This window comes from Hibiscus syriacus, unplaced genomic scaffold, assembly GCF_006381635.1.
Source record: "Hibiscus syriacus cultivar Baekdansim isolate YM2019G1 unplaced genomic scaffold, ASM638163v2 tig00111617_pilon, whole genome shotgun sequence".
NCBI classification, from domain to species: domain Eukaryota; kingdom Viridiplantae; phylum Streptophyta; class Magnoliopsida; order Malvales; family Malvaceae; genus Hibiscus; species Hibiscus syriacus.
In genome coordinates this window covers 145,411-217,499 of record NW_024063136.1, presented here as the reverse complement: position 1 = coordinate 217,499, position 72,089 = coordinate 145,411, and the positions used below count along the sequence as shown (strand labels likewise).

The 72,089-nt window shown below is 33.3% G+C and overlaps 2 protein-coding genes and 2 pseudogenes across 2 annotated transcripts; all 4 read left to right on the top strand.

Moving 5' to 3' along the window:
* The first annotated feature begins 11,459 nt into the window (after nucleotides 1-11,459).
* Nucleotides 11,460-13,803, top strand: LOC120165857 (F-box protein At2g39490-like). The gene is made up of 5 exons (XM_039175294.1): nucleotides 11,460-11,625; nucleotides 11,727-11,837; nucleotides 11,950-12,925; nucleotides 13,016-13,180; nucleotides 13,379-13,803. The coding sequence occupies exons 1-5, from the start codon at nucleotides 11,528-11,530 to the stop codon at nucleotides 13,694-13,696; spliced, it is 1,668 nt and encodes a 555-aa protein (XP_039031225.1). The 5' UTR covers nucleotides 11,460-11,527; the 3' UTR covers nucleotides 13,697-13,803.
* Nucleotides 13,804-23,470: 9,667 nt separating this feature from the next.
* LOC120165858 (psbP-like protein 1, chloroplastic) lies at nucleotides 23,471-26,313 on the top strand. The gene is made up of 8 exons (XM_039175295.1): nucleotides 23,471-23,622; nucleotides 23,752-23,875; nucleotides 24,037-24,117; nucleotides 24,440-24,522; nucleotides 24,670-24,792; nucleotides 24,877-24,948; nucleotides 25,668-25,764; nucleotides 26,141-26,313. Exons 1-8 carry the CDS (start codon nucleotides 23,557-23,559, stop codon nucleotides 26,242-26,244), a joined length of 750 nt encoding a protein of 249 aa, XP_039031226.1. The 5' UTR covers nucleotides 23,471-23,556; the 3' UTR covers nucleotides 26,245-26,313.
* Nucleotides 26,314-48,532: 22,219 nt separating this feature from the next.
* Nucleotides 48,533-50,067, top strand: LOC120165863 (annotated as a pseudogene).
* A 9,071-nt stretch (nucleotides 50,068-59,138) lies between these two features.
* Nucleotides 59,139-69,112, top strand: LOC120165862 (annotated as a pseudogene).
* The last annotated feature ends 2,977 nt before the right edge of the window (nucleotides 69,113-72,089 follow it).

Below are 72,089 nucleotides of genomic sequence, written 5' to 3'. Positions count from 1 at the left end.
ACAAATGTGTGTCATCTTAATTTATGACGGGGGGCTTCAATGACACTCAATGAACGTTATTAATGCGCGTCATAGATTTATGATACACTGTTGCGTGTCATCTGAAATTCATGTCGGTAACTTCAACGACAGGCAAATGTATGTCATCTGCACCCATAGATGACGCGCAATGCGCGTCATTAAAGGGGGTTTTTCTACTAGTGTCAATGTCATATTTTCTTTGTTTTCTTTGACTAATCGTTTATTGTAAATTGTTTGTAGTGTGAATATGTTGTATACAAATGGATTGCTTATAATATATAATATGATATATATATTTAGTATTATAAGGCATTAAATGTGATTTAGTTTGATTATTTGTCAATCTACAATAAATTTATATATATATATATATATAATTTACGAAATACAATCACGAAACACGAATGTAAGTCATACAAATGTGTGTCATCTTTATTTATGACGGGGGCTTCAATGACACGTAATGTAAGTCATACATGCGTGTTATAAATTTATGACACACAAATATGTGTCATTTTCACTTATGACGGGGGCTTCAATGACGCGCAATGAGCGTCATAAATGCGCGTCATAAATACGTGTCATAGATTTATGACACACAATTGCGCGTCATCAAAAATTCATGTCGGTGGCTTCAACGACAGTCATTTGTGTGTCACCCACACTCATAGATGACGCACAATGCACGTCATTAAAGGGGGTTTTTCTAGTAGTGCAATTAAATCATTTAACTATTTAAGTATTTCAATTAAGCTATTAGCTGTTAACATTTAACCAAAAAGTTGGCATGGCTATTAAAAAAATAATCCATTTTTTAGTATTTATACATTTAATAAATTGATATTAATTTTAATTTAATTCAAAAACTTTAATTTAAATTTTAAAATCGATCTCTAATGCTTATACATTCAATAATTATGTCACCATCTCATTATGCTCCAAAAAATTGAAACGTCGGGAGAGTAAAATATTTCAATAAAAAACAATTTTGTTATCATATCTACAATTACATGATTAACAAAGTCTTCATTAAAAACTTTAGAAGGACTTTGGCCTCTTTTAAGTTGCCTTTATGTGGAATAAAGTCTCCACTATAAATTTTTTTTGAAGGAATCTCCCTTATAAAAAAATTTCGAAAAAGTAGGGCCTCTTCTAAGTCCCTTTATGTGTTCAAACTTAGTTTTTATATATATTCTAATAATTATTTGTCTAATTAATATTTTTACAATTTAATTATTAAATCTTGTTAATATGATTATATTTTTGTATACATATAAAGTTTTCAATTAATTTGATACTTTTAATCAAAAATACTTTCTTTATTCCTATATATTTAATGGTCGAAAGTTTTCTAAATAAAAAAAAATTATTAAACATTTTTAATTTAGTCGAAATTTGGCATGTATGACTTAAATAAAACATAATAAAATATAACGATCATATTTCAACAAAAAATATATATATATAGTGATCAAATTATTTAAATATTAATTAGATAGTAAGTTAAGAGAGTGTGTAGAACTGCATGAACTAATTTATCTCAGTGGTTAAAATAATCATTGTTGTTCTTAGATGACACGGGGTTCAAGCAGGGTGATTGAGTGTTCATTGTCAAATGGTTGAGAGTATTTAGAATAGTACTACTTTGTAATCCTTAGCCTAATAATAATAATAATAAAAGAGTGTGTAGAACTAATTTGACACTAGTGTAAATGAATAATAATAATAATAATAATAATAATAATAATAAAAAATAAAGATTTGAGATCCTTATACTATTGGATTCATAGAATTTTAGATCCTCTTAATATGGTTTCTATATTTTTTAACTAATAGCAATTGTAGACTCAATTTATCATTTCTCTCCTATCGTATTTTCACATCAATTTAGCCCTTAAAGTTGTTTAGTTGCATCATTTTATTCCCTTACCCTAACTTAAAACCCTAAATTATAAGCCCTAAGTTAGCATGTATGGTTTAGGGTTTAAAGGTAACGGGGATATGATTTAGGGCTTATAATTTAGGGTTTTAAGCTAGGGGTAAGGTATAGAATGATGCAATTGAGCAACTTCGAGAGTTAAATTGATGGGAAAATACAATAGAGGCAAAAATGATAAATGGATTTACTATAGAGGCAAAAACTACCCTTTTACCTTAAAAATGTAAGAAGAATCTATAAAAACAAGAGTAAATTAATACACATAAACCAAACATTTCTTCTAAAATAATTGAAGTTTATAAACTAATCACTTAAGACTAAAAACTAGATCATACAGGAAAATGCTTAAAACTTTAACTAAATAACTTGAACAAATAATATATATAAACAAAATTCATTATCCTCAAGTGAATAAAAATATAGGGAGAGTTTACAAAACTAATAAAAAAATGCATCAAATAATATATGTAAACTAAAGACATAAGTCAAATATTTTTTTAAAACCATTAAATGCACAAACTAATCACTTTATAATAAAAAATTATAGAAAGAAAGAATAAAAATTTTAATCAAACAAATGGTAGATATAAATAAACATCATTGTTGAAGGTGAAAAATAACACCATGAACACTTAACATAAAAAACACATATAATAATGATAGTTCGTTGATATGCTAGCTTTATCTTAACTCAATTGTAACTTATTGTTAATGATTTCAAGGGTCTATCAGTATCTAGTCCAAGAGTTTAAAGCATGAATAGATTAGAAGGATAACTAAATAAATGTTATATGAATATGAAAATACGAAGCTATATTTAACTCTGAAAAAGAAAAGAAAAGAAAAGCATGCTAAAGAGTACATAAAGAGCATGATATAAAAGCAAATAAAATAATCCACTATTTCAAACGAAAAAAGAAAGAGAAAATAACTTCAGTGACCGAAAATGCCTTATAATATACGATTTTAACCAACTTTTTTTGGATTTGTGAAAATGACCAATAAATTCGCAACGCGAACTCCAATTTTGCAACTCAATTTCCAAATTTGCAACGCGAATATGTAAATCGCAACACAGAAGTCAAATTCGCAACACAGAAGTCAAATTCGCAAAGCGCGTTTATTTTCGCAATGCGAATTTTATTTTCGAATTCGAAACACAATATTTATTTCGCAACACAAATGTAAACAGTATAATTGCAAATCATAACCTAAAACCCTAAATCATAACTCAATCTCATCTCCATCTCTCACTCTCTACGGTGACATCCGTCCCCATCTCTGACGAAATCCGTCCCCATCTCCGGCGAAATCCGTCTATCTCCATCTCTCAGAGCCACCCTCACAACCATTCACGATTAGAAATGGAAAATCAACCACTGAGGGTTAGTTTTTTTAATTATCTTTATTTTGAAATTTTTTTATTATTATTAGATTTTTCATATTTAAATTGATGATAAATTTACTGGTAATTTCAGTAATAGATTAACCATTTCACTTAGATTGCTTAGTAAATTCATTCAGTTGCTGTCAATACTGCTAAACTGTTTAGTCTTTAACCCTGTGAAGTTAGTATTTGTCTTTTTTGTCTTTTGGTTGAAGTAATGCAATTCATTCAAGTTTCAATTTGCAGAAGACTATTTGAAACTTAAATTCACAACACAAAAATAAAAATCGCAACGCGATTTTAGTTTCGCGTTTTCGAGTTGCGATTTTAGTTTCACGTTTTCGCGTTGCGATTTTAAGTTTCATAAACTATTCTTCTTTTACAAATTGAAACTTGAATGAATTGCATTACTTCAACCAAAAAATAAAGACAAATACTAACTTCACAGTGTTGCGAATTTAAGTTTCAAGAATAAACTACTACACTTTATGTTGTCCTTGAACTTGCACTAAACATATATGTTGTCCTTTTAAATGTTTCTATAAGTGCTTACTTGTGGAATGTTATCTGATGCATTTTGTGAACTATGATAGAATAATGACTTGGGTGAATATCGTGCAAGTTTGAAACATATTTAGCTTTGTTTTCACTGTTTAATATCATGTTTGTTTATAATGTATAATTTGTAGTTTTTGGTATATATAACTTGGTATGTTTATTGTTTTTGTAGAAATATTTTTTGGCTTTATTGATCTTAAAGAATAAATTAAGCCTAGCCACTACAATTGCGTCAACGCTTACACCTGTACAAAAAAATTGTTTGAGGATACTTTCTTCGGGCCATGGATGAAAGTACAACACCCGGGTGGAGATGCTATGTTGACCCATTTGTTTCTTCAGACCATGACTAATGATCTACTCGAGGGGATACAACTTGGTGATGAAGAGATATGGTTTCATTTTCCTCCGGCGTATACTTGTTTTGGGCGGGATGAGTTTTGCTTAATCACTGGTCTACGCTTCGGACACGATGATGTAAGTCAGTACACTAGTCATATGGCCCGCCCATCATGGTTATCTCGGGTTTTTCCTGAGCTAGCAAAGGTGAAGCCGAGTTTACACGTCGACGACTTGAAAAGATTATTTGTTAAAGATGGATTTACTCGGATGAATGACCTTGATGTTGTCCGAGTATGCCATTTATTACTTTTGCATGCCGAATTTTTAGGTAAAGAGGCCAGACAACCTATTTTTGAGGACCTAATATTATTGGTAAAGGACCTAATGCATGGAACCTGTTTCTGTGGGGTTCATATCTATGGAAAGCTACCTGGAAAAAGTCGTCGTCTGCCTTTGAGGACCGAAAAAGTTTGCGTGGCCATGGTTCTAAATACACTTTGGCAGGCTTTATTTGGGCCTTTAAGGTAAGAATTTCTATATAATGTTTCCAAAATTATAATTAATTATTTAAAAATTACTACTGTTTGTGTATTATATTGTTTGTAGATTTGGATATTTGAGGTTTTTCCCAGCATGCGGACATATGCAATTAAAAATTCAAATGATATTCCTAGGGTTATTTCCTGGAGGAGGATCCAGCTGTTGGATTGGGAAGAGTTAGTACCACATACGGCGATGTATGATGTAAGTTAACACAAATACTACCATATATAAACAAGTTATTACTAGTAGATGTTTAACTTTGTTTGAGATTTTATATTGTTAGGAGGCTAACTATCTATTACAGAGGCTGACACCCACAGAGGCTGAGCTTGCCACTGATTGGTGGCAAGCTAGTAAGCATTTTTTTATGGCACAGATGATGAGCAACCCCCACTTTGAGACTCATCACCTCACCCAGAGCCATAACCTAATCGAGCCGATTATACACCTCTACAACGACAACCATCACCTATTCAATCACATCATCGAGCCTCTTCTCCACCATCACCTCATGATAGGCGACCGACAAAGATGCCACGACATTTATCTCCCTATTCTCCACCTCCACGGGATGAGTTAGGTGAGTTACGTGATGAGGTCAATGCTTTGCGTGAGGAGGTCGGTACTTTACGTGAAGACAATGATGCATGGCGTGATGAGGTACGGTTTTTACGTAGTGAGGTAGAGGTTTTACGCGATGACAATGGTGCTTTACGTGGTGAGGTATCTACTTTACGTGATGAGGTAACAGCTCTACGTGAGATTGTTGCATCGTTATAGAATGAGGTTCATACTCTACGCAATGAGGTAAGTTTGTTTAATACTATACTAAAAATGCAAATAACCTTTTTTTGGCATTATTTATTTGTTTATTTACTGATTTATGTATTAATTTATTTTTAGCGGCCCGATAAGGTAGATACTTTACGTTGGGTTTTTCTTGCACGATGGGGTTCATGCATCAGACATCGTGCACGTGCCATTACGTCTCCGTTCACCCCAATAGTGACGAGACTCCGTAAAAAGAAGCCCGATTCAACTGTCATCGTTCAAGAGGCCTCTTCTATCGTTCAAAAGGCCCTTATCTTCCTTCAAGAGATCCCTATCATCCTTCAAGAGATCCCTCACACCATTTAAGAGGCCCCTGTCATTATTCAAGAGGTCCCTCCCACCGTTCGAGAGCCCGATTCATATGGCATAATATGTCGACATATTGATAAACCCTCTCACGTGCCCGACATGATGGATGAGAGTTGGCTTTCGTATGAGTTACCGGTCAGTACCATTCCGGTATCTGAAGTGGAGAGGAGAACACTACCGGACACAATTCTAGATAATACCCTTTGGGCTAAGACCGCAGTTGATTTTTATCTACATGTTACGCTGACATATGCAAACTCGACGATGATATGCATTTGTTTCTTGATCGGTCTTGGTGGGGTGTGTTATTAGGGGTTGAAGACAATGGCTATTTCGATGGGGGGTAAGTCTTATATTCTTCTTATATTGCATTTTGATTAATATTTTTTTAAATTTATGAAATTTACTAATATATATATTTTTTTATAAAACAACATATTGATGCATGGCTGTCACGTCTTCTGATAATAAGGAAATTGAAGAAAATAAAAAATACGCCATGGACTATTATGCCGACTTCTTTTCACGTAGCTCACTTGAAGGATCAGAGAGACACTTCATATGTGTTGGGTAATGGAAAAGCTAAACTTTATCCTGCGTGGTAGGAGGTCGATAAGGTTAGTATTTATTTTTGAATATTTTAAAGGTGTTCATAAATAAAAATTTGATGTGCGCAATTGAATTATCATTTATTATTATAGGTGTTTATCCCTGTTTTGGAACGTCGTCATTGGCTTCTCGTCGAGCTTCAGCTCCCATCCCTGAAGACAATGGTATATGACAGCATGTTGAATTACATACTATTGTCTTATTTAAGAGATATTATTTGTAAGGGATGAAGCGCTCATTTGGCTAAATACTTGGATGCGATTGATTATTGGACTAATTCTGGAAACAAGAAGCCAAAGAAGTTCAAAGTTATAATGATCAGAGACGAGACTGCGCAACAACAAACGCAGGGAGCCAGAGGGGATTGTGGTCCTCTCGTATGCATGTGCTTAGAACGTTTGACGACAGGAAGTAAACAATTTCTACCTCCCACAGATAGAGATAGAGGTACAGTAGGCTTATGGTTTCGGCATTTTATGGCTAGAACGATATATGCGAGATGCTGCCTACCTGCATCCCCTTGCTGAAAGTGTGCATAAACAACTAGTAAGTTTGAGCAAGTGTTGTTAACATATATACTCTTTGTTGGTTTGAAAATGTTTGGTTAAGTACCTAGAATTCAATAATTTGTTGTTTGTTAGTTTTAGATGTGTAGAAAGTGTTGTTTGAGCAAATGATTGGTTTCTGTAGGTTAATCTAGAAGTGAGCTGCGTGAAATTGATGTATTTTGGGCATAAACAATTGTCTGCATGAAATTGATGTATTTGTAAAAGTTCATTTGTAAAGTTGATTTGTTTAATTGATGAGGAAATAAGAATTATTTTTTGCTTGTTTAATTGGTTTGTAAAAGTTGATTTGTTTAATTGATGTGTAAATAATTCTTATTTTTTGCTTGTTTAATTGATTTGTAAAAGTTGATTTGTTGTTTTAAATTTCAATATGCATTATGTTGAAGGCAAAAAATACCTGTTGAAGGTACACTTTCACAACGCGAAAGTCAAATTCGCGTTGCGATAGTCAAATTCGCAACGTGAAAGTCAAATTCCCAACACGAAAGTCAAATTCGCGTTGCGATTTCGCGTTTCGAATTTGACTTTCGCAACAACCGCAAAGCGAAAATCACAACGCGAATTTGACTTTCGCGTTGCGAATTTGACTTTCGCAACAATCGCAACAAAAAATCTGATAAGTGATAACAACTGAACAGATCATAGCAATGTTCAAACTCAAGTTACTAATGAATGTCTAACTGAAATGTATGCATTCACATATAAAATACACATAATACAACGTTTGCATTTAAAAATCACCTAAGTTAATAAGTCCCAAAAGGTGAAGCCGGTTGTGATTGGGATTTTGATTTTGATTGCGATTTTGATTTCCTTTTGCTTGGCACCATATGAGCTTTGGATTTTGATGAGGATCCATATTTTGGTATATGAAAAGATGATTGTGATGACACTGGTGATCCACATGTCAAACTTGTATGACAACTTTCCTTGCACGGACTACATGTCGATATCCTCTTCTATTCACCCTTAGACGGTATACGATCATGATTTTTTGGTCGGCCAGGTAGCCTGTTGTCCATGACTGGTGGCAAAATTGTTTGTAAGTCATCTGGTATGTCCCACTCAGAATGATGTGGAATAGGTAGACAATCTCGGCATAAGTCTGTTGATATACTTCTATAGTGTAGCAATCCATAGCGTATGTGCTTGAATCATCTTGGTTTAGATGAAGAGCAACTTTTACAACATGGTCACACGGATAACCAGATGTTTGTCATTTCATACAACTACACGTCTTTGCATTTAAATCAACAAGCCCATTTAAGTTATTATCCAATACTTCAAACAAAGTGTTTGAACGTGGTTCAACTCTCCATGACGTTGACTTCACAACACATTTCATTATCATTTTTTCAGTCCATGGTGTAACACGACGTTCCAATGTTCCTGTAAATTTAAATAAATAATACTTAGTAAAATATATGATAATTTACGAATTTAAAGAAATAATACATGTATGGTTTCTTTTCTTGTAGTACCACTGTTGAATAGAGGCTCGAAAAAACTCCATTAACATAGTAATGGGTAATTTCCGGGAATGACGACTTAGAGCGTTGATTGATTCTGTACTATTAGACGTCATGAACCATATCTTGCTCCAAGTTGATGTACTCTTGACCATCTTTCAAACCCGACATCTTCTAGTGTTTGAGCACATTGAGGCAAAACACGTCTTAAACAATTTATATGCTTATTAAAATCCACTTCCCGATAAGCTTTTACAGCCTTCCAGTATGTCCATTTGTGATTTTTTATACCAGCAGACCTTGATTTTAGATTTCTGTACAAATGAACACCACAAAGTCCATGAAAAACATTTGGAAAACACCTTCTAACAGCGTTGTCAATTGAGTTTGCCCTATCGGATATGATTGTCAGATTGCTAAAAGGACCTATGCAATCCCTAAGATGCCCCATAAACTATGTCCATAAATCAGAGGTTTCAAATTTGCCAACCCCGTAAGCTATCGGCAATATCACATTGTTAGCATCCATGGCTACTGCTAATAAGTTTACTCCAAGGTATTGACCTTTCAAATGTGCTCCATCAACTATAATAATTGGGCGCATGCAAGTAATAAACAAACGAATCTACAAAATAATATACACAATACATAATCATTTAAATGTGAAATGCATGTAACTAACAAAAATGAGTCAACAAAATTATATTGATTTACTAACCACAACACCAATGGCGATAAACAGCAACTCAAAGCGTCCATCTCTATATGTTTTGATATGAGTTACCGACCCATGCTTTTTCAGCTTTAAATTGTGACAATAAGCCGGCAGTTGGGCAAGCGATGCTTCTGGAGACCCCCTCAACAATTCCAAGGCATAACATTTGGCTCTCCAAGCTTGAGAATATGATATACTAATCTTGAACTGAGTATTCATGTCAGTCATAATTTCATGTCCCCGATATACCCTGCCATTCAAAAACATAAACTCAGCCAGAAAACCACCCAACACCTTTTTGTTTGTCTGTCTATGGTGAGGAAAAACTTGGGTTCTTGAACATGTATGTTTATCAATAAAAGTCCTAACTTGAAACACTTCGCAATCTTTTATCCTCTTTGCAATCATACGCCACGTACAGTTTTTGTCAATCATACACTTTGTTTCGAAACGATTTTTGCTTGATTTGTTAACTTTTAGTTTATAATCATCTTCCACACATTTCGTATACAAAGCTATCTTCAAGTCTTCCTTTGTATCAAAACAATCATCTTTCTTGATACGAATAACTTTTGTGTAACAATCAACTGCTATCTTTGCCAACTCTTCTTCCGGTATTTGAAGTAATTCTGGCATATTCCAGTTATACTCTCGTGGCATTTTCTTCTTTTTCTTTTCTTCGGGGACTTCTTCTTCTTCTTTTTCTTCTTCAGGGTACAGAATGGATGTTCAACATGTTCATTCACAGTCGTAACTTCCTTCTCATTATTATCAACAACAACTTCCTCGGCAAAGGCTGTTTCATCATCAAAATTCGGGTATTGACCAATATCAAAATCATTACATGCATGGTCTGTTTCTTCTTCTGAAACATCATCAAAATCTGAGTATTGACCAAGATCAAAGTACGAAAACTGAAATTTGATGCTGAAAGTTTATTGGGATTTGGATTAGGAAAATGTTGTGGGTTTTGAGATTGTGTTTGGTATTGGAAATGTGGTGAAACAAAATTTTCTTGGTGATGAAATTATGGTGCAACCATTAAATTTTAAGGTTCATAACAACGTTGTACATTGTGAGCACCATAAACTGGGGTTGAAGAACTTAGTTGATTACTACCCTCTACTGACCCAACTTCACTACTTCTAGGTTCAACAACATACAATGTAACATTATCTTCTTGCGAAACACTAATGTAAGCAATGAATCGTTCAACATCTTCATTGTCGGTTAACAAATAAACGTTACCTTTTCTATGATAAGATAGCCTAAATCTACTTAGAGGCTCTAAATTCAATTTCTTTGCAACTCGTAACATTAGAGTTTCATAAGTTAACTTTTTTAATGACAGTTTTAGTTGAAGATTCATGGGTAAAAGCATATATTGTAAAACACCATGAACATTCTCCCATGACCCTCCAAAACACAAATCTATCCAAACATGATCAACATTAGATGATTTCATTCTATTGCAAATTAATTTACTAAACAAACGAGCTATAAACTACATATCATCACTAACTTAGAGAAAAACATATCTTTATTAAGTTGATAGTTGATAATTTGGGAGAGAAATCATTGAAAAATTATATAGAAATAAAATTATGTAAAAAAAATTAGAGATGGGGAAGGATGTCGTTGGATATAGGAACGGATGTTGCCGGAAAGAGTGATAGATGAAGATGGAATGAGTTGCGATTTAGGGATTTAGGTTATGAGTTGCTACTGCTGCGTAGTTATATATCCAAAACATTTGTGTTGCGAAACTAAAACCTATTGCGAATTCATAAATCGATTTACGAATTTAAAATTCAGTGTTGCGAATTTGGAAAATCGCAACGCGAATTTGGAAAATCGCAATGCGAATTTGGAAACTGAGTTGCGAAATTGGAGTTCGCGTTGCGAATTTGTTGGTCATTTTCGCAAATCCAAAAAAAATTGGTTAAAATCGTATATTATAAGACAGTTTCGATCACTGAAGTTATTTTTTCAAAAAAAAAGGTTGATTGAAAGAAATAACATAGATAAAAAAGGAACAAAATATAAAGTGAAAAATAAAAAAGAAAATCAATGGTGGGTCAATGTTGTCGTCGACGATGAAAAATATATTAGAAATTACAAGAGATCCGTAAAAGAAAAATTTTACAAAGGCTTTGGCATTGTCCCATTTACAAGAAATTTCTTCCTTTCGCCTAGTAACATTCAACAGAGAGCTGAAAAATATTGAAAAACAAAATGGGGAAAAGGAGCAGGAGCAAGAAAAAAAAGCAAGAGAAACAGAGGCGTGATCCAGTTGATAATGATAACCCAACAAACAACACTTCAATTTCAAGGTAGCAACTCTTACTTAATTACTATGTTTTCTTCTAATGTTTTTTTTAGTATTTTTTAATCAATCTTGTTTTGTATTTGATCTTGGGTATTTGAATATCAGTAGTTTAAGCACCGATGTTTCTCCCCAAATTGTTCCACCGTTTATCTATACATGGAAGCATGATCAAGAGAAAGCGTACAATCATGTCAATAACCCCAAAACCCCATCTAAGTAAGAATCTGCATTTATTTGTACTGTGGCGTTTCGTTGTTTGTTATGATCAAACAAGTTTTGAGTCTTGAAATTATTGAATTTTGTTGTTTCTTCTTCTTCTTTGGAACAGTTATAATATGGACCCTAATGATTTCATCAGTCGTTTGCCAGACAATATCCTTCACCACATCATTTCGTTGCTGCCTTTTGAATCGGCAGTCCGAACTAGTTTTCTTTCAACTCACTGGAAACCCCTTTGGAGAGAGGCTTTGTTGGATTCAGTCCATGATGTAATCACAATGGAAGATGGCATTAAATCCGTTCAATGCTTTCTTAATGGTTTTAATGCGCACCACAGATCAAGAAATAAGTGGGGTTTCGTATTCGAGTTCAGCCACGGAAGAGACATCTTAGTTGCTTGCGTTTCGAGCAAGCGTGCACTTCAACTTGATTTCTCAGCTGGTAAACAAGAACTCCCTAGGCCATTTGATTTGCTTTTGGAGTTGAATCTTGCATCAACTATATCTATATATTATCGGTATCTCGAAGAAAATTACCCATTGCAAACCAAACAACCGTGTTTAACAATGAAAGTAGAATCTTTGTATCTCACATCAGTAAGCCACCTTTCTAATATGGCAGTTTCTTCTTTGGTGCCAAATTTGCCATTTCTCAAAAGCTTGACTATCTCCAAATGCAATGGATTACAATCTTTAGAGATAAAAAAGTCCGAAGGGCTTTGTAAATTAGTTGTCCTTGATTGCCCCCATTTACAGTCTCTCACTTTTGAAGGTTTCCGTTTGAATTCTTTCAGATATAGGGGCAACTTAGTGTCCTTTCATTTTAGAGTCTCCAGTGCATATAATTATGTTAGCCCATTTGGTACGTTTCACTGGGGGCTATTCATGGAAGACGCCATGGTTGATCTTAGACTAGGTCCTCTGACAAAATGGACATGGGACATCCCTCTCTTTTCTCCTGATTATTATGGTCTCCGTAATGAAAGAGAACATTGCAGCTGTGCTGACAAGTCGAAATGCTTCAACTCAATTCTGAGAAGCATTAAGGTGGTTGAATCTCTAACAATGTGCGGATGGTTTTACGAGGTATGTTCATTTGCTTATCTATTGAGACTCAGTAATGTTTGAACTTGTGTATGAAATCTGATGCATGGCCTTTTGTTCTTATTTGTTTAGATGTCAACATGTGAGATGTTGCTCTGTTCAAGTGGAGACCCTGAATATCGTTTGATCGAACTAAAAGAGCTTTGGTGGATTGATTATTCAATGGAAAGAGAATCTTTCAATGCCTTACTTTGCTTTCTGAAGCTTTGTCCTTTCTTGCAAAGACTTTATGTGACTGTAAGTCTTCCCATAATTTCTTGAATATTTTATGGTATAACTAAATAGTTATGTTATGCGGATTCAGGCAAGTATCGGATACTATTTATGTTTGATATGTTTAAGAATTATACTGACACTCATATCCTAAATACACTGATTAATGCACAAATTTACACTTCAAATATCTTGGTACGTATTTGCTTATCAAACTTGCAGATTGATCCTAAAAGCTATAAGTTGCCCGGCACTGAGAAATTCTCAGCTTTAATCACTGTTCCTGATAAGCTCGAGTATCTCAAAGCCGTGAAACTAGAAGGATGTGCAGATGAAGAAAAGGAGATTTTAATGGCGAGGAGATTGATACCATTATTCGGCGAGAAGAATCCAATAATCATATCAAAATCACATGGGAAACGTTTGAAACATCTAGTGAAAGTAGCCATGTTGGAGAAGAAGGGAAGGTACCCGTACAAGTTCAAATTGGTTGAAAATGTTGATGAAAATTTTCCAGATCATGTTCATATGAACCTTTAAGGTTTTCTGAGTTATGTTTTTGAATCCTGTTTTGCATCTGTTGAATGCCGTTGAAGATTTTTCTTCGAAAATGTCACGATTTTCGGGTATAGCGATTTATAACTGGTTTCAGGTAGGTGTGCTCATATGTAATGTGATAACAATTGAGTCAACTTTTTGTGTTGATGTTTTGGCTGAGATTCCTATAAAAAAGCGTTCTTGTTTATATCCTTAAGTAACAGCAGTTTTCCGTTGGAACAAATTTATTTATTTATATTATACTGGAACAAGTTTTGAGTTTTGACACGATCAAAGGTAGTTTTTTCCCCTTTGGAACATTAATAGTGTGAACCCTAATGAGGTTATCACTAGACGATAATGTCCATCAACATCATTTCGTTGCTTGTCCGCGGTCCGAACTTGTTTTCTTTCAACTTACTGGAAACACCTCTTTGTGGATTCTATTGACTATGCATCGAAAGGTGCATAAATTTAATGCATCGAAAGTTGGAATAAAATATTTCACCCACATTTGTTGAATTTTTTGAAAATGGTAAAATTATAATTTAGTCATTGTACTTTAGGGTATTTATAAGATTATTCCTTAAGCTTCAACTATAAATATCCTAGTTCATTTAGCTTCAAAATCATCCTAAATCATTCTAGTTTTCTTCCAATACTAAAGAATTTAAAGAGTTTATTGAGAGTTTTCTCCTTTTTATCAAGTGAGAATTATCATTGTTTTCTCCTTGTTAGATCGAGAGAAGTTGTAATTCCTATTTTCTCATAGTGAAATTCTTCTACCGTTGCCCGTGGTTTTTACCATATATTATTTAGGGGTTTTTTCACATAAAATTTATGTCTTCTTTATCTTCATTTTTATTTTCTCAAATATTCAGTTGCGATTTTACTCTATCCGATAGTCGTATTCTGCAACAATTAGTATCAGAGCCAGATTAGAGTGTGTAATATCTACCTATTGTCTTTGTGGTTGCCACCAAAAGGTGGATAATCCAACATAAGAAATTAATAAGGTATTATTCATTCTTTGAAGGTTTCAGAGAACTATTTACGATAATGAAATAGTGAGAGCTATCTGTAATAGAATCTATCCATAATAGAAGCTATGTCAACGAAATTTAATATTGAAAAGTTTAATAGGAGAAATTTCTCATTGTGGAAATTCAAGATGAAGGCCATCCTGAGGAAAGACGGTTGTCTAGCAGCTATCAGTGAAAGACCGATAGATTTCACAGATGACAATAAATGGATCGAAATGAACGAGAATGCTATGACAAACTTTCATCTAGCATTAGCAGATGAAGTATTGTCAAGCATCGAGGAGAAAAAGACAACTAAGGAGATATGAGACCATCTCACCAAATTGTACAAGGCCACATCGTTGCATAATAAAATTTTCCTTAAGAGGAAATTGTATACTCTCCAGATGCCAGAATCTACTTCAGTGACGGAGCACTTAAACACGCTGAACACGTTATTTTCTCAGCTTGCATCCTTAAGATATACAATAGGAGAACAAGAACGTGTTGAACTTCTACTTCAAAGTCTGTCTGATTCGTATGATCAACTCATCATCAACTTGACAAACAGTAATGTCACCAGTCTAGTCTTTGATGACGTTACAGCTGCTGTTCTACAAGAAGAAAATTGGCACAAGAACAAAGAAGACAGACAAGTAAATTTGCAACAAGCAGAAGCGTTGACAACGATGAGAGGGAGATTAACATAATGTGGCCAAAACAGCAGTCACAAACATGGTATATCAAAGTCGAGAAGCAAGAAGAATTTAAAGTGCTACAACTGTGGAAAGAATGGTCACTTGAAGAAGGATTGTTGGAGTCCAAATAAAAACTCTAATCCACAAGGTAATACTGCAAACACTTCAGATGATGGAGATGCTCTATGTTGTGAAGCGTCAACCACCGTGGAAGGTAGAAAGAGATATGAAAATATATAACTCATTGATTCGGGAGCAACATATCACATGACCTCAATAAGAGAATGGTTCAATCATTATGAACCTGTCTTAGGAGAATCTATGTATAGTTGCAATGATCATGCATTAGAGATCGTTGGCGTGAGAATCATCAAATTAAAGATGTATGATAGAACAATTAAAGTTGTTCGAGATGTCCGGCATGTGATAGGCCTGAAGAAAAATTTATTATCCTACGAATTGTTGGATAATAATACGAGAAAGATTGAAACATGGAAAAGAATCATGAAGGTGTTCCATGAGCGCTTGTGGTGATGAAAGGAGAAAAGATAGCAGCAAACTTGTACATGCTGAAGGGAGAGACTTTGCTAGAAACAGAAGCCTTTGTTGCCTCATGTAGTACAGATTCTGCAATGCTATGACATCAGAAACTTGGACACATGTCAGAACAAGGAATGAAAGTCTTTGTGGAGCAAAAGCTACTTCCAGACTTAATAAAGGTATCACTTAGTTTGTGTGAGCATTACATAACAAGTCAACAACACCGGTTGAAATTCAACTCTTCAAATTCTAGAGGCAAAAGTGTTGGCAAGCACCAGTTACATCCCTAGGAGGAGCAAAATACTTTGTCTCATTTATTGATGACTACTCCAGAAGATGTTGGGTGTACCCTATTAAGAAGAAGTCAGATGTGTTTTCAACTTTCAAAAACTTTAAAGCGCGGGTGGAACTTGATTCTGGAAATAAGATCAAGTGTTTCAGAACAGATAATGGAGGAGAATACACAAGTGAAGAATTTGATGACTTTTGCAGGAAAGAATGCATCAAAAGACAATTTATAGTGGCAAACACTCCTCAATAAAATGGAGTGGCAGAGCGGATGAACAGAACCTTGTTAGAAAGAACAAGAGCAATGTTGAGGGATGCAGGCCTAGAAAAATCATTCTGGGCAGAAGCAGTCAATACCGCCTATTATTTGGTGAATCGAGCTCCATCAACTGCAATAAAGCTGAAGACACCAATGGAGATGTGGACTGGTAAACCAGCTGATTATTCAAACCTCCATGTATTTGGAAGCATAGTGTACATGATGTACAACTCCCAAGAAATTTCAAAGCTGGATCCAAAATCCATGAAATATAAATTCTTGGGATATGCAGATGGAGTAAAGGGGTATCGCTTGTGGGATCTCACTGCCCGCAAAGTGATCATCAGCAGATATGTTTCTTTGTAGAAGATAAGTGTAGACACCCATTTTTTGATTGGGATTAAAATATATATTGTAGACACTCGTTTTTTGTCCGAACTTTTAAAAATATTATTATTATTATTATTAATTAATTTATATTTTGATGCAGGCCACATACAAACCTAAGACATCTCCCCAACTGTTTCACGACATGTTCAGCAACAGACCACATCACGTGCACCATACTAGCAGTGACAAGATTCAATGATGTGGGCACCATCCTCAATTGGATTTATGTGCAAGATAGAAGGCTAAATAGACAAATTATTAGTGGAAGTTATAGACCCACGTAACAAAATTCTACCTAATCTCCCAAAGCAGCCGCGACCAATATCAGTAGCCGCCATGTAAGGTGGTCGCCAAGTTAAACCGAAGCCAACCGCCGCTGCCAAATACACCAAATTCCAGCCGAGCCACCGTCGAGCAAGCCGAACCGCATCATCACCATGTTGGTCACCAAACAGCAAAATAAATAAAAGATATCACCGAAGTCAAAAACAGATCACCTAAATCATACCTAAACTTGTCATTTTCATACCAAACGCAAAGAAATTTCAGATGCATCCAAGGAGATTCGGTGAAGATATCAACCATAAAATACGCAGATGATTTAAAGAAAAAGAGAAGGAGGAACATAAAAAATCACTCATCAGGGGAAAAAAAGAAAAAACAGAAACGATTCGAGCAGAGAACTTCATCAACAACGAGGGTGTAGAAAGTTCTGTTATTTGAAATTAAGAACAGCGTGTAAAAGAAGTTTTTCTTCCTCTAATTGGAAGGTTAATGTAAACACGGGTTTTCTTTCCTCTTTCAATGCAATACAACGCAAATCCAATTCGCGTAAGATTTTCTTTTCATGATTATTTACAGTTGTATTTCTTTATTTTATTTGTTTTAATAGCTTCCAAAACAAATGTGTAACTTCAAAAATAAGGGAGAGAGGTTGGGTTTACCTTTGGGTATATTAGTAGACGGTGTGAATAAGCAGTAGTAATTAGGGTCCTTTCGTCGAGGTTACAATATCACTAGAGATGGATTCGAGGCTGGAGATTCATTAGGAGGCCTGCATGATAGTTTTAAGGTTTAGTTTTCCTCTATTTTTTTAATAAAAAATATCAAAACAGAAAAATAAAAAAATAAAAACAAAGGGATTAGATAGTTTACCTGTCGACAAAGTTTTCTTCGGGAAAGACTTTTGATAGTACTGACTGAAAGAGAAAAGAACGATGGGTTATAAGATTCGGTTTTCAAATCTAGAGATGAAGAAAAGCGTTTTTGGGCCATTTATACCTTTGGTTCGTCATCCATTTCCTTATAGGGGTCGATCAGAGTCTAAAGCTGCCGATTTACAGTGGTTTGCGTTTATGGTGGGTGAAGAAGCACAAGGCTCAGAAGAAAATCAAATGTTAAATCGTTCGGGTTAGGATTAGGCCTTACCTGGTCGAATCTTTTGAGCCGAGTTGTAAATGGAAGCGTTGAAGGCTCTGGTTTAGGTGATATGCGGCCATGAAGATTGAGAAGGGAAGAAGAAGTAGAATAGGCGCTGAAGGGTTGTTAATAAATGAATTAGGAATTGAAATATCACTTAAAGCATTATATTTATTTAATTATCGAAACTGATGCGTTTCAAAAGGGGTAGGGTAATCTAATTTAGCGTCTGGGGAAGGATTATTCACTATTAAATTACGTTAGTTTCTGCCTTATTCCATTTTGATTCTCTTTTAGAATATTTGGACTCGTGTTTTTGTCTCCCTGCTTTCGCATTTTATGTTTCCATCCTTAGGTGATGTTATTTTAATTTTTTTTTTACTTATTTTTGCAACTGACATGCAATTTTATTAAGTTGCAATTTACTCTTATATGTGGTTGTGGGTTATTTCATCTTTAGTATAGTAAATATGACCATTTACACTTTATAACTTTATCTTTGTTCATTCTACAATTTTCACTTTAAGTTTAGCCACCCTTATATTTTGATCATCAGTTTGTTTTTTATTTTATGTGTGTAGTATATTAAGCTTTTATTGTTTATTTGATTAAGGGATTGACTATACTTTATTCATCGATTAATAGTTATTAAGATTTCACTTGTGTGATATAAACATTTGTATGAATACGTATTATGTCATAATAGTGTGTAATTATAGGTGAAACTCTAGGTTCGATCAAGTAGTTTTCCCATATGTCTATGTTAAATCACATGTAAATATTAAGTATAATTTAATTATTGATGTTAATATGGTCATTTACATGCATATATGTGTATATACTAATTAATATAGGATAACTTTATATCTTGCTTCATTTTTATTTAATATATCGAATAAATTAGTGTTGTGAATATTGATATTTACCTTTTATTAGGATGCAATTATTAAGAATTAGTAGGGGTTTAATTTAATATGTATTTGACTCTTAATATTATTTTGGCTAAAAAGAAAACCTTTAATTTGACATCATAATTTTATATCATGGGGTTAGATTACATGATAAAAACTCTTTTATTCATATTTGTGGTTATGTTCTAAGAATTTCTATTTTTTCTATTTTAGTCATTTAAGTGTATGTTTTGCTATTTAATCCCTTAAATTTTTATTTATTATATTTTAATCATTTAAGTTCATGTTTTTGCTATATATCTTATTGAGTATAAAGATTTTCTTTTAAAAATTAATTTGAAGCAAATTAATTAAATTTTAATAAATGGATCATAATTTAATTTTAAATTTAATTCATGATTTCCACCTTTTACGATAACGTGTAAGCGATACAGTACCAATTTTGGGCGCCGTGGGGTGCTAATCCTTCCCCACGCGTAACCGACTCCCGAACCCGTTTTAATAGAATCTTTGGTAAACGCAGACCAACTTTTGTCTTAAAAAATATTGTTTCTTAAAATTATTTTTAAAAGACGTTTTTAGGTATTCGACTTACCTAACCCAAAAAGTCGATGGTGACTCCTTTTCAATTTAATCCAATTTAATTTTAAAATCACCCATTTTCAAAATTAAAAGTCGTAACCGTTTAAAACAATTAAACGATTGTCCCGCCGGAAAACGGTTACGACAATAAGCTACAAAGAAAAGAAGACGATGATAGCGCTAAAAAGTCAGAGACTACACACATATATGTGGAAAAGGAGGTTGGACAAGGAGATTCTTCTAAAACAGAACCAGTACATGATGAACAAGAACCAGAGAATTTTGAAGCTCCAACAACTCGTCAATCAGATCGTGTGAGAAGACGTTCCAATTAGTACTCAGATTATGTTATAGAAGGAAGTATTACATACTGTCTTTTAATAGAGGACGATAAGCCATCAACATACCAGGAGGCAATAAGCAGCTCAGATGCTTCACTGTAGATGATGGTGATGCAAGAAGAAATTGAAGCCCTTCATAAAAATATTACATGGGACCTTGTGCCACTACCACAAGGAATGAAGCCAATTGGTAACAAATGGGTATTCAAAATCAAGCGAAATGGTGACGATCAAGTTGAGAGGTATCGTGCAAGACTGGTGGTCAAATGATATGCTCAAAAAGAATGTATTGATTTTAATGAAATCTTTTCTCTTGTGGTTCGACTAACAACTGTTCGTGTAGTTTTGGCAATGTGTGCTACATTGAACTTACATCTAGAGCAGCTAGATGTTAAAACAACTTTTCTTCATAGAAATCTTGAAGAAGAGATTTACATGCTCCAGCCTGAAGGTTTTGAAGAAAAATAAAAGAATAACTTGGTTTGCAGGTTGAACAAATCATTGTACGGTCTAAAGCAGGAGCTGAGGTGTTAGTATAAGAGATTTGATTCATTCATTATGTGCCTTGGATACAACTGACTTAATGCAGACCCTTGTGATTATTTCAAGAGGTTTGGTGATAACGATTTTGTTATATTGTTGTTGTATATGGATGACATGTTGGTTGCAGGACCCAACAAAGATCATATTAAAGAATTGAATGCACAACTAGCTAGGGAATTTGAAATGAAGGACTTGGGATTAACAAACAAGATTCTAGGGATGTAAATTCACTGAGATAGAAGTAATAAGAAGATTTGGCTTTCACAAAAGAATTATTTGAAGAAGATCTTGTCACGATTCAACATGCAAGATTGTAAGTCAATTTCTACCCCTCTTCCTATTAACTTCAAATTATCCTCCAGTATGAGTCCTAGCAGTGAACAAGAGAGGATGGAGATGTCTCGAGTGTCGTATGCATCGATAGTGGGAAGTTTAATGTTCGTTATGATATGCACAAGACTATGCATTGCACAAGCAGTAAGAGTGGTTAGTCAGTACGTGGCGAATCCAGGCAAAGAGCATTGGAATATAGTAAAGAGGATCCTAAGATACATCAGAGGGACCTCAAATGTTGCATTATATTACGGAGGATCAAATTTACTTATCAATGGGTATGTTGATTCTGAATATGCAGAGAATTTGGGTAAAGCAAATCTACTACATGATATGTGTTCAAAGTTGTTGGTGGAGCTGTAAGCTGGGTTTCAAAATTGCAGTCAGTTGTGGCTACGTCCACAACAGAAGCAGAATATGTAGCAGCTAAACAAGCCAGTAAAGAAGCAATTTGGTTGAAGATGCTATTGGAGAAGCTTGGGCACAATCAAGAGTATGTCTCTCTGTTTTGTGACAGTCAAAACACCTTGCATTTAGCAAGGAATCCAACATTTCATTCAAGGAAAAAACACATACGAGTTCAATACCATTTCATTCGTGATAATGTGGAAGAAGGAACAATAGATATGCCGAAGATCCATACCAAAGACAACATAGCAGATTTCATAACGAAGGCGATCAACGCTGATAAATTTACTTGGTGTCGATTCTCTTGTGGCATATTAGAGACGTAAGCAATATGAAGGTACAAGGTAGAAAGAATGGTGTGAAGATATGATTGTTCCAATCAAATCTTCAAGTGGGAGATTGTTGACTATGCACCGAAAGGTGCATAAATTTAATGCACCGAAAGTTGGAATAAAATATTCCACCCATATTTGTTAAATTTTTTAGAAATAGTAAAATCACAATTTAGTCATTGTACTTTAGGGTATTTATAAGATTAGTCCTTAAGTTTCAACTATAAATACCCTAGCTCATTTAGCTTCAAAACTATCCCAAATCATTCTAGCTTTCTCCTAATACTAGAGAATTTAGAGAGTTTGTTGAGAGTTGTTTTCTTCTTTTTATCAAGAGAGAATTATCATTGTTTTCTCCTTGTTAGATTGAGAGAAGTTGTAATTCCTATTTTCTCATAGTGAAATTATTCTACCGTTGCCCGTGGTTTTTACCCTATATTATTTAGGGGTTTTCCCACGTAAAATTTGTTTTCTTTATTTTCATTTTTATTTTCTCAAATTATCAGTTGCGATTTTTCTCTATCTGATAGACGTATTCCGCAACAGATTCAGTATGTAATGTAACCATGGAAGCTGCCATTAAACCTTTTGTTTCTGTATCGATACGTGCTTCATTGGTGGCTCGACAAAAATCACCCTCGCAAACCAAACGACCATCATTGAACACAACGGAAGTAGTTTTGATCATTTAATATTTTTCTTATATTTAACGTTATGTTTGGTAAAATGTTGTTCAAAAATTAAAGATGATGGTGATATGTCATTATAAGGTAATGTCATATAATCATTGAAAAATAAATAAATAATTATCACATAAGTGTTTTTGTTTTTTTAACATTAAGTGACAAAAAAATCAAAATATAATATTAAAAATAATTTTTGAAAAAATAGTTAGATGATAAAAAAAACTAAAAAAAATAGGTTGGTAACTAAATATGATCAAATCAATCTACAAATAAAGAAAACATAGAAAATAAAAAGTGGGATAATTCTACCGTACGACAGTCTAATTTAAGGCTAAGGAATGACAGAGAATGAGCGCAACCGAAAATGTGATAAAAAATAATATTTTCAGTTGAACGCAACCTAAAATGTTAACATTTTCGGTTGAACCAAAATTATTATAAAAATATAACATTTTCAAATGATAATCGAAGGTGTTACGAAGAAAGTAAAATTTTTCGGTTGAATATAAAATGTTAAGAAAAAAATTAAGGGTAAACTACGTGTTTAGTTTTTAAACTATCAGTTTTGGACTATTTTAGTACCTAAATTTTTTTATTTTTTAAAATCATACCTAATGTTAGTTTTTATTTCATTTTGGTACCCGTCGTTAAAAACTTAACGTTTTTAGTATCTAAACTATAAGTTTTGGTCTATTTTAGTGCCTAAACTTTTAAAATTTTTCAACGCATAACATTAAGTTTTAACAGGATACTAAAATAAAATAAAAACTAAATATTGAATATGATTTAAAAAATAAAAACTTTAAATACTTAAATATATCAAGATTGATAGTTTAGATATTAAATGCTTAAATTACCCAAAAATTAAAGGTGGGTCCAAAAATCTACGAGACTTTCAAAAGGCTTTACAGTATACAATACATACGTGTGAAATGAAAAACCACTTGAACTCTTTCTCAACGGATAACAATCCAGTGATAAACAAATCTCGACCACAAAATTCATCAATGAAGAATTCTATATTCCACCCTCTATTTTTCATAATTTTCCTTTTTTATTTTAGCTGCCCATTCAGTAGTTCATATGAACAGAAGCACAGATTATAAAAACAATGGCAGCTCTGCAGAACTCTATGCCTTCTCTTCATCATACGTTGTTCGTTAATTCCTTTCCCCAGGTTTCTTTTCTCATCAACATTATCGATCTCTTTTGTTTTTAAGCTTTGGGTCTTTTTTATATCTTTTCAATTTCATCTTTTGGTTGAATTTTAAATGGGGGAGTTTTGCCTGTTTTATTGGTTAAACAGAAAGGATTGCAGAAGCTTTCTCATGGTGCATTTCTTTGCTGTAAAACAAGTGTTTCTCTTCATGCCCGGGCTGAACATTTATCATCTTCTGCTGCTGCTGCTTCTACATCTTCTCATTTTCAAGGTGAATTTTAATTTCTTTTTCTTAATTTAGTAATTCTAGATTTTGGTATGGTGATTCATTGTTAATGTATAGAGGTATTTGTGGAGATTTTATTAAGCATTTCTTTTTTCTATGTATCAATGCTTATATAGTAAATTTCGTTTTTAATTTTAAATTTCCAGAGAGTTGTGGGAGACGCCAAATAATTGCTGCCGGAATCATTGCTCCTTTGGTTTCAATTGTTGACCGAACTCCTACTGCATGTATGTATGTTGTTTGAAGCATTGAAATTGAAACTATTATTTGGCAATCTATGTATTTATTTCGTCTTTGTGCATTTTTTTCGCGTCACAAATCACAATCTTAGTCGAGAATTTAAAGATTTATATAAACTTTGATGTGCTGGTAATTTATGTTCTGTACATATTGTCATGTTCATGTATTTGTATCATGCTCGTTTTATTGTCTAGTCCGAAGTTGTTGAACCTACTTGAAATCATTTCAACATGCATGCTATTATGCTATATGATGATTCTTTGAATAAAATTTACTGATATGCTAAGAGGACACATTCATATGGTTCAGTTGCTGCAGAAACTAAGAAGGGATTTCTTCCAGTCACAGACAAGAAAGATGGATACACATTTCTCTATCCATTTGGGTGGCAGGTAAAATTTGTGCATGTAACTACCAATGTTACTCGGATTCGGAACTATAATATACCGTTGTTATATCAGATTCCGAGGAACATAGTAAATTTTTGGATTCGATTTATTGGAAAGTAGAATTAATTAGTCTCACTTCCAAGTGTGCAGGAAGTAGTTATTGAAGGTCAAGACAAGGTATTCAAAGATGTTATTGAGCCATTAGAAAGTGTGAGTGTTAATATGATACCAACCAACAAGCAAGACATTCGAGATTTCGGATCTCCTCAAGAGGTTTGCTGTGGATTCTTTATATTATATGTATCATCTGTAAAAGAGAAGAAATGAGATCTTTGTTCTCATAATAAATTCTCACAGGTTGCTGAGACTCTGATCAAGAAAGTTTTGGCCCCTCCAACTCAGAAAACAAAGTTAGTTCAGGCAGCAGAGGTTTGTTTCCAGCATTTTATTGTTTGATGCAAATGGATTTGGTACCCTTTTTTATTTTAATTCCTTTATTATTTTCAACTATGTTGCTCAAACTCTTCATTCTTTTTAATGTATTCATGTTGGGAACCTGCATCTAACATATATTTGGATATAGACAAGGAGATATGACACCCTCAAGATTCCTTCAAATATGCAAAAAGGCATTCTATGATTCAAGTGTTATATATTTACCTCGAATGAAAGCCTACTTCTGTATTCTCTTGACAACCTCCTCAACTAGTTTATCTAATAACCTTCTTGTAATATTGCAGTGGATTGTGTTATTATATGTTGTTTGAACATGCATGTATATATGTCTATCATATTAAGAGTGTAGGAAGGTTTAGCCATCGATGTATTTGTGTTTTTCATGTTATTTTCACATCTTATAATCTGGTATATTCATATCATTTGTACCACAAGGAATTGCTATGTAGACTTTTTGAACTTTTGAATGTCAAATACTCTTCTAATCTATGTTACTCCAACTCTATTTTTTCTTGAAATACTCATGCCCAACACCTGTACCGAACATTAAGTTGAGCATTCGCACACCCGATTCCAAGTAACATAACATATATCCTAATCATATAGATACTAATTTCTTGTTTGACAAGTTTTTAGAATTCGTAAGTAAACATTATGGATTGATATGTTTGTGTTTTGTACATATCTCACAGCATGATGTAGATGGAAAAGCTTATTATACATTTGAGTTTATCACCAAGGCTCCAAACTACACTCGACATGCTCTCACTGCAGTTTCAATTGGAAATGGTACGAATGTGCATGATTACCATATCATTTCGATTTTTCATTTTTCTAAAAATATCGGTGCCCGACACACCCTTGTCAGACACATTTTAAATACATAGAGTCTGAATAACATAACATGGTTATTCATCTGGATATTGTTTTGTCAATTTATTAGTTTCTATTCAGATATTATAGTTGATATTTAGCAAGTTTGGAGTATCCCAGGATTTGCAATTCATCCTAGATCCTTTGATGATACAACAGGAAAAATGAAGAAGAAACAAAATTGAGATTCAAATTTCTGAATGTGCCATCATTTTCATACATTTGTTCATTTCATCACATTCCTCCTATGAGTCCATCAATTACATAACAGTGTTAAGTGTTGTTTTATCAGGTAAATTCTACACTCTGACAACAGGAGCAAATGAGAGAAGATGGGATAAGATGAAAGATAGATTGGTGACTGTGGTAGACTCCTTTAAGATATTCAATGTTTGAAAAGACGTAGTTGTTCAAAACTAATAATCAAATTAGGAAGAACAACATATAATATACTTCTTGATTGAGCACTGTGCATTCTTCCGGAATTGTATAAAGTCCCAATTCAATCTTCTTCTTTTCTTCCCCAACTCGTTAATCATCCAATTGTATTATTATGGAAAGACTCTTCATATGTATGGTTTAAGTCTAATAAAATATCCGATGTAGAAGAGATTATCTACCAAAGTATAAATCTATTTCTCAAAATCCATTATCGAGATTGTGGTAGTATCTCAAACAACAGAACGGAGGAAAATGTTTTAGGAGTGCTTATCGAGCGAGTCGATCGCGATGAAGGCAGTGCTTGACTCGTGCTCGTTATAAAAATTTGTTGCTCGACTCATTAAGCTCGTTAAAATTTTGCTCGACTCGTGCTCGTTAAAAACTTGTTGCTCGTCTTGTGCTTATTTAGCTCGTTAAGCTTGTTACTTGCCTCGTTGTTTGTTACGTTGCTCGTTAAGCTCACCAAATTTTTATCTTGTTTTTTTTAACTATAGGTAAAATCTATTAATACTATATAAAGCTTAATATAAACGTAAATTGATAAATTTAACCAAAAATTATCAAAAAAGTGTACGAAATAAATTCAAAGTCTAAACTCCAAAATAAAAATCCACAAATACATTAAAAATAATTAGGATTTAATTTTTGGGTGTTGTAAAATAATAATTAATAATTTAGTATTTTTATTGGAAAATTAATATATTAGTCATTTATCATCTATTAGTAATTTTTAAATGATTTTCTAAGATAGCTAGTAAAAAATTAAAAACAATTAACAAGCTGCCCGTGAACTTATCGAGTCAAGCTGGACTTTGCTCGAGTTAACTCGTTAAAGTCTTGAGTCTAGTTCTAGTCGAGTCAACCCAAGTCAAGTTTTTATCTAATTTTAACCAAATCGAATTCAAACTACTCACGAATTACTGCTCAACTCATTAATCACCCCTATATATTATACCCTCGTCACTTGGAAGGGATCCCACTTCAATGTCATCTTTTAACGGTCCAGCAACTAACAATCCATATATTTTTTACGAGCTAGCATATCGTGGCCAACTTTCTGGGAATTATACGTTCATTCTACAAAATGAATGGTATTGTGACCTACTTACTTAGGTATCAAAGTATATAATATAACTCCTCTAGGACAAAGGAGATTTTCTTCTCTCCCTCTCACTCGTAGAGCCCACTTCTCTTAACTTGGAACCCGACCTACTTATTTTCCGCCCAAATCAGAAAAAATGAATCACAAATCATCGAAAGATGACCACTTCATTTCTCCGTGTTAATCATCGTAAGCCATCACCTCGCTTGTTGTTCATCAACCATCTAATAATTTTTTTACTAGAAACTATAATAAATATATACTTTAGGTATCAAAATGTAATAAAAATTTAGATACTAAAATAATACAATGTACATATCGGAGGGGCCAAATTGTTCATATAAGTCTAATTTTCATGCAGGCAAGAATGCTGTTAAATCAAGCCTCATCCAGAATACGTTGCAATTGAGTTAAAGGGTACAAAGAAACTTATAAAGGAAAAAAAAAGAGTAATTTATTCTGTTCCTTTCTTAGATATGAGAGTCGAGAAAAAGAGTTTATACATATATCGTTTTTATAGTCAGTTCTTCTTCATGTTATCCATCACTTTGAATCATTCTTTACTTAAACCCAAGCAATTAAGTAAAGGGTACAAAGAAACTTGTAAAGAAAAAAAGAGTAATATATTTTGTTCCTTCCTTAGATATGAGAGTCAAGAAAAGGAGTTTGTACGGATATCGTTTTTAAAGTCAGTTCGTTTTCAAGTTATCCATCACTTTGAATCATTCTTTACTTAAACCGAAGTGTCGTAACCGGTTTTCGTCCGGGCACGAAATATTAAAATTTGGCGGGGAAATTAATATTAATAAATAATTTTGAAAATAATTTGTGAGTCGCCATCGGCCTTTTTGGATCAGGTAGGTCGAATACCTAAAAATTATTTTTTTTAAAAGAGTTTTAAGAAAACATCAATTAAAAAAAATTGAACTGATCTGCGTTTTATAACCAAAAACTCATTCTTTTTAATAATAAAAAGGGATTCGTGGTCGGTTACGTTTAGGGAAGGATTAGCACCCCTACAACACCCAAAATTGGTACTTTTTAATTATAAATTGTCTCTATTATTAAAAATTTTAAAAATTCAAAAATATATTTAATTTATAATCTTATAATTTCAAAATTAAAAAAATATTTATTTAAAAATATCCGAAAAGAACTTCTAGGTGCCTTAAGACAGCTCTTTTCTTTGATATTGATAAATATTAATTTAAATAATATTGTTTAATTTTAAAACATCAGAATAGGACATCCAGTTGTATTAAGACTGTCCTTTTCTTCGATATTAAAAATAAATATTTAAAAGTTAATATTTATTATATATATTTATGAATATATATCAAAATATTTAACAATATAATAAAATAATAATTCTATTAAACAATATATTTAAAAACAATAAAATTAATAAAGACGTATAAAATTAATAACTAAATTATAAAAATAAACTAATTACTAATTATTAATTAATTGAAATTATAGGGTTTAAATATTTTTTTTTTATTTAATAATTTAATGACCAAAATAAACTTATCTAAAATTCGAATTTTATAATAAAATAAATTAAAAGTATGAACTAGGGACTAAAAAATTATTTATTAAAATTAAGGGATTAAATCTGTCATTTATCCTAAATATATTATTTTAATTAAAAAGACTAAAATGAATAAAATTAAAATTCAAAGACCGAATTAAAATTCTTATAAATTCAGTTTAATGACCAAAATGTAAAGTTTACAAATATGAAGGACTGCGGAAGGGATTTAACTATTTTGTAATTACGCGCATAGTCCTTCCCGAAACGACGTCGTTCGGGAAGGACTATATAAGTCCAAATCGGCTGGCCCTTCGGGCCAGCCATTTCATTTTTTCTTTCTCTTTTTTTTTTCTTTTTCTTTCTCTCAAACAGAGAGAAGAACTCTCTGTCTTCTCTCTAAACTGAGAGAAGTTCAGTCGGCCGGCAGCCGTTAGCCGGCGTTCATCCGCCGTCAACCGCCGCCGCCGGCCACCGTCTTCGGTGGCCGGAAATTTTTTTTTATATCTAAATGTAGATCGGACCGTCCTAATGACGGTCCCGATACTTTTTTCCGTTAAATGACTCCCAATCGGAGCAGATCTACAAATATACCTTCGGTTTTTTCGGTTCTCCGGCGATGTTCAGCGTTTCCGGCGACGGTCAAGGTTTCCTTGGTAAGCTTCTCCCCTCTTCTTCTTTTTGTTTTTGCTCTGTTGGGATCGTTGGTAGTTTTATATCTCTCTATTTTCCTTTTTTTTTTTCTTTTTGGTTCAGTCTCTGTCTCTTCTTGCTGTCTCCCTCTTTTTTTTTTTTTCAGGTGGGTGGTGGCTTTTATAGCCACCACCGGTGTTCGTCTCGGACCGGTCCGAAGAGGGGGCTTCGGTGAGTCACCGGACTACCAGTGGTGACTCACCCCGTAGCCTTGGCGTGGACGGCCGGTGTTCTAGCTTCTGGAGTCTTCGGCTGGGACGTGGCAGCGGCGGAGGCGGTGAGGGCTTCTGAAAGCAGCAGCAGCGGCGGCCGCGTGGCCTAGGGTATCATACCCTAGGGTTTGTGCTGGATGAGTGTGGGCCGTTGGATCTCTCAGATCCAACGGCTGTGATGATGAGGCGGCTGGGATTAGGGTTAGGAAACCTTAACTGGAAACCTACACATTTAGGGTTTCTAGTTAGTTTTGGACCGGTTCTGGTTGGTTTGTAACTGGACCGGTCCAGTTGTAATTGGGCCTGTAAATATTATTATGTATTTAATATATTTAATATAAATTAATAATAATAATAATGATAATAATAATAATAATAATGATAATAATAATAATAATAATAATAATAATGATGATAATAATAATAATAATAATAATAATAATATATAATAATAATAATAATATGGATAAAAAATTTAGTATCTTCAGCTGCCCCTCTTTGCTCATTCTTGTGTTAACAAGAATAGGGCAAAGATGAAAAGATAATAAAATTTTTTATCCATTTGACTTTACTTTGATCATTATGGAGATATTGAATAAATTCTTCTTTTTCTCCAAATAAGTTCTTCTTATTATGAACTTTCTGCTGGGGTTGATGATGACCTCCTTTTTGTGATAGAGTCCTTCAAAAGGTTGAATAAGCTCTTGATGAGTTCTTCTCATTATGAACTTTCTCTTCCTTCTTCAGATGAGTTCTTCTCATTATGAACTTTACCTGGCAATGTTGATCCATCAAATGATGAATTCAAGCAAAAGGTTGAACAAATTCTTCTCATTATGAACTTCTTCTTCCTTCTTCAGATGAGTTCTTCTCATTATGAACTTTCTCTGGGAAAAATAATCCACCAAATGATGGATTTAGGTAAAAGGTTGAACAAATTCTTCTCATTATGAACTTCTTCTTCCTTCTTCAGATGAGTTCTTCTCATTATGAACTTTCTCTGGAAAAGATGATCCACCAAATGATGGATTCAGGTAAAAGGTTGAACAAATTCTTCTCATTATGAACTTCTTCTTCCTTCTTCAGATGAGTTCTTCTCATTATGAACTTTCTCTGGGAAAAATGATCCACCAAATGATGGATTCAGGTAAAAGGTTGAACAAATTCTTCTCATTATGAACTTCTTCTTCCTTCTTCAGATGAGTTCTTCTCATTATGAACTTTCTCTGGAAAAGATGATCCACCAAATGATGGATTCATCTTTGCTAAAATCTTTGAAATTCCTGTTAAAATTTCAACAAGAATAAAAAAGAATGAAAATGCATCTATTTTTGCAAATGTCTAAATATGATGCATGAATGTTAAGTTGTTTGATTTCAGATTGGTGAATTGAGTATTTCTTCAATTGTAAAAACCCAATAGATCTTTCTTCTTAGAATCAGAGAATTTATCATTTTTGACAAATGTAGATGTAGATATAGTGTCACAAAACCTCTTGAGAATAAAACTCAATAGTATAGGCTCTTGAAAAGCTTGCATTCAGACAACATGTTGATTCTGATAACAACTCATCTGATTATGAAGTAACCTTTCAGGATGATTTCACAGATATCAATAGTTCTTCTAATACCGAGAAATCCTGAATTCTGATTCTGATGAAGTGTTATTCTTGACAAAAATGTGATTCTCATAAGTTGAAACTTCAAATAGCTTTCTTCCGGTAAAAGGTGGGAAGCCATCATGTGATAATCCCAGTTACAAGCAAAGGCGAAACTCGTGCTATGATTTTTGGGAAAGGAATAAGCAAAAGAAGCTTGAAAAGAAACTTCTTAATGAAGACAATCATGCAGTTCATCTTTTAATTCTAATGATTGGTTCTGTAGTTCTTACCAAACCAGATCAGATAACTCAAAGAACACTTCCAGAAGATGCTATTAACAAATTCATCTTCTAAATTCAATGATTGGTTCTGTCAAACCAGATCAGATAACTCAAAGAACACTTCCAGAAGATGCTATTCTGTCTAATCAGATCAGATAACTCAAAGAACACTTCCAGAAGATGCTATTGGCAAATTCATCTTCTAAATTCAATGATTGGTTCTGCCAAACCAGATCAGATAACTCAAAGAACACTTCCAGAAGATGCTATTCTGTCTAATCAGATCAGATAACTCAAAGAACACTTCCAGAAGATGCTATTGGCAAATTCATCTTCTAAATTCAATGATTGGTTCTGTCAAACCAGATCAGATAACTCAAAGAACACTTCCAGAAGATGCTATTCTGTCTAATCAGATCAGATAACTCAAAGAACACTTCCAGAAGATGCTATTCTGTCTAATCAGATCAGATAACTCAAAGAACACTTCCAGAAGATGCTATTCTGTCTAATCAGATCAGATAACTCAAAGAACACTTCCAGAAGATGCTATTGGCAAATTCATCTTCTAAATTCAATGATTGGTTCTGCCAAACCAGATCAGATAACTCAAAGAACATTTCCAGAAGATGCTATTCTGTCTAATCAGATCAGATAACTCAAAGAACACTTCCAGAAGATGCTATTCTGTTTAATCAGATCAGATAACCCAAAGAACACTTCCAGAAGATGCTATTCTGTCTAATCAGATCAGATAACTCAAAGAACACTTCCAGAAGATGCTATTCTGTCTAATCAGATCAGATAACTCAAAGAACACTTCCAGAAGATGCTATTCTGTTTGATCAGATCAGATAACCCAAAGAACACTTCCAGAAGATGCTATTCTGTCTAATCAGATCAGATAACCCAAAGAACACTTCCAGAAGATGCTATGTTCTTTCCAACCAGATCAGATAACTCAAAGAACACTTCCAGAAGATGCTATGTTCTGTCTAACCAGATCAGATAACTCAAAGAACACTTCCAGAAGATGCTATGTTTTTTCCAACCAGATCAGATAACTCAAAGAACACTTCCAGAAGATGCTATTGAGCACATATAAAAGGTTGAATTGTTTATAAACATGTTCAGGAAGTGCCGAATTGACAGAAAGGGTCTGTAAGGCTTCTGAAGCTTATGACAATGAGCCACCTTCGATTGTCCAGAAGTATATTCTTGATGAGTGCTGAAAATGGAATCTAGTATGGGTTGGAAAGAATAAAGTTACTTCACTTGAACCTGATGAGGTGGAAATGCTTCTAGGTTTCCTTAAAAATCATATACAAGGATCTGTATAGAAACATGTTTCCTAATGATATCAATGTCTTGTTTCTTTTTGCTGAAATCAGTACTGCAAAGATCATCTTCTACTGTTTTAGTATATCTTTGAAAACAGATGTGCAAGAACTGAATGGTGATCGGTTGGAGCAATTGATGAGTATATTTGGCGGATTCGACCTTGTTGTTGGTTATATCTAGCATAACACCCTTATTGTTCAAAATGGTGATGATTTGCTTATTTTGTATTCCATGTATTTAAAAGTATTAACATAAAGTGATATTCAGAAATCTTTAATTTATTTCAAAATTATGTTAATTCAATAGAAAAGAATTTATTGAATTTCCAAAAATAAATTGAATCTCAAATAAATTGAACTTGAAATAGATAAGATTGTATTCAAAGTTCTGGCAAACATAATAATGATAAAAATTCAAATGTCTCAACAAATTATGAGCATAAGTATTTCTAAATTAATCAAGTTGACACAACTTAGAGTAATGATGTAAGCCTTTGTCTGGAAGATCTCAATCGTTGTCAAAATGCTTGTAGATGTGAATCTTCTTCCAAAACATCAAAATCTTAAGAGAGTTCAATTGCCAGATGCCTAATATCAACCTGTATTTGAGCCGCCTTTTCAGGTTTTCAACTCAAATCCTTCCTTTGGTTACAAGATGCCCTTTGCGGGTTTTCACCTTGACCCTTTTCTTTTTCTTCTTTTTTTTTCGTTTTTCTCTTTTTCTCTTTTTTCTTTTTCTTTCTTTTCTTCAAGCATAATATTTCTTGACAGAATCTGAGTTTATTGGATTTCTCAGAATTTTTCCATCCATTTCTGCCAAGATCAATGCTCCTCCGGAAAAGGCCTTTTTCACAATGTATGGCCCTTCCCAATTAGGCATCCATTTCCCACGGAAATCTTTATGTATAGGCAAGATCTTTTTTAGTACTAGATCACCCTCTTGGAATTCTCTTGGATGTACTTTCTTGTCATGAGACTTCATCATCCGTTTTTGATACATCTGTCCATGGCAAATAGCTTTCAATCTTTTCTCCTCAATAAGGTTCAATTGATCAACTCTAGCTTGGATCCATTCAGATTCATCCAGTTTTATTTCTCTCAATATTCGGAGTGATGGAATCTCAACTTCAATTGGTAAAACTGCTTCCATCCCGTAGACTAAAGAAAACGGTGTTGCCCCAGTAGATGTTCGAACAGTAGTTCGGTATGCATATAAAGCAAAAGGTAACTTCTCGTGCCAATCTTTGTAAGTTTCAGTAGTCTTTGTAATGATTCTCTTGATGTTCTTATTTGCTGCTTCAACTGCCCCATTCATCTTTGGACGATATGCCACTGAGTTTGCATGTTTGATCTTGAACTGTGTACAAAGTTCGGTCATCATTTTGTTGTTCAGGTTCAGAGCATTATCTGTAATGATCCTTTCTGGTAGACCATATCGGCAAACTATCTCTTTCTTTATGAACTTGCAGACTGTGGACCTCTTAATATTAGTGTATGAAGCAGCTTCAACCCATTTGGTAAAATAATCAATTGCCACAAGGATGAAACAATGTCCATTCGATGCTTTTGGTGTGATTGCTCCAATGACATCTATTCCCCACATAGAAAATGGCCAGGGTGATGTCATTACATGTAGAGGAGATGGGGGTACATGAATCTTGTCTGCATATATCTGGCATTTATGACATTTCCTAGCATAATCAATGCAATCAGTGTACATGGTAGCCCAATAGTATCCATATCTCATTATTTTTCTGGCCATGGAAAGACCATTTGCATGTGTTCCACATATTCCACTGTGTACTTCTTCAATGACATTTCGAGCTTCGCTGGTATTTAAACATCTCAATAGCATTTGATCATTGCTTCTTCTATACATAATCTCTCCATCAAGAAAATATCCAGCAGCCATTCTTCTCAAGGTTCTTTTATCAATTTCCGATGCATTTGGTGGATAACTTTGATTTTTGATATATTGCAGGATATCATGATACCATGGTTTACCATCTACCTCTTCTTCCACACTATAACAATGTGCAGGAATTTCATATACTTGCATTTTGATTGGCATCATATCAACCTTCTGAGTTGCCTGAAACATAGCAGCTAATGTAGCCAAAGCATCTGCCATTTGATTTTCTTCCCGAGGGAGATAATTGAATGTAACTTTCTCAAATTCTTTCACTAATTCGAGGGTAAAATTTCGATATTCCAACAATTTGGGATCTTTTGTTTCCCATTCTCCTCGCAATTGATACACCACTAAAGATGAATCTCCATATATCTTGAGAAATTTGATTTTTCTTTCTATAGCTGCTTTCAATCCCATGACACAAGCTTCATATTCCGCCATATTATTGGTACAAAAGAACTCCAGTCTGCTTGTAAAGGGATAATAAACATTTTCAGGAGAAATTAACACTGCCCCGATTCCTCGTCCCAAAGCATTAGATGCTCCGTCAAAGTAAAGCTTCCAAGTTGCAAATTCACCATTTGTTCTGACTTCTTCATTCAAGGATATGCATAACAAATCTTCATCAGGAAAATTGAAGTTCAAAGGCTGATAATCATTTGATACACGACTGGCCAAAAAATCAGCTATGACACTTCCTTTTATCGCTTTTTGGTTGACATATACAATATCAAATTCAGATAATAACATCTGCCATCTAGCCATTTTGCCTGTCAAAGCTGGTGATTCCATTAAGAACTTTAAAGGATCAAATTTTGATATCAACCAAGTAGTATGGTATAACATATATTGTCTGAGTCTTCGAGTAGCCCACACCAAGGCACAACATAATTTTTGTATTGGTGGATACCGAACTTCACAATCAGTAAATTTTTTGCTCAGATAATAAATAGCTTTTTCTTTCCTTCCTGATTCATCATGCTGTCCTAGTACACATCCCATCGAATTTTCAAAGACCGTTAAGTAGAGAATTAATGGTCTATCAGGCATTGGTGATACTAAAATGGGGGCATTGGATAAATATTTCTTAATAATATCCAAAGTTTCCTGACATTCTTCATTCCAGACTTCAGGATTATTCTTTCGAAGTAACTTGAACACTGGATCACATTTGTCAGTCAATTGAGAAATGAACCGAGATATATAATTTAATCTCCCCAAAAAGCCTCGAACTTCTTTTTTTGTGTTGGGTGGTGGAAGATCTTGAATTGCTTTTACTTTATCTGGATCAATCTCGATTCCTTTTTGCTGACCACAAATCCCAAAAGTTTCCCAGAAGTTACCCCAAAAGTGCATTTAGCAGGGTTAAGCTTTAATTGATACTTCCTCAATCTCTGGAAAAGCTTCCTCAGATTTTGAATATGTTCTTCTTCCGTTCTGGATTTGGCAATCATGTTATCTACATATACTTCAATCTCTTTGTGCATCATGTCATGAAACAAAGTTACCATAGCTCTTTGATATGTTGCCCCTGCATTTTTCAATCCAAATGGCATCACTTTATAACAGAATGTGCCCCACATGGTTATAAATGTTGTTTTCTCCATGTCTTCAGGATTCATTTTTATCTGATTATATCCTGAAAAGCCATCCATAAATGAAAACCATGCATGCCCTGCAGTATTGTCCACCAATGTGTCTATGTGGGGTAAAGGAAAGCTATCTTTCGGACTAGCTTTGTTGAGATCTCTGTAATCCACACACATTCGAACTTTCCCATTTTTCTTTGGTACGGGAACAATGTTGGCTACCCATTCTGGGTATTTAGATGCCTGTAGGAAACCTGCATTGATCTGTTTCATTACTTCTTCTTTGATTTGTAACAACATTTCTGGCCTCATTCTTCTGAGCTTTTGTTGAATCGGTTTATATTCTGGATTGATTGGAAGCTTGTGTATCACTATATCTGTGCTCAAACCAGGCATATCTTGATAAGACCATGCAAAGATATCTTTGAACTCTTGAAGGAGATTTATCAATTCTTGTTTTATATGGACTGTCAGAGTGGTACCAATTTTCACCTCTTTTCTGTCTTCATCTGTTCCCAAATTCACAGTCTCAACCTTTTCTTTGTGGGGTAGAATTTGTTTGTCTTCTTTTTCTACCAATCTTAATAGTTCAGTAGGAATATCACATTCCAGTTCATCTTCACAACCATTGATTTCTTCCAGACATATAGGATGCTCTAAATTTATCACTGGATTAAATTTAGGAATACACATGCTATTAACACTGTGACACCTGCAAATTTAAATCGGAACATTTCCGAAAGAATATAGTAAATTTATGAAAATAAATAAATGTAAAGATGTAAGAAAATGTAAAGAATGATTGCCATCTGAAAATTTTAAAGAAAATTTCTTATATTTAACATAATTTCTTTTACAAGATAACAAAAAGTTTTCATATTTTTGAGCTAAACATAAAGATTAGTTCTGAATATTACTCTGCATTAATATTAAAAACTATAGGAAGATCTTCAGTGGTCCAATTGGTGAGTGTTTCTCCAGGAAGACATGGTCGAATCATATCCAAGTACTTGCCAGTCTTGTTGTTATTCGCGATCATGTTGATAAATAATCCATTCATAGCTTCTTCAACTATGTCTTGGTCTTTCATCAACTTTTCTTCTTTAAAGGCTTCAACAAGTTGCTGTTCCACATTAATTGTTCCCCCTGATCTGAATGTTGTCCTCAACTGTGGGAAAGACATGTGTTTCCAAAGGATTTCTCCTCCTTTCAATTTTGCCTTTCTGTCTTCACATCTTCTTTTCATCTCTTTGTTCTTTTGCTGAAGATTGGGCTTAAACCCCAGCCCAAAACGGTCTTTTTTCATCTTTATACTGACAGGAACTGAAATCCCTTGAAGATTCTTTCCTATACCTCTCCCAGTTTTAGCTCCGATGCCTAAAGTTTGTTGTACCGTCATCTTGGTGCAATCAGACAATCTGGGATATGGAATTTTCCTTCCTTCTGCAACAAAGGTTGTATTTACAAATTCAAGAGCTCGAAAAGAGCATTCAAGAGCCTCATCATTGGTGTCGATATATGGAACATCGCTTGTTACAGACGCAATGATTTCTTCTTCAGCACTGATGCATATGAGTTGTCCATCAACAACAAATTTCAATTTCTGATGTAATGAAGAAGGAACGGCTCCTGCCGAATGAATCCATGGCCTCCCTAATAGACAATTATATGTGGGGTGGATGTCCATCACCACAAAGTCAATATTGTACACGACTGGGCCGATTAACAAAGGTATTTCCATTTTCCCAAGCACTTCTTTTTGAGTACCATCAAATGCTCGTACTACATTCTGATAACTCTTCATGTGTGATTGATCCAGAGGCATTCTTTGAAGTGTAACTAGAGGCATCAAATTGAGGGCAGACCCATTGTCAATCAATACTCCTGGCAACACATGACCATGACAATGTGTCGTGATGTTTAAAGCTTTTACTGACCCCATTCCGCCTTCTGGTATTTCATCATCTGTGAAGGTTATGTAATTGTCGGCGGCTATATGTCCCACAATTCTGTCAAGTTTATTGAGGGATATATCTTCGGGGATAAATGTCTGATTGAGAATTTTCATCAAAGCATTCCTATGCGCTTCTGAATTCATCAAAAGATCAAGAATAGAAATTCTCGCCTGTTGTTTGTGTAGTTGTTCAACCACACTATACTCACTATGTTTCAAGAATTTCAAAAATTCTTGAGCTTGCTTTTCTGTCACAGGTTCATTGAATGCTGGAAGGGATTCATCTTCAAATACCTTCTGAGGTATTGCCACAGCTTTTCCTTTTGCTTTCACTTGTTCTGAAGCATTAGATGTTTCGGGAGAGTAACATCTCCCACTTCTCGTAAAGAAACCGACTTCGCTTACTGCTTCAGATGTCGATGTAGTACTCAGATTTTGTATTTTCTCTTCTGTTTTTTCTAAAGAAACAGGTCCTCCTACCATTGAAACATTGGTAGTATAATTCCAAGGTACCCTACGGGTATCTTTGTATGGAAATGGTAGAGGAGTGGTAATAACTACTTTTGGCCTTATTGGTGCCGGAATTACCGTGGATGATTTCACATTAATGATCACAGGATCATTTATTCTTTGATTTGGTTTAGAATCCTCTGATGAGCAAACATCATTTTCTTTTTTCCCGGGTTCTTCTTCAAAGAATTCTATTTCTCTATTGTTCATCAATTTTTGCACCAAGTTTCTAAACTCAGGACATAGTTGAATTTTATGCCCTTTCTCCTGATGATATTCACAATGATTCTTGCCTTCATTCTGCTTTGGCCTGAATTGTTGTGGAATTATACCGGCTAAAGAAAGCTGTTGAAATATCCAAACAAATGGAGATTTAATTTCAGAAATATCAGTCTTTGCTTTCTTTCTGTTCTCTTCCTGAATTGCATTCACGTTTTTATCTCCATGATTTGGCAATGGATGACTTGATGCGAATGGTGTATTGAATTCCAACTTCCCAGTGTTGATCAAATTTTGAACCACTCTTTTGAATGCTAGACAGTTTTCAATAGAATGTCCTGTAATTCCTTCATGGTAAACACAGTGTGCCTTTGTATCATACCAAGGAGGGAATGGTGGTTGCATGGGAACCAAAGGGTAGGGCCGTATAACATCTGCTTTTAACAGCGAATCATAGATCTCTGCATATGATACTGGTAAAGGTGTAAAAGATAACCTTTCATTTTCTTTTCGAGATCCTCTGGACTCTGCTCGATTAGTGTTTGTAACACTTTTCGATGAATCTTTGCTATAAGAATTGGCATTGTTGACCTCATTCTCCTTTTTTCGGTATGTAGGTCTTTTGGAACCAGACCCATCATTTGATTCAATCTTGCCACTTTTCAAGACATTTTCAATTAATTCTCCAGAAATGACCAAATCTGCAAAATTTCTGGTTGCATTCCCCATTAGATGATTTAAATAAGGGGCCTTCAATGTATGGACAAACATAACTGTGGCCTCTTTTTCTGACAAAGGTGGTTGAACTTGAGCCGCAGTGTCACGCCATCTCTGGGCATACTGTCTGAATGTTTCATTATTCTTTTTCTCCAAGTTTTGGAGAGTCCATCTATCAGGGACCATGTCTGTCACATGGCGATACTGCTCTAAAAATGCTTTAGCCAAATCTTTCCAGGATCTAATGTTAGCTTTGGTCAATTGAGTATACCATTTTAAAGCCGGTCCTGTCAAACTATCCTGGAAGCAGTGAATTAACAATTTCTCGTCCTTCACATATCCTGCCATTCTTCGACAAAACATAGTAATGTGGGATGAAGGGCATGTAGTACCGTTATATTTATCAAATTCGGGAGCTTTGAACTTGATAGGGAGGATTAGGTCTGTAACCAAACTTAACTCACTAGCATCAAATCCATAGAATGATTCAGTTATTTCCACGGATTTCATTCGTTCTTCTAAGCTCTTGATCTGTCTGGTCAGCTCTTCATTTACTTTTTGTTTCTCATTCAGCTCATTTAAATCTGGGATTAACTGATCAGTATTAAGATCCCCTACTTTCATATCTGATATAAGCGGATTTTTGCTTGAAGATGCAGGATCCATTTGTTGATCTTCATGTGATTTGACTTCTTGTAATGCAGATGTACGAGCATTGATTTGTATAGGGGTAGTACCAGAGTGATAAATTGATTCTGGTGGAAAACCTAGAGGGTATATGGGTTCTTGGTCAAAAGATACAGGATTTTCCTGCATTTTTCCACTGATAGCCTGCCTTTTAAACATATCCTCTATCTTCTTCATCATACTGTCTTGTGAATTTGCAATGCTGGCTTCAATTTTTTCCAGCTTCATTCTCATTTCCTCTTGTTCTTTATGATGCTGTTCCTCAATACGCTGTATTTTATCTTCCATATTTCTCTTAGTAGCTTGTCTAGTACCGTAGTGATGTAGTATTTCTCTTTTGGCCAGAGTAACTGCGATTGAAAAATCTTTTAATATTATTTTTTCAAATTTTAATTAATGAATTTTAACTTAATAAATAAAATGATTCATAGCGAAAATTATGAAATGAATGATGAATGTATGCAAAATGCATGTATGTAAAAAAACATTGATCCCAAAAAGTTAACTGTCATAGAACAACTTCCATCGGCATACAAAAGTTTCTTTATAATATTTCAGAACCACAGATAAGGCATAGCTTTCCTATTAAGCTCTATAATTTCCTTCACTAACCATGACACCTTCTTTCCATACTTAGAAACTGGATCAACGTGATGCTCAATTATTTCGGCTTCAACAGCTAGTTCCCCAACATATCTGGCAACCTCGCTCATTTGCACCATGGCCTCAAACACCATATTGCTTCTTTCTTCACTTCTTTCGACATAGAACTCAGTTGATTTTTGCCATTGCTCATTCGTTCCTTCAAGAGTTTGCTCTAACTCAGTGATCCTGACTTGACAATTGTGCAGAATTTTTTCAAGATCTCTAATGCGTCTTCGCAGTGAAGCATTTTCCTCATTACTTTCTTTGAGGTCATTAGGCCCTAGACGAACCTTTTCTTGAAACAATGATTCTTCAAGTTGCAAAATGTAAGCATTAAACTCTGAGTTTTTATTTCTAGACTGATCCAGATCCTCTTTAAGTTTTGTTCGTGCTTCTTGCGTTTTTTTATTAAGCTTCTGGATTTGAACATCTTTGTTTCTGCATCTTTGCATCCAATTGCTAGTCACCTCTTGCTCTACCTCAAGTCTGGTATTGAAATTTTTTCTTTCTAACTCCCATTTTTCTTTTTCAACATTGGATTCTTCCATCTTTTGGCCTCTGACTTCAAGTTCAGCAATCAACTGGTTCATTTCAGATTCAAATCCCTTGAACATGCTATTTTTCTCACCTTCAAACTTATTAAAGATATCATTATTCATTTCTTCTAAATCTTTGGCTCGATCTCTTTCTCTTTGCATTTCATTCATGATCTCACGGTGTTCAGCCTTGTGTTTTATAATTCGCTCTCTTCTGTCGACCTCAAAATCTTCCATTTTTTGCTTCCCTTTCTCAAGGCTTTTGAGTAGACGGCTATTCTTTTCTTTTAGATCTTCAACTCGTCTTTTCTCGATATTCAAATCTCTGGTTATCTGTACCGTTGATTGGCTGGGTCCTGATGCTTTTCGGGATTTGTATAACTCCTGGTAATCTTTCTGTAAGGCTCTGTACTCATCTTCACCTTTTTCTTTATCTTTTCTCAATATTGCACATTGTGACGAATGAAAGTCAATGTCAACCCCCAACATAGCTTTATCTTGTCTCATTTGCTCTAATTCTTTCGACCAGCCATCTCTTTCTGCTTCAAACTCAGCTCTCAGGATTTCAATCTCTGATGGAACCACCTTGATGCGATCATCCATGGAAATATCCTCATTTTGATCTGGTAGAGGAATATTTTCATTTTTCCTGATAAATCTCCATTCTTCATAATCAGGAGTTAGCATTTCTTTTGCTGCTTTAGCTCGGATACAAAAAGTTGTTTTCCAAGCTGTAACGGCTTCCATGATATTTCTTTTATAATTTTTGCTGTGGAATGCGAACTCAGATGACTGTAGTCCAGCAGTGACAGGTACAAATTGACGACCTTCATACTGTCTTATGACCAGAAGTGGTGCATATCCAATTCCTCCCCATAATCCGAGCAGCATTATCCAGTTGTAATCTCCACATCTGTAAAAGAATTCCCTTTGGATTTGCCACGGGGCACGCCAAACAACGTCATTACTTTGCAGATTTCTAAAGGCATTAATCCACATATCCTTCTTAATTTCTTTCGGCCATTCCTGCTCCAGAAATTCCTTTAATGGTGAATAATCCGTATTAAAGCGTCGGTATGAAACCTTTTCTGTCTTCCAGAAATGACTACGGATCCAAACATATAACAACTGGGTACACCCTGAGAATCGTCCACCTCCTAACCTTCTGCAAGCATTTAACGATCTGAAGGTCTCTGCTAGGATGGCAGAAACAGGGTTAATCTTCTTTGGCAGTTGTTCAAACAAGTCTACTACTGCAGCTTCAATATATCCCAATGCTTTTGGGAAGATGACCATACCATATATACCCAGAGCAAATAGATCGAATCGTACTTTAGCGTCTGGATGACTCTGAATAAGCTCTCTGATGTTGGTCCAAGCAATGCCTTCGCTTTCGCCTTTTTGTTTTGTACGGGATGCTACCCATTCTTCTCGTACCCCAGCAATCTTTGCTAATTTAACTCGAAAGGGCTGAGTTTTAATTGACTTTGAATATATTCGACTCTCCAAAGCACCTTCAAGATGTAACAAAGTTGTATATTCTTCAATAGTAGGGACCAAGTCCTCCTTATTGAAAGTGAAGCAATTGTACCCTGGATTCCAGAATTGAACTAGGGCTCTGAGTAATTCATCATCAACTTCAACATAGAGCAAATATGGGATGTCTCCGTAAGTCTGATAAAACTGCAATTTTTTGTTTGAATCCCAACTTTCCCAAATACCTCGCAAATCTTGCAGATCATTTCTTTTTAGTGAAACTGAAGCATAACTGGCCAAGTCAGATACATAATCATCTGGCAGACTATCTCCTTCTTGTCTTTGTAAATCTTCAGCCCACTGTCTTACTTCTGAGTTTAGAATTACTTGACTTGAACCCTTTTTATCCATGGATGAAGGTTTTCCAATGAGACTATTAACACAAGGATCAATGTCTTTTATCCTGTATGATGCTATGCAAACAGAAAAATAAAGAACACACAAAAAGAAAATAAGTTAGTTTAAAGGATAATAACATTTATTTAATTTAAACATGCTTTTCTAAATAATTTAAATAAACATGTAAAATAAATTAACAGGAAAGACATAATTCATTTCTCCTGTGTGTACACCTATTTTGGACAAAATTTCGGCATGACTTCTAATTGGAAGAGTTTCTAAGGTTTTTTTTTTTATATGCAGGGTTTCAGAACTAGGAGTAAAGGTACCCGAATTGTCCTTGTTAGTGCCCCCTTGGGTTGCTAACCCTCAATCCTAGTCCATTACAGACTAAAGTGAATCGAGTTCAATTCGAGGGGATACATTTCTCTATGCCTGACACGGAGAATAAATTCTCACGAAGACAGAGAGCATATGAACCCCGAAAGTTACTTGCTAGGTCTGACACGGAGAATAAATTCTCACGAAGACGTTGCTTTCACTTTCACTTAAAAGGGACAACTCAATTATAGAGCTTTATGTTATGCAATGCAAGTGTTGTGTGTGAGGAGAAATGTTCAAACCTTAGACAAAAAATAAATACTGAAATAAAATACTTGCAAATAAAATAAAACATATAAATATTATAAAGATAATAAATAAATAAAAATTTGAAAAGAAAGAATTAAAAATTAAATATATTAACTTTTAATTTTTAATTAATAGAGACAATTTATAATTAATTTTTAAAAGTTTGACCGTCCCCAGCAGAGTCGCCAAGCTGTCGTAACCGGTTTTCGTCCGGGCACGAAATATTAAAATTTGGCGGGGAAATTAATATTAATAAATAATTTTGAAAATAATTTGTGAGTCGCCATCGGCCTTTTTGGATCAGGTAGGTCGAATACCTAAAAATTATTTTTTTTTAAAAGAGTTTTAAGAAAACATCAATTAAAAAAAATTGAACTGATCTGCGTTTTATAACCAAAAACTCATTCTTTTTAATAATAAAAAGGGATTCGTGGTCGGTTACGTTTAGGGAAGGATTAGCACCCCTACAACACCCAAAATTGGTACTTTTTAATTATAAATTGTCTCTATTATTAAAAATTTTAAAAATTCAAAAATATATTTAATTTATAATCTTATAATTTCAAAATTAAAAAAATATTTATTTAAAAATATCCGAAAAGAACTTCTAGGTGCCTTAAGACAGCTCTTTTCTTTGATATTGATAAATATTAATTTAAATAATATTGTTTAATTTTAAAACATCAGAATAGGACATCCAGTTGTATTAAGACTGTCCTTTTCTTCGATATTAAAAATAAATATTTAAAAGTTAATATTTATTATATATATTTATGAATATATATCAAAATATTTAACAATATAATAAAATAATAATTCTATTAAACAATATATTTAAAAACAATAAAATAAATAAAGACGTATAAAATTAATAACTAAATTATAAAAATAAAACTAATTACTAATTATTAATTAATTGAAATTATAGGGTTTAAATATTTTTTTATTTTATTTAATAATTTAATGACCAAAATAAACTTATCTAAAATTCGAATTTTATAATAAAATAAATTAAAAGTATGAACTAGGGACTAAAAAATTATTTATTAAAATTAAGGGATTAAATCTGTCATTTATCCTAAATATATTATTTTAATTAAAAAGACTAAAATGAATAAAATTAAAATTCAAAGACCGAATTAAAATTCTTATAAATTCAGTTTAATGACCAAAATGTAAAGTTTACAAATATGAAGGACTGCGGAAGGGATTTAACTATTTTGTAATTACGCGCATAGTCCTTCCCGAAACGACGTCGTTCGGGAAGGACTATATAAGTCCAAATCGGCTGGCCCTTCGGGCCAGCCATTTCATTTTTTCTTTCTCTTTTTTTTTTCTTTTTCTTTCTCTCAAACAGAGAGAAGAACTCTCTGTCTTCTCTCTAAACTGAGAGAAGTTCAGTCGGCCGGCAGCCGTTAGCCGGCGTTCATCCGCCGTCAACCACCGCCGCCGGCCACCGTCTTCGGTGGCCGGAAATTTTTTTTTATATCTAAATGTAGATCGGACCGTCCTAATGACGGTCCCGATACTTTTTTCCGTTAAATGACTCCCAATCGGAGCAGATCTACAAATATACCTTCGGTTTTTTCGGTTCTCCGGCGATGTTCAGCGTTTCCGGCGACGGTCAAGGTTTCCTTGGTAAGCTTCTCCCCTCTCTTCTTCTTTTTGTTTTTGCTCTGTTGGGATCGTTGGTAGTTTTATATCTCTCTATTTTCCTTTTTTTTTTTCTTTTTGGTTCAGTCTCTGTCTCTTCTTGCTGTCTCCCTCTTTTTTTTTTTTTTCAGGTGGGTGGTGGCTTTTATAGCCACCACCGGTGTTCGTCTCGGACCGGTCCGAAGAGGGGGCTTCGGTGAGTCACCGGACTACCAGTGGTGACTCACCCCGTAGCCTTGGCGTGGACGGCCGGTGTTCTAGCTTCTGGAGTCTTCGGCTGGGACGTGGCAGCGGCGGAGGCGGTGAGGGCTTCTGGAAGCAGCAGCAGCGGCGGCCGCGTGGCCCTAGGGTATCATACCCTAGGGTTTGTGCTGGATGAGTGTGGGCCGTTGGATCTCTCAGATCCAACGGCTGTGATGATGAGGCGGCTGGGATTAGGGTTAGGAAACCTTAACTGGAAACCTACACATTTAGGGTTTCTAGTTAGTTTTGGACCGGTTCTGGTTGGTTTGTAACTGGACCGGTCCAGTTGTAATTGGGCCTGTAAATATTATTATGTATTTAATATATTTAATATAAATTAATAATAATAATAATGATAATAATAATAATAATAATGATAATAATAATAATAATAATAATAATGATGATAATAATAATAATAATAATAATAATAATAATAATAATATTAATAATAATAATAATAATATGGATAAAAAATTTAGTATCTTCACGAAGTAATTGAGCAAAGGGTACAAAGAAACTTGTAAAGAAAAAAAGAGTAATCTATTATGTTCCTTTCTTAGATATGAGAGTCGAGAAAAGGAGTTTGTAAGGATATCGTTTTTATAGTCAGTTCGTTTTTAAGTTATCCATCACTTTGAATCATTCTTTACTTAAACCGAAGTAATTGAGTAAAGGGTACAAAGAAACTTTTAAAGAAGAAAGAGTAATCTATTATGTTCGTTTCTTAGATATGAGAGTTGAGAAAAGGAGTTTGTACGAATATCATTTTTATAGTAGGTTCGTTTTCAAGTTATCCATCACTTTGAATCATTCTTTACTTAAACCGATGCAATTGAGTAAAGGGTACAAAGAAACTTGAAAAAAAGAGTAATATATTATGTTCCTGTCCTAGATATGAGAATCGAGAAAAGGAGTTTGTACGAATATCATTTTTATAGTCAGTTCGTTTTCAAATTATCCATCACTTTGAATCATTTTTTACTTAAATCGAAGCAATTGAGTAAAGGGTACAAAGAAACTTGTAAAGAAAAAAGAGAGTAATCTATTATGTTCCTTTTTTAGATATGAAAGTCGAGAAAAGGAGTTTGTACGACTATCGTTTTTATAGTCAGTTCGTTTTCAAGTTATCCATCACTTTGAATCATTCTTTACTTAAACCAAAGCAATTGAGTAAAGGGTACCAAGAAACATGTAAAGAAAAAAAGAGAGTAATCTATTATGTTCCTTTCTTAGATATGAGAGTCGAGAAAAGGAGTTTGTACAAATATCGTTTTTATAGTCGGTTCGTTTTGAAGTTATTCATCACTTTGAATCATTCACTTAAATCGAAGAAATTGCACAAAGAAACTTTTACAGAAAAAAAGAGTAATATATTCCTTTCTTAGATATATGAGAGTGGAGAAAAGGAGTTTGTACAAATATTGTTTTTATAGTCGGTTAGTTTTCAAGTTATCAATCACTTTGAATCATTCTTTACTTAAACTGAAGCAATTGAGTAAAGGGTACAAAAAAACTTGTAAAGAAAAAAGAGTAATCTATTATGTTCCTTTCTTAGATATGCGAGTCGAGAAAAGGAGTTTGTATGGATATCATTTTTATAGTCAGTTCGTTTTCAAGTTATTCATCATTTTGAATCATTCTTTACTTAAAGCGAAGGAATTGAGTAAAGGGTACAAAGACACTTGTAAAGAAAAAGAGAGTAATCTATTATGTTCCTTTCTTAGATATGAGACCTGAGAAAAGGAGTTTGTAAGTATATCGTTTTTTATAGTCAGTTCATTTTCAATTTATACATCATTTTGAATAATTCTTTACTTAAACTGTAGCAATGGATTAAAAGGTACAAAGAAACTTGTAAAAAAAAAGAGTAATCTATTCTGTTCCTTTCCTAGATACGATAGTCAAGAAAGGAGTTTATACCGATATCATATTTATAGTCAGTTCATTTTCAAGTTATCCATCACTTTGAATCATTCTTTTCTTAAACCGAAGCAATTGAGTAAAGGGTACAAAGAAACTTGTAAAGAAAAAAAAAGTAATCTATTTTGTTCCTTTCTTAGATATGAGAGTATATTGTTTTTATAGTCAGTTCGTTTTCAAGTTATCCACCACTTTAAATCATTCTTTACTTAAACCGAAGCAATTAGGACATATTCTTTTCAAATAAAATTTTGATGTTTATGTTACGTTGCATTGGGATCGCTATTTAAGCTGATGTTTTTCTGCAACTCCTCAAAATTCGTCATCGTTTCCGATACTACGATATATTCTCTTGTTGGATCATACAAGATTTCTTCAATTGATTCCCCTCATGGAGACCGGCAACGATCAAAGGTTGATAGAAGCAGCTCAAACAGGAAATATCGATGCCTTATACGCTCTAATTCAACAAGATTGTTACATGTTGGAGCGCATTGAACACATTCCATTTGTTGAGACTCCACTTCATGTAGCAGCGAACAAAGGGCAATTTTCTTTTTTTTTTTTGGCATTGGAGATGATGAACTTGATGCCTTCCTATGCCAAGAAGCTAAACCAAGATGGGTTTAGCCCCATGCACTTGGCTGTGAGAAACGGGCATACCGAGCTAGTGTTTCGATTGTTGAAGACCGATAAAGATCTGGTTCGTGTCAAGGGGAGATAAAAGATGACTCCTTTCCATTTTGCAGTTTCAGTGGGAAACTCTGATGTTTTAGTCGAGTTTCTTGAAGCTTGCCCAGAATGCATCGAAGATATGACGGTTCGAGAGGAGACTGCGTTGCATCTTGCCCTGAAAAACGACCAGATCGAAGCTTTTACTCTCCTACTTGCATGGCTTCAAACAAGCCTATATAGTAGACTCTTAACCTTTGAAAGACATTGATAACAACACTGTTTTGCACATAGCAGCCATAAAGGAACAACATGAGGTTATATGCAATTATATTCTATACATATTCGATGAGTTGCATTCCCTTTAAAATTTATTAATTGCTGTTAAATGTTAATGATGCAGGCAATAAAAATGCTGTTAGATGCCCAAGTTTGGTTATCTGTAAGATATACGAACTCGGAAGGTTTGACAGCTCTAGAAATCATACAGAAGGATGAACTTGAAGAACAAGGCATGAACATCAACATGAATGGCAAAAATGAAGCCAATATTAAGAAGCTGAAAGAGAATGTTAAGATTTCCTCTCCAATGAAAGCAATGATAACAGGAAATCGGGCGAGGAAGAGCTTGTCGGTCGACATGATCAACACAATGCTGGTGATTATGGCGCTGGTTATAACAGCGGCCTACCAATCAGCGTTAAGCCCACCTGGAGGTGTTTGGCAAGGCGAGGGCAGGGGTTCATCCACCATCAATACCGCTTCAGGCATCAGTACTACGAATCACTTCTTCCCTGACTACACTGAACACGTTCCCTTGCTGAAGGAATCGAGAGAAGTCGGTACATCGATCGTGAATCCGCTCTGTTATACTTTGCTTTGGGTTTTGAACTTTTCCTTCTTGGGATTTCGATTTATATTGCGACATTCCTTCTCTCAGATTTTCCTCATTTTATGTGCATTGTCGTCCCGCTTTCTTTCTTGGTCATCTCCTACTTCTGCTCCGTGACAATCTTAGCGCCAACCACGACTTTTTCATACTTCAACCTTGGTTGCACGTGTCTTATGGGAATACTCCCCCCATTGGCGCTTTTCGTTGCCAATTATTGCGCTTGGAAACATTTGGAGCAGATGAGGGAGAATCGAGCCGAGATGCGTAAAGTTCTCGGCATGGACAAGGATCCTCGAAACTTTACTCTCACTGTGTTAGGGATCCATTTGAATAGTGAAAGGCCGAATTGCATTTGGAAATAAGATTATTGAAACCTAACATTAGGGAATGTTGTATTACTTTGTTTTGTTGGATTAGCATAAATGTAAATTACGGTGTTTAGTTGGAATAATATAATATTACTCATATGTATATTTTATCAAATTATCCTTGTGATATATATTTCTTTAACAAGTAAAATTTAATATTACATTATAAATATTTGAATAAAAATTTATAAAAATATTTTACTTGTTACACTATTTAAGTTAAAAATATATTTAACATATAATTCATATAATTAGTATATCAAATTTATATTTTTAAATATTTTTCATAAGTATCATATTTATTTATAAAAAATATAATATAATATAATTTGAAAAATAATAGTATAATCTCGAGTGGATAAATATATTATTTTTTAATGTTTAAGATCTTTTTTTAATAACTCAAAATTAAATATTGTTTTAATATATTTTTCACCTCATAAAATTATAAAATGATTAATAGATTAAATATTAAAATATAAAATAATTTTAACTACTCAAATTTATTAATATTTTACCAAATTAAACTCCTTGTATATTATTATTATTAAGTTTATAATTTTGAGTAATGCATGAAAAATAAGAAATGAGAAGGATCTATATGAAAAATTATTATTTCAGGGGTATTTGTGTCTAAAGTGGTGAGAATTGACAATTACCTTATAATTTGGAGGTTATGATATTCCCACTATTTTAATAAAAAATGCTACTATTGGTAATAAATTATTACATGGTAATAATTTTTTCCGCGAACCAAACAGAGAAATATAATTCCAAAAAAACACATTCACCTTAATAATGATATTTTTCGCAAACCAAACGTCCCTTAATATTTTGTTTAACGTAGTATAGTGAGAACAGTGGTGGACAAGCTTAGGTGTTCAAGTATGCATGGTAGTAAACGGTATCCCTTCCTGGTAAGTCGATGTTGCGCTATGTTGGCTATTGTACTCTTCTTATGTGTGTGTTGCTATTATATCGGGTTTCCTCTGGTGAAATGTATGGATTTTGTTTTAGCTCATATGTAATCCTTTATCCGACCTAGAAAAAATAGGTCGGATCTAGAGAATTCACATTATATTTTTTTTCCTTCAAGAAAATTATATTTGAACCAAAATTTAAAAATTAACATTATAATTATAAAAATATTACTAAGTTCAAATTTTCAAAATTTATGAAAAACAAATGTTTGAAGAAAATCCGATATAAATAATAAGTGTTCACAAAGGCATACAAAAATAGTCCATAATACTTGTAATATCTAAAGTCCCAAATAAATAATAATAATAATCATAATAATTCCCGAATAGAAATATGAATAAAATATGAAACGAGAGCCCGAAAAAACTTCATATTGTATGTAATAAAAATTTAATCTGAAAAGCTGTAATAGCCCAAATTTTGGGTAGTAAAACATGTTGAATGGTATCATAAATAAAACATAAATAATTGTTATAAAATCATTTAGTAAAATCAGAGCTCTGTGACACATAGTTTAAATCAAATAATATAAAACTAAGTCATAAATCTGATTACATGAGTATGTTCTATGAATATATATGCCCAATAAGCTAAAGTACATTACTTTAAAGGAGATGTTGGAATTCCTACTGTGACGGCACTCCATGAACTACTTAAGCTACTGACCTGCCAACAGAAAACATCTGAAGGCTGAACCTAGCAATATAATCGCTAATCTAGAGCAGCATTAAGAATTTCATAAACACAAGCATGTTGAAGACATGGTATTAAGTAGTAGGTACATGCATGATCTATATCAAATGGTACCTACTTAAGGCTTAGTTGTTCTATCACTGAGGTAGGAGTTTCACGCTTCTCTAAATCCTCTGCTAAGGGCTTAACCATGAGTACACCTCTAAAAGGTCTCTAACCCTACTGACTGTATCTGTTGCGCATTGTCTAAATACGATATTGACTCTCCTGTGCACTATTTGAATGCAACACTAACTCTGTTGTGCATTATCTGAATGCAATACTAATTTCTTTTTGCATTATATGAATGCAATACTGACTCTGTTGTGCATTACCTGAATGCAACACTAACACTACAATGTAACACAAAATCACCAACACACAAACTGTGGTATGCATCATGGTACGACTAAAGAGTTGCATCTTGAAGCTCACACACCTCTTTAGCCTACCTAAGATACCCTTTGGTGCCTAGGGTGAGATCCGAGATTACATAAAAAACGTACATCTGACCCCTAGGTATCTAGGGTGAAATCTGAAGCTATATCAAAAATGTACACCCCATCAACTTAATTCGTCGAGTTTCGGGGCATCTGTGCCCAACTGGCATATGAAATGCCTTGTATATACGTTGACATTCTAATAAACAAGACAATTACCTAATGCTAAAGTAACTCGGGTGTCCTGGCTATTTTTTTAGTGTCACATAAAGGCTAGTTTTATTATACTTATCTCTTTAGATATTTGAAGTTGTTTATGTTCTCACTTACTGTTCACCTTAGTTGCTATCTCGATCGTTCTCTCATCTATAACGTGGTGCGAGGGTTTATTAGTATGTTACTACTGATAATATGTACTGATATAGTTGTTTTCTACTTAAGGTATTTTAGGTATTCTCTAACTCTAGATAAGTCTTTACGCGTTTCTCAGCTTCACGATTACTATCATGTTTTTTGTTTACTGGTTGTGATATTGGCCAGCCTGATATCAGACTCAGGTTTATTTCTGGGTAGCGATACTCTTTTCGCTCTTCCAACAATTTCCCTCAATTCACCCTCGAATTAAAGGAACATATGTCGTCCATCACTCTCTATCATTTGTAGTATACTATGTTATTGTTTCATAATCTGATTATTTGGTCATATTACTTGTCGATACACCCTTCGTAATGATCCTTCATTCTTAGATATATGTTACGTGCCCAACTGAAGATACTTACACCTATTATGGTTCCTCTGGTTGTAACTCACTTCTACGAGTATCCCTATGCCCCTTTGGCCATTTACGTTCCTCACAGACTAAGTTATATCCTTATGGACCATACCTAGCTCTTAGGACCTTAATCAGGTTGAATTTGATCATCCAACATGGGTAGTATCGATACCCGGGGTCAAGCATCGATACCCCCTATGAGTATCGATACCAAAAACGCATTCCCTTGATAAAAATGGGGCACAATATCGATACTGTTACCATGAGTATCGATACTATATGGGAAATATCGATACTCCCTACCTGAAATCCTTATTTTTTTTGCCCCAATTCATCCAATATCAATATTGTTCATCCCAGTATTGATACTAAAACCCTAAAATATTTTATTTAGGCTTTAAAAAACACCTAAAATCACTCTAAAGGCCATATTTTTTGTTCTTAATCATGTACTAATATTGTGAGAAGTTATTAGGGTCTTAAAGTGTCATAAAAACATTTTTTTTACATCTAAAACATCATCTATGACATGAATCAAGTTTTAACCCTAAAATCCTCAACTACACCAATCTTACAAATTCATCATATTTATGAAAGCTTTAACACTCCAAAGGATTAGAAATATGCTACCCTGATTAAAAGATCCCGAAATAAAGCTCCTTTAGCTAGTAAACACTCTTCTCTAGGCTTGGATGATAAAACCCCTCTTTTCTTGCAAAAATAAAAACTCAGAGCTTTAAATCCTTAAATAATTCTGCTGGAGGGATTATGGACGAATTTGAAATATAAAAAGACTCAAAAACCTACCTTGGACCTATGAAACTTGTAGAGGAAAGATGATTAGAAGAAATGAAGAAAAATGACGAGAATGAAATGAGTTATAAAAACCCTCAGCTTTACAAAATGGAGAAATTACACTTCAGGTCTTTCCTTATCTCTCTAATTCAGAAACCTTTTTTATGACTAATTGGGCCTAAGTCTAACCCAATTAAGCTAAATGACTTGAATTATAAAATTCACGGGGTCTGACAGTCTCTCGGATATACCCAAAACTACTAGCCCAAAATTTGGGGTGTTAGAACTCTCCATTTCATAAAAGAAATTTTGTCGTCGAAATTGACTTGGACTGAATAAAATCCTATCCTTAGGTCTAACATTTAGAAATCTCAAAACATCTAAAGCCTTATCAAACTCAAGGAATATGTCATCACAATCTGACATGCAACTCAAAACTTGCCAAATCAATTTACGATTTTCTGAAGGTGCTACCAACGTCGAAATTTAAGCGAAAACCTTTGAAAAACACAAACTAAAGAAATTACATTCTTGTTATCTGACACTGTACACTTATAACGTTCCACAAGGATGACGCTACGCCATAAATTACTTCTATTGCTAAATCTTGCATTGGCTAACCTTTCTCAATTGAGTTAATTCTTTGCATAAATTGATATGGCACTTGCCAACATTCTCTCGATACCGATTACTGAAGATAAGATGATATTTCTCAACTAACGTCGATCTCTATGCTTCTACTACCCAATTTTGATTCAATATTCATCCATGATACCTGATTGTTTCTCATTTACCATGTGACTTACATACGCTCTACTCACCTGATCGAGCATTTAAAGTGCTCACAACTGGAAATCGGCCATTTGTCGAGCGAAACTAACAACATTTGACTCTCATAGAGAGCACACATTACAAAGCGAAGATCTCTAACAATCATACTCTAACTAAAGATTCTGAGATTCTACGTCTGACACTCACTATTGCTTACTACTACTGAGTTATTTGATGAAAACTAATGCTAGTCAAACGTAGCTTAATATACTATATATCTCTTAGTCTGAAGCACTAAAATCCTCAGTACTACATAACGTTGACTATTATTATGTGTTGTATATATCTCGCACTCATCTACCAACACGAAGACACCATTGACGAGGCTTAGATTACTTATCTGATTTACTTACTGCTCATGGAATAAGGCATTCTGGTGACATCTGAAGGTTCAATGCACCTCGAGACTCACAACTCATTATAACACCTTTAGTACCTTTGGAATCTAGGGTGAAATTCTGGAACTCCATCATAGGAATATACACTTGGTAACTTACTCCTCGTGAGTACTTGGGGCATCTTCGCCCAGTTAACAACTGAAGTGCCTTGACACTTACTGGGACATATTCTGAGATTTCTGACAATAGGATGATCGTTATACTAGAAAGAGTAACCTAAGTATTTTTAACACTCTCATAGAGATCTTTACCTCGAAAACTAGACCTGGAATTACTAATTCTCTATGGGTCGATCACACTAACCCTCTATTGATGATATGGAGATATCATTATAGTCTTGTATCTGACTCAGACAACCCACAAGAATATTCCCCTACGAAACATGAAAGGGTGAAAGATTCTATAGCTAAACATTTCTTAGAGTTGATCTTGAACTCAACAAGGAACAACCACACATTCTTTTGATTATGAATCCTAAAATCCTGAGGTCAAACAACACTTGTGTTAACAACTTCCTTTAGGTCGACTATCGAGTCTGATCTAAGACCTCAATAACTATCTAAGGTAACCTTGTTTAATCTACTAAGGTCTACCTACTAGCCTCTTGGATCCGCACTTTTGGATTATTTATCTGACATCTTATATACGACATCAACATCTTGACCTTGTCCTCCATAATCCGCCAAGTTGAATCATGCTTATTCGAATTAAGAAACGGTCGATTTATTTTTCTATTCTTGTGTCTGAGTATAGAACTAGTGCCTCCTTGTGTAGGCTCTCAATCATGCTGAACTATTGGGATCACTTCCCTCGATCAAGCTGAAATATCGCCCCTTGAACTAAGGTAATCCCTTACCGCATGCGCCAAGGATCCACATACATAACACTCCATTGAAAGTTTAAAGCACATTCTTTGCTGAATTTTTACCACAATCCTCACACTCTATATAATCCAAAACTCTACCAGAGCTTCTAAAGATCGCCATTGATGGTGGACCTGATGGTCTCCTATGAAACCTTACAACTGACCTTTGACCCAATGACTCGATTCTAGATTTATTATATATATATATATATATTAAATGTTTATTTCTAATTTTCAAATTATTTTACTCTAACCGAGGTAACCCCTGATTCCTAATTTCTTAAATTTTGATACCATAACATTCTAAATTTTTAATTTCTAAAGTTTTATATTAATGTTTATTTATTCTAAATTCCTAATTTCCTAAATTTTACTACCATAAGATTCTAAATTTTAAATTTATTAAATTATTTCACATTAACATTCTAAATTATTTTTTAAAATATTTATTTTAACCTCAAAACACTTTAAATTTAATTATATTTTATTTTATTATTTAATAAAATTTTCCAATTATGTAAAAATACAGGTACCCGACTTACGGGTACCCAGATGTCATGGGCTGGGACATGAGTCGGTATTTTAGTACCCGAAAATTCTGGGTACCCGATTTTGAACACCCTAATCGATGCAACCCTTGATTTTTTTCAAAACCTATTCGTTTTCTTTTCAAACATGTTGAACAATACCATAAATAAAACATAAATAACTTTTATAAAAACATTTAATAAAACCAGAGTTTTGTGACACATAGTTTAAATCAAATAAAACAAAATTGAATCATAAATCTGATTACATGAGTAAGGTTCTATAAATACATATGCCCACTAAACTACGGTACATTACTCTGAAGGAAATGCTAAAAGTCCTGCTGCGACAACACTCCACAAACTGCTCAAGCTACTGACCTGCCAACGAAATTCATCCGAATGATGAACTTACAAACCCCAACAGTATAATCGCTAATCTAAAACATCATTAAGAATTTCGTAAACATAAGCATGTTGAAGACATGATACTAAGCAGTAGGTCATGCATGATCTATATCAAACACTACTTACTTAAGGCTTAGTTGTTCTATCACTAGGGTAAGAGTCTCACACTTCCCTAAATCTTCTGCTAAGGTATTAGACATGAAAACACCTCTAAAAGGTTCCAATCCTTACTAACTGTATCTATTGTGCATTGTCTAAATGCGATATTGACACTCATGTTCACTATCTGAATGCAACATTGACTCTGTTATGCATTATTTAAATGCAATAATAATTATGTTATGCATTATCAGAATGTAATATTGACTCTGTTGTGGATTGTTTGAATGCAATACTGATATGTTGTAAATTATCTGAATGTAACACTGAAACTACTATGCAACACACAAGCTAAGGTAGGCATCATGGTGCTACTGAAGGGTTGTATCTTGGAGCTCACATAGCTCTCTAGCCTTCCTAAGTTACCCTTGGGTGCCTGGGTGAGATCTAGAACTGCATCGGAAATGTACATTCGACCCCTTAGTTATCTAGGGTGAGATCCGAAGTTGCATCAGAAACATACACCCCCACCAACTTACTCCGTCAAGTCTTGGGGCATCAACGCCGAACTGGCATCTGAAGTGCCTTAGCACCAACTAGTATATATATAGATATTCTAACAAACAAGACAATCGCCATGTTGTTAAAGTAACTCGGGTGTCCTGGCTGTTTACCAAGTGTCACACAAAGTCTAGTTTTATGATACTCATATTTTTAGATATTTGAAGTTGTTTTTGTTCTCGTTTACTATTCATCCTAGTCATTATCTCGCTCATTCTCTCAACTAGAACGTGATGCAAGGGTTTATTAGTATGTTACTACTAATGATATATGATAATCTAGTTATTCGTTACTTAAGGTATTTTAGGCATTCCCTAACTCTAGAGAATTCTTTATGCTAATCTAGGTAACGATGTTATTTTCTCTCTTACTACATTCTCCCTCAATTCACCCTCAAATTAAAGGAACACATGACATCCATCACTATCTATCATTTGCAATACATAATTATGTTATTTCATAATATGATTATTTGGTCATACTGCTTGTCGATACATCTTCCCCAATGATCCTCCATTCTTAGATATTTATTATGTGCTCAATTGAAGATACTTGGATATGTTATGCCTACTATGGTTACTCTGGTTGTAACCCACTCCTACGAGTGTCGTTGGGGCCCTTTTGGTCATTTATGTCCCTCACGGACTAAGTTTAGTCCTTACAGACCATCCCTAGCTAGCTCTTACAAACTTTTATTAGGTCGAATTTGATCATCTAAGGTAGGTAGTATTGATACTCCACTTGTTGTAACGATACCCTATGAGTATCGGTACCAAAAATGCATTCTGCTACTGAAAATGGGGCTCAATATTGATATTGTTTCCTTGAGTATCGATACTGTAGGGGCATTATTGATACTCTCTTCCTGAAATCCCTAATTTTTACCTCAATTCATCTAGTATCGATATTGTTCATCCTAGTATAGATACTTAAACCCTAAAATGTTTTATTTAGGCTCAAAAACACCTAAAATCACTTTAAAGGCCATAATTTGGTTGTTAATCATGTATTAATATTGTGGGTAGTTGTTTAGGGTCTTAAAGTTTTATAAAAAACCTTATTTACTTCTAAAACATCATCTATGGCATGAATTAAGTTTAGACCCTAAAATGTTCAACTACATAAATATTTGTAATTCATCATATTTATGAAAGCCTTAATACTCCAAAGGATTAGAAATACACTACCTTGATTAAAGGATCCCGAAATGAAGCTTCTTTAGCTAAAAAACACTCTCCTCTAGGCTTGGATGATAAAACCCCTCTTTTTCTTGCAAAAATAAAAACCCAAAGCTTTAAATACTTAAATAATGCTATTGGAGGGATTGTGGATGGATTTAAAATATGAAAAATGCTAAAAAACTTACGTTAGAGCTATGGAACTTGAAGAATAAATATAAGAGAAAAGGAAGAAAAATGAAGAGAATGAATTGGAAATGAGTTATAAAAACCCTAAACTTTACAAAATGGAGAAATTACACTTTTGGTCCTTCCACATCTCTCCACAGTTCAAAATCCCTTTTTATGCCTAATTGGGCCCAAGTCTAACCTAATTAAGCCCAACGACCTGAATTATAAAATTCAAGGGGTCTATAAGTCTCTCGGACAAATCGAAACTACAAACCCAAAATTTGGGGTGTTACGATGCTATAGCAAAATGATTGAGAATTCAGGTATGAAATAAGATGACTTGGCAACCTTACACAAACAAGCTCTATAATGATAAATGATTAGGTTTACTACGGAAACCTATGCCTTGTCTATAGAATGGTCAACCTTTTTCATTCGTATATTGCTCGACAAAGTTTGCTAAGTGTTCCTAGGTTATTTCTTGTAAGGAACCTGATAGTGAAAATGCTACGGCAATACCTCTCAGCGTAAACATCAGTAAAATACTATAGACTAAGTCTTACTCTTTTTAGTTCTTGAAACTTTATCCTTATCTCTAAAATGAGTTAGGTTTTTACTTCCCAACTCAACCTCATTGTTCACGTCAATCTAGCCTAACTCTCTCGATATTAAGCATCAAATATAGATAATGGCTATCTCTCGAATGTTTTTACAAATCTAAGCATTTAAACAATAAAAAAAGAAAATATTTAAACATAAAAAATATTAAACTATTCATTTAAACAAAAACATAATCATCTATAGCAAACTAACACCAAATAAGTTAGTTCAAGGCGGGGCTAGAATCATCCATCATCAATATTCGTTCCATTACAAACCCACAAATAAATAAACATGAAAAGTAAAAAGGGATAAGAAAAAACTCCCCAACACATGAGCTGTCATGAGCCTTGAAGTACCGCCTTACACCACCTTAGTAAAGCTAGTTTGTCTCAGAGGCTTAGCTTGTTATCCCCTTGGAGCTTGGTTATGGAGGACATCACGAAAGAAGGAAAAAAAAGAGGAAATAGAGATTTTTTGTAGTCGTATCTTCCTCTCTCTCTTATCTTATTCTTCTTAAAAGCTCTCCTAAAATGAGGGTAATTTTATCTATTTATACTAAAGACATCCTAGTGTTTTATGCCCAAATTCCTTTTGTACCCTAAGGGATCATTCCCTTCACATGAAGAGGTAGGCACGACTAGTAGTAGGGCTCACAAGGGTAGCTGGAAGAGGAATGCACGTGTGGACTGGATAGCTTGGCAGTAATCATCAAAATATCTTCGTCTTTTTTGTCATTTTCTACGCCCAAGAATGTCGTCCAGAATATTGTAGTATTTCTCATATTCTCCTTTAGCCTTATTTACCTACACATTATTAGAATAACAACAACTTTCCTGTAAATAGCACAAATTATATACAGATAATGTTGTAGCAAAACAAACACCACTATATACAACTAAATAGGTCCAAATACAACTATATGCAATGAAATGGGCTTTCAAACAAACAATAACTTAAGTAAAAATGCATGAAATATAACTTTTTTATGGGGTTATCAGTACCCTAGATAAGGCTGAAGTCACTTAATATCGGAATATTCATCTAAAAAGGCCTTCATTGCCTAGTAGTATCTAGGATACCTCTGAAATCACTTAGCATCGAAGCCTACACCCTGCTAGTTTACTCATTGGGAATACTTGGGATGTCTCTGGGGTCACTTAGAATCAGATCCTATGCCCAACTAGTTTAAAGGTGCCTCAACACTGACTTAGACATATCTGAATATTTTCATCAACAAACAATTGTCGTGTATACACAAGTAACTCGGGTGTCTTTATTATTTTTTGAGCGTTAAACAAGGGCATAAGTTTTATGGAACTATTCTTCATATTTTTCTTATGCTTATTATAGATTCTTTGATGTTTCCACTTATAGGATTTATTGAGTAATTATGGTGATCCTTGAACCCCTCCCAAGTCCATATATCGAACCTAGACTTTTTATTCACTCTAGTTTGATGATATCAATACTAAGTCATTTAGTATCGATATCAGTTCTTAAGGATGTGCAAAAAGATTTGATCTGATCTGAAAATTCGGATATCTGAATTTTTTTGGATAATCAGATCGAATACGAATCAAATAAATTTCAATTTCAAATTATCCGAAAATCTGAAAATATATTGAGCTTCATGATTTTATATACCCTTTAGCCCAATAAATGAGTAACCCACCAATCCATTAAAGCACTAACCCAATAAAAATTAGGATTAATTAAATACGAATAAGTTATATTAAATCAAAAAACTTTTGGATATCTGAATTTTCAAATCTGGTCAGATCTGATATCCGAATTTGCGCACCCCTATCAACTATTGGGTACAAGTACCCTCTACTGGTACCGATACAATTATACATTCGATGTTTTGAGAAAGTCTTATAGTAATAATATTATTATATGGAGTATTGATACCGAATATGGATTCAAAGTTTGGTAAATTAACTTAGTATTGATACTCTTACTTAGAGTATTCATACTTTTTTCTTTAGAGGGTATCGATACTGTCCGAGTACCGATACCAAAATTGGCTACTAGGATTTGCAATCTAATAATGATTATAATACACAAATCCTTGGTATCGATACCCTAAAAATAGTATTGATACTTTATTCAGTTAAAAACCAAGCCAAAAACCCTTCGTTTTGATTGTCTGTTGAACAATATCGGTACTGTTCGACTGGTACCAATACCTAAACCCATAAATACTTTATTTTTACACAAGTTTGATACTCACTCAACCCTTAAGCCCCTCTAAGACCCTTAAACGTTATGTGAAGCTTATGTGAGTTAAAAGAGGTCATTTTAAGTCATTTCCAAGCTAACACATAATTCATCCATAACCATATTAAAACCAAAATGCACTTATTTGTTTCATGCACTCATATAGGGATGTAAAATCGGGTAATCGTTCAGATTTCAGTCGGATCCTGTCAGGTCGGGTAAAATCGGATACAGGTCAAGTCAGGTAAATTTTACACCAGATCCAGATCGGGTTCAGGTCAGGTCAAATCAGTTCGGGTTATTTTCAGGTTGATTTGACACCAGATCCAGATCGGGTTCAGGTCAGGTCATTTTCAGTTCGGATCGATGTCAGTTCAGGTCAAAACAGTTCAGGTCCGAAGCAGATAAAGACCAGGTTAATTCAGGTTCGGGTGGACTTCAGTCAAATCTCGTTCAGATCGGGTCACATTATTGACAAATAAAATTCAGGTTGGATGTTTACTGGATACGGATTGAGTACATGTTAGGTCATTTTTATTTTTGGATTAATTATTTTGTCATCTTTCGTGATTGATGAATTGCAAGTTGTAATTGTATATAATTTCGAGTAAATTAAGAGAGAAATAAATATCCATGGATCAATTTTGTAAAAAATATAAATTTAAGGATAAAATTGAAGAAATGTAAAATTACAAATAAAATTTTAAAATATAAATTAAACAACACATAGATAAGGGATTAAATCGAAATAAATTAAAAATATGATGTTTAAATTAATATAAAAAGGACTAAATTAAACACATTTAAAAAGTTATGGGCCAGTTACAACAATACAAATAACAACTAACAATGGGCCAAATGAAGATGCAAATATAAATTTAAGGACTAAATTGAATACATATAAAAGTGAAAGACTTAAAATTGAAATAAATTAAAAAAACAAAAAAATTAAATCAAAATAAATGCAAAATGTGAAGAAATAATGAAAAATATAGTAAATTACATTCATTTAAAAAATTGAAAAAATATAATATATATATATAATATAAGTTTATATATAAACTATATATAAACTATATTTATATTATAAACTATATAATTATTATAAGTTATATATATAAATTATGTATGTATGTATGTATGTATGTATGTATGTATGTATGTATGTATGTATGTATGTATGTATGTATGTATGTATGTATGTATGTATGTATGTATGTATGTATGTATGTATGTATGTATGTATGTATGTATGTATGTATGTATGTGTATGTATGTATGTATGTATGTATGTATGTATGTATGTATGTATGTATGTATGTATGTATGTATGTATGTATGTATGTATGTATGTATGTATGTATGTATGTATGTATGTATGTATGTATATGTATGTATGTATGTATGTATGTATGTATGTATGTATGTATGTATGTATGTATGTATATGTATGTATGTATGTATGTATGTATGTATGTATGTATGTATGTATGTATGTATGTATGTATGTATGTATGTATGTATGTATGTATGTATGTATGTATGTATGTATGTATGTATGTATGTATGTATGTATGTATGTATGTATGTATGTATGTATGTATGTATGTATGTATGTATGTATGTATGTATGTATGTATGTATGTATGTATGTATGTATGTATGTATGTGTATGTATGTATGTATGTATGTATGTATGTATGTATGTATGTATGTAGTAGTATGTATGTATGTATGTATGTATGTATGTATGTATGTATGTATGTATGTATGTATGTATGTATGTATGTATGTATGTATGTATGTATGTATGTATGTATGTATGTATGTATGTATGTATGTATGTATGTATGTATGTATGTATGTATGTATGTATGTATGTATGTATGTATGTATGTATGTATGTATGTATGTATGTATGTATGTATGTATGTATGTATGTATGTATGTATGTATGTATGTATGTATGTATGTATGTATGTATGTATGTATGTATGTATGTATGTGTATGTATGTATGTATGTATGTATGTATGTATGTATGTATGTATGTATGTATGTATGTATGTATGTATGTATGTATGTATGTATGTATGTATGTATGTATGTATGTATGTATGTATGTATGTATGCATGCATGCATGCATGCATGCATTGAATACATATAAAAGTGAAAGACTTAAAATTGAAATAAATTAAAAAAACAAAAAAATTAAATCAAAATAAATGCAAAATGTGAAGAAATAATGAAAAATATAGTAAATTACATTCATTTAAAAAATTGAAAAATATAATATATATATAATATAAGTTTATATATAAACTATATATAAACTATATTTATATTATAAACTATATAATTATTATAAGTTATATATATAAATTATGTATGTATGTATGTATGTATGTATGTATGTGTGCGTGCGTGCGTGCGTGCGTGCGTGCGTGCGTGCGTGCGTGCGTGCGTGCGTGCGTGCGTGCGTGCGTGCGTGCGTGCGTGCGTGCGTGCGTGCGTGCGTGCGTGCGTGCGTGCGTGCGTGCGTGCGTGCGTGCGTGCGTGCGTGCGTGCGTGCGTGCGTGTGTATGTATGTATGTATGTATGTATGTATGTATGTATGTATGTATGTATGTATGTATGTATGTATGTATGTATGTATGTATGTATGTATGTATGTATGTATGTATGTATGTATGTATGTATGTATATAAACTATATATGTATATACTATATAAAATATATAGTTTATAATTATAATTTATATTAATATAGTATATATATGTATGTATAACTATATAAGTAATCTATAAATTATATATATATTATAGAAACACTATGCATAAACTATATAAAGTAATAAAGTATATAGTTTATAAAAAAAAATAAACCCTAAACCCTAACCCCTAAACTATATATGTAACTTATAGTACATGTATGTATAATATATATATATATATATATATATATAAATATATATAAATAAAATTACTTATATAGTTTATAGAAATACTATGTATAAACTATATAAAGTAATAAACTACATAATTTTATAGAAACCATAAACCTTAAATCATAAACCATAAACCATAAACTTTAAACCATAAACAGGCAACTAAAATATTAATAATTCAAATGAAATTAATATGGCATGTACTATTATTTATGAACCATATAATATGCAATGTGACATACTATTTATTTAACACCTAATTAATCATATTTTATATAATTTACATTTAAATAATTTTATTAATTTTATTAAATAATTTTATATAATATGTATGTATAAACCATATATAGTATATATAAACTATATATATATATATATAGCTTAAATATAAAGTATGTAAGTATATAGTAAATTGCATTCATTATTTAAAAATAATTTATATAAAACTATATATATATATATATAAAACTATATAATTATTATAAGCTATATATATATATATATATATATTATGTTTATATGAAATATATAGCTAAACTATATATGTATAAACTATAAAAAGTATATAGTTTATAGAATATAATTTATATTAATATATATATATATATATAAACTATATATTTATAAACTATATAAAATATATAGTTTATAAATTATAATTTGTATTAATGTAGTATATATATGTATGTATAACTAACATAAGTAATCTATAGAATATATATATATAGTTTATAGAAACACTATGCATAACCTATATAAAATAATAAAGTATATAGTTTATAAAAACAATAAACACTAAATCTTAAACTCTAAACCGTAAATCCTAAATCCTAAACCCTAATCCCTAAACATTATACATAAACAATAGTTAATATATATAACCTATATTATATGTATACATGTAAACTATATATGTAACTTATAGTACATGTATGTATAATTATGTATAGTATACATAAACCATGTATAAAACTTATAGTATATGTTATATAAACTATATACGTAACATATAGTTTATAAACAATAGTTTATATTAGTGTACTATAGAGTTTATACTTTATAACCTATAGTATATAATTTATAAACTATAGTTTATATTAATGTATTATATAGTTTATATTAATGTATTATATAGTTTATATTAATGTTAATTATATTAACTATAATTTATATTAATATAGTATATTTTTTATAAACTATACTATATCAATATTAATTATATTAACTATAGTTTATAAACTATACTATATAATTTATAACATATAGTTTATATTAATATTAACTTTATAGACTATATTTTATATTAATATTAATTACAAATTATATTATATTAATATAATTTAATATTAATATTAATTATATTAATATTAATTATAATATATAATTATTTTAATATTAATTATAAATAGTTTATTAATATAAATTTTATAGGAATAAGATTAAAAATTGACGCCAAAATAACCATTTTCTCCCTCTCTTCCCGGCCAAACCCTCATTTATTTTCCATCTCTCTTCTTCCCCGCTCAGCATCCAAAACCAATCCCTTTTATCTCGTTTTTCCTCTTTCATTGTTTGTGCTGCTGTTCGATCACGGTGCTCCTTATTTCACAGTGACAAATACCGATGTGTTGAGTGTTGTTGCTGAGTGGGAATCAAGAGGCCTTGTTGCTGAATGGAAATCAAATTTTGGGTCTTTTGATTGTTCAACCAACAAATTTGTCAACACTGAACCCCTCAAGCTGATACTGGTATCTGTTTATTTGTATGATTTTATCTTTAATTATATATCGATTTGCTTATGAGTAGAGAGCAGTGATCAATGATGTTTTCGGATAGTTTTTTCCCCTTTATCTCTTGAGAGCTCACAACATTGTTCTTATTCTAACAATGCTTTTCTGCAGATTCAAATTTTTGACAATGCTTTGCTTCAGATAGGGATTTGGGGGAATTGCTTATGGCCAAGATTGATTCCAATGGTGATTGATTTTGTCCGAAACCCTGTAGCAATCGTTCGTGGTGCAGGCTAATTGAGTTCTTTAAGTGCCGCGCTTACAGGTCTGCGTTTCCAGTATACGGTGTTTAATGGTCATTGTTTCTGTTTTGAGTCTGAACCTGCGATATTGTTTTCCCATAGTATTTCTTTTGTCCGGTATTGTTCTCAGACTAGCTTTGGCGTCTGCTGCCAGTTTTGTCCTGGTTTCTAAGTGGTTCGGCTGGGGCTTGTCCCATACTTTGTAGCTCATTTATGCTTGTATGTAAGGGTCTGCTTTTGGCCTTTACAACGCAAGGCATAATTTTTTTCCTTCGAGTAGGATTAGGGAGGTTTTTTAACGAGGGCCTTGGGGTGTATACTTATTTTATATTCTAATATACAAAGTAACCTTTTACAAAAAAAAAACATTGTTCTTATTATGAAGCTGTATATGATATTGTTATATGCTAATGATCTTTGCTATCTTTGCTTCTTAAGTGCTTACCTGCTATATTGTTCTTTCTAATTTACTTGTACTGTTCAACTCGATACGCTTGTGTTTACCTCTGGGGTTGATCGTAGGCTTCTTTCATGTAACCCTTCATCACCTTTGGCCGTTATGATTGTATTATTCTTTCAAGTAAGTGTACCCCTTGTTTTGCATCCAGTGTTCCTTAACATTTATCATGCTTTGTCCATGAAAAGAGATTGTGAGCAACATTAAGCTTTCTTGTCAAATAAGTTTTCCTGAACTAATTAATTGTTAGGAGAAAGAAACCAAGAAATATGTTGGCATGCTCGGAATGAATTCCATTTGCAAAGCATTAGGCCACAAGCCTGGTGTGTAGCAAGACTGATTTGTTTTTAAGCTCCTTATTGAGGTTGGATTTACTCCTAAATTTCCATGCTCCCACTTTATCTGTTCTTCATGAGTAGAGAGTAAGTTTAATGTGGGTATCGTGAACTTTGAATGGTTAGACCACAAAAATTTATGGTCGGTGATGGGTTTGGACGGACAACATCTTGGTCGTTTTAAGGGAGTGGTTGCATCAGACAAAAATATTGCTTCGCCAAGGTTTACAGCGGTAACAGGAAAACCACCCCCTCTTGGTATGATAATTTACGCCTACATGTTTGGCAACCCCTTCTTACAAATCCAACTGTGCATGTTATTTAATCCTCTATGGTCTATATGACTGTATACCATGTGTCATTTTTTATGCAACCCTGGACTATATTATTTCAAAATGATCTACAAGAATTCAGGAATACCACAGATTATCACAAATATAGTCTTTCATTTATTTGTTTGTTATTTTCAAGGAAAATATGCACAAAGAAGAACTGAATATATTATTTGACAAGTTATTGTCCTCGCCTTCATCTGTTGTATTCCATACAGATTTGAGTTTGGCTCCGGAGTTGGCGAAACTGCGGAATATTCCTGTTCATCCTTGTTTTGCTCTGTGCTAGCTTTCAATGATCCTTTGTCTTCGGTGGGATATCATCTTATCTGCAAAATTAACCAATGCGCTTGAAAATGTGTGTGTGTGTGTATATATATATATATGTATTTGCAATTAACCAATGTGGTGTTGACATCATTTTGAAATTATACGATTCAGGTACCTGCAATTAACCAATGCGCTTGAAAATGTGTGTGTGTGTATATATATATATATATATGTATTTGCAATTAACAAATGTGGAGTTGACATCATTTTGAAATTATACGATTCAGGTACCTGCAATTAACCAATGTGGTGTTGAAAATCTCTGAGTCGAGCAATTAAATTTTCGTTTATTATTAGTTTTTGGCATATTCTTATGTTACTTGCTTTTCCAATGTGCAGTGAACGATGGGTATTGCATTCAACAACGGAGTATGCCGAGGATGTGATTTCTCAATTCGGCCTTGTGAAAGCTTCGAAAGAAACACTATCAAAAGTGAGCAACGAGATGCTCCAAGAATTTCTCGGCACAGGGCTCAACATTCCACAACCATTTTTCATGAAAGCTCAGATGGTGAGTTTTAACTGAATAACACGAAAAGCATCACTTTGCCGTAATTACATTGATATCGAATATCGGCGTACTCAGGGGGAGTGCCTTCCCAGCAGCCAGCATAGCCGAGGTGGAGAAATGCGTGTGGAATGAGAAGAAGAAACTGGCAACCTCTGGAGATTTCTGTCTAAGACTCCTCCTTGCTCTTTGTCCCAACATAACTTCAAGTAATCGTAGTGTCTAAGACTCGCACATACGCCTTGTGAATTCCTGCATTTATCCTGTAAATGCCCTATTCTTCTCTAAACCTATTCACTAACATGTTTCTCTGCATTTCTCAGGTGGAATTCAGTTTGCCATGGCTCAACTACCTCTTCTTGAACTTATGGATTGTGGGATGACAATATGCGATCCTTATTCTCAGAATCCACCTTCTATCAAAATTATGATAGTGAAGTTCCAAATGTATTGAACAATAAACTGCACCTTATGTACCGAAAGCTTATCATCAAACACAGCCGACTAAAGAAACGCAGCTTGTGGGATTGTTCTGGCTTAGATTTATTAATATTTTAATTAGATTTATGAATATTTTAACTCAATTTATATAATTTAAAAAATCATGTTTAATAAGATAATATTTAAATTTAATTTAGTGATTATAAATAAAATTTATAATATAAGAATTATAAAGAATTGGAATTAATATAAAAATCAAATTTATAATATACAAATTATAATATAAGAATTGTAAAAAATATAAAGAATTTTAACTAATATAAAATCTAAATTTAATTATTATAAATTTAAAATAATATAATTATATTAATTATAATTTATTACTTATAAGTCAGAATAATATCATATCACTTTAACATGTCAGATCATTTATGTTGAGTCAATTATAGGTCAGGTTCATAACAGGTCAGGTTGAAAACAGGTCGGGTAATACCAGTTATTTACCAGGTCAATCTCGGTTCGGGTTCATATCAGTCGGATGCAGTTCGGGTTCGGGTATCATATTTTCGGTTCAATTCGGGTTCAGGTCGTTCTCAGATCGGGTGCAGGTCGGGTTCAGATCCACAATTTCCAGGTTAAACTCAGGTTCAGGTCAACACCAGTTCCGACTTGAGTCGGTTTCAGATTGCCACAGTGTAGGTCAAAAACAGTTTTGACTCAAGTCGATTTCAGTCAATTTTACAGGTCGGGTCAGCTTTTTACACCCTTACACTCATACAAGCTTAGCAACTACATCGAATGATCTACAAACGATTAGATGAGTTAGAAGTGTGTTACCTTACTCCTAAACTATAGGAAAACATTCCAAGCTCACCCCAAAAATAAGCTTCTCTTTACCATTGTCTTTGGAGCTTTCGCCTACCTCTTGCACTAATCAAAGAACTAGGAATAAGTTACTAACTTGCTTAGAAACTCAAAAAAAAAGATAAATAGTTTCCTAAATGTTTCATTTCTCCCCATAACAAGTTGATTTTATCAAAGTTGCTAAAACCACATTAAACCCCCAACTATGACATTTCACGGTCAAAACATGAGGGAGAAGGCTTGAATGGAAACTTAAGAAGTGAGGATTACACTACTTTACAATCTCGGAATAAGGAAGAAAGGATCTCAAAGCTATCACATTTGCCCAAAACAAAAGTAAGAATGTGGAGTTTAGAATGAGAAAGAAGACAACTTTACGGAAAATGAGACATGAGAAAGGATTTAACCTTTTCCCTTTTTTCCGATGACACCATAAAATTGAATAAATTTCAACCTTAGAGATAAAATAATAGGTAAATCAATCCCTTGGTCCTTCCTATTTTATTATCGAATAAAAACACTATTTTTAAACCTAAATGGGTTCAAGCCCAAACCAACTCCACTCATCTTAACCCCAAAGCTTCTTAATAGACCCTTGATGTGTTTGGTTGGGGGAATGTGAGATTCTCATAGGAATGGAATCCACATTCCCCGTTTAGTTGGTCGGGAATGTCATTCCCGGTAATCTTACATTATTAATAGTGGATTTTTTGGGGTATATTACCGGGAATATCATTTTTTCTCTTTCCTTAGATATTGTTGGATTACCGACGTTTTGAACTAAAATGCCCTTAAAATTATTTTTTCTTTCAAAAATATCCTTATTCTGTCATTGAATAATAAAAATTCTACGAATGTTAAATTATAAATTTATCCTTAAACTATTTTAGATTTATAAAAAAAATCTATAATTAAAATTTTATATGAAAAAATAAAATTTTACCCTTTCATTAAACTTTTTTATATTTTCAATTTTGTAAAAAAAATTATATACATTTTATGAATTTAAATTTTTAAAGAAAATATATAAATATTTTTCAACTTGTTAAAAATATATATATATATATAATAAGGATAATTTGGTCAAATATACATTCCAATAATCTTTTATTCCTTTAACCAAACACGGTAATCTTACATTCCTGCTAAACCAACCAAACACAAAATACAACATTCCCAGTAATCCTATTCCCTGGTAATCTTTTATTCCCACTGGTAATCTTATATTCCGTGAACCAAACGCACCCTTAGTTTATCTAAACCTACCAGGTTTACCCAAAATTACTAATATAAGATTTAGGGTGTTACACTTACACGGTCCGAATAGTAGATATCCCAAAATAACTTTCTACTACACACCATTTGAAGTTGAGTTTGCCTTTAAGTTGGGTGAATACACTGAACTTCCATATAACAATCCCAACCCAGTATGACATGATAGCATAACATATATCTAATTTTTGATTTGATTCGAATGTATAAATTACCTATTCAAATATTTCGAATACGTAACATAAATTTATATTTGACGTATCAATATACATTACATACTATTCTTAGAATTACATTTTATACAATCAATTTCACATAAGAGACATGCTTTCAATTCAAAAGTGAATACCAATCAATCAAACAACACATAAATAACTATAGCATTGGACAAAGACACACTTCAGTAAAATAATTCTAACGATGAATGGGATGTATCCCATGATAAACTCTAACAGTGGGTCAAACCGAATAATTTACCACAGAATAATTTAATGATAACCTATTTCTATATAAAAAAAATCGAATCTAAATCTAAAATATAATCTAGTACTCACTGTCAATTCTCGTAACCCGAGTCAGTTCAAAGTTAGCTGGTAAAGGAGGAAATGACGGTAATTCGGTTCCGATTTGATTTCTCCAACAAAAATACGATGTATGATTTAAAATCCCAATCAATGATTTATACAAGGGCGAATTTCCCAAAAATTACCTTAAACTTTTTTTTATTTTCTGTCAGATATCGTTCAGACTTTATTTCATGATCTAATATCTTTTTGCAGAAAGACGCATTTCAGGGGCATATCTTATGTTGATTTGGCGCCACATGGGATAAACGCGCCCCCTGAAGCGCGCCTTGGGAAACATGTAAAAAATCGGATGTTAATTTTGTAAATATTTTTAAAATTATGCTTAATATG

What these genes read in the sequence shown, in the direction of transcription:
- LOC120165858 (XM_039175295.1), top strand. Translation starts at nt 23,557, where the DNA reads ATGGCAGCTCTGCAGAACTCTATGCCTTCTCTTCATCATACGTTGTTC. An exon ending in AGTTAGTTCAGGCAGCAGAG is followed by an intron (nt 24,949 to 25,667) that starts GTTTGTTTCCAG and finishes CATATCTCACAG; the next exon opens with CATGATGTAGATGGAAAAGC. An exon ending in TGCAGTTTCAATTGGAAATG is followed by an intron (nt 25,765 to 26,140) that starts GTACGAATGTGC and finishes TTGTTTTATCAG; the next exon opens with GTAAATTCTACACTCTGACA.
- LOC120165857 (XM_039175294.1), top strand. Translation starts at nt 11,528, where the DNA reads ATGGGGAAAAGGAGCAGGAGCAAGAAAAAAAAGCAAGAGAAACAGAGG. An exon ending in AACAACACTTCAATTTCAAG is followed by an intron (nt 11,626 to 11,726) that starts GTAGCAACTCTT and finishes TTTGAATATCAG; the next exon opens with TAGTTTAAGCACCGATGTTT. An exon ending in AACCCCAAAACCCCATCTAA is followed by an intron (nt 11,838 to 11,949) that starts GTAAGAATCTGC and finishes TCTTTGGAACAG; the next exon opens with TTATAATATGGACCCTAATG.